This window comes from Ictalurus furcatus, chromosome 5, assembly GCF_023375685.1.
Source record: "Ictalurus furcatus strain D&B chromosome 5, Billie_1.0, whole genome shotgun sequence".
Taxonomy (NCBI): domain Eukaryota; kingdom Metazoa; phylum Chordata; class Actinopteri; order Siluriformes; family Ictaluridae; genus Ictalurus; species Ictalurus furcatus.
In genome coordinates this window covers 4445808-4517254 of record NC_071259.1, presented here as the reverse complement: position 1 = coordinate 4517254, position 71447 = coordinate 4445808, and the positions used below count along the sequence as shown (strand labels likewise).

The following is a 71447-nucleotide window of genomic DNA, read 5'->3' as shown; positions in this document are numbered from 1 at the left end:
TAGCATGCCGACTTGCCCTTCAAGAATGGAACTGGACACTGTTCATTAAATCTGTTCTGGATATAAGCTTATACATACGCAGTAGATATGAAGGTAAGTGTATACTGACCTCAAAATAAAGCAAGATCTACACTCACTGTTAATTTTATTAGGGGCATTTGCCAAACAGCCAATCATGTGGCAGCTGTGCAGATACACGTCAAGAGCGTCAGGTAATGTTCACATCAAACATCAGAATAAAGAGAAAATGGGATCTCTGCAGCTTAGACCTTGGCATGGTTTGAGTATTTCAGAAACATCTGATCTAATGGGATTTTCACGCACAACAGTCTATACATGGTGCTGGTGTGCAAAGCATCTAGGTGAAAACGCCTTGTTGATGAGAAGCTCAGGGGAGACGGGTTCGAGCTGACGGGAAGGATACAATAACTCATATAACCAATCTTTACAAACATGGTGAGCAGAAAAGTAACTCAGAATTCACAACACCTCGAGCCCTGATGTAGATGAGCTACGAGATCATGTCTCGATCATGCCAGCCACATGATTGGCTGACTGGATAATTGCATGAATGATTAGGTGTACAGGTGTTCTTATTAAACTAGACAGTGAGACAGTCTCGATATATGAAGCCTTCTTTTCAGCATGAAAAAATGAAACTTTATTTTTTGCCATCAATCATCTGCCATCATTAATAATTTAACGGTCCTGTCCAGAAACTACAGGTTACAAATGACCAAGACAAAGTACTACTATTTATAAAAATCCGGATTTAAAGATACCACACAGTGTGTTTGTGAGTACATACTGTTACCCAGGTTAAAATTTAAGATCTCATAGCCTCATCGATGGTTATGTACAAAATCAGTTTGTGATATAAAAGGTGTTGATTTTCATGCAGATTTTTGTATGCATGTGTTGTGCCAGACTAACAACTACGATAATTTCTATAGTAATCACTATACAATTTCATCCCATTTTCATCTACACACTTTATCCCATCCCGCAAAAACCTGTAACATATCAAAGCACAAACTTATTGTCATTCTGTGCGTTGAAACTACTTAGAAAAGAAAAAAAAGAAAAAGCATCTCTTTGGGTTTAAGTATGACTGAGCATGTGGATTTTTCATTATGACGATCCATGACTAATATGAAACGTCACAAATGTTTATCATCAGCGTTGGAAATAAATTTATACAATACTTTCTCACCATCTGTTGTCAATGTTGAATCAGGTTAAGCATGATTTTCAGCGTATGAGATCTATTAAAAGTTCCGGGGACAAGAGGGGTCCGAGGACGTCAAGTCGAGGCAAGTGGGTTTTTATTGTCATTCCCGTATATACAGTAGTAGCTTGTATACATTGGAACAAAATGCCGTTTCTCCAGGACCATGGTGCAACACATAACAATACAATACAGTAGTACAGTATACAAGACTACATAAAGGGCAAGTACACAACAGTGTGAGACGTATGACAATAAATACACAGGACAGTATACACAGGACGACAAATAAACAGAAAAATGAACACACAGGACAACAGAACAGTGTTGTGTGGGAAAGATATCGCACAGTGGGCTGTAAACTATTGTGTAATATAAAAGAAAGAATTTTCCTCCTCGCTGAAGTCGTCTGTCTCTCTCTCTCTCTCTCTTTGTATTTTTTCTCTTTTTTAAAAAATTATTTTTAAATCTACTGCAACTATGCGATACTTATTACTCACTCATAGTCTCCCTGTTCTAACCCAATCTTCAAAATGTTCACACAATTGCAAACAGTAGCAAAACATATACAGGTTCCACTACAATCAGCTGAATGTCCATCATGAGAATCATTTACAAACTGCTGCAGCAAATGCAGTTAAAGTTTAAAGTTTAAAACTTTAATGGTCCCTGTGGGTCTCTACTGCCTTCTATTGGTGGCATGTTATGTATAGTGGATACCATTAAGGACCAATAATGCTAATTATTGCTGATTTTTTGTAACGGTATTTGTAGTAGAGACCATTAGAAGCTCTTTGATGGTTTTTATAATTTTGGGGGGGGGTATTTTTTTTTTTTTTTTTTTTAAATCATCAAAAATAAGGGATTTGGGCCTACTGCTCATCTGGCACCATAGTGCAGTGAAAATCAGTGCAGAAAATGTGCACCTATTGTATTCTTAAGCTTATCCTTGTAGTTATACTTCAAATTCACTGTTCTTATTTCTTATTTTTTGCTCAGTTTAATGACTTTTTTTTTTATGGTCGGGGGTTCGATTCCCACCACTGCCTTGTGTGCGCAGAGTTTTATGTTCTCCCCGTGCTGTGCGGGTTTCCTCCGGGTACTCCGGTTTCCTCCCCCAGTCCAAAGACATGCACGGTAGGCTGATTGGCATGTCCAAAGTGTCCATAGTGTATGAATGGGTGTGTGAATGTGTATGTGATTGTGCCCTGTGATGGATTGGCCCCCTGTCCAGGGTGTACCCCACCTTGTGCCCCATGCTCCCTGGGATAGGCTCCAGGCTCCAGGCTCCCACAACCCAGTAGGATAAGCCAGGGGTTCCCAAACTTTTCCAGGGCAAGGCCCCCAAATGGCATTAACATTTGACCGAGGCCCCCCTTTTGCAAGATGTCTTTAAAACACGTTAAAAATACAGACTTTTGAATATGTCCCCCTTTTTTTAAAATTAATAATTACATCTTGCATCTTTACATTACATTACATCAGGAATTGATTGTGTGAGTGTGTGGTTGTCTGAGAGTGAGAATTTATTTTTCACACCAAATTGTTGAGGCCCCCCGGGCGCCCTCTGGTGGCCCCCACGCTGAAAACCACTGGGATAAGCGGTACAGAAAATGGATGGATGGGGGGAGTGGTTTGTCTTTATTAGCGCTGCAATTGTCGTTACTCCAAACCACCAGGTGGCGCTTCATCACCAATAAACGACTAGAATAAAAGAAGAAGAAGGCGCTGAGCTGTTTTCCGGGTTTTTTGGCTGAAACTCAAACGACTCATTATCGGACGTGTAGTGCACACTACTTAGGGTGTAGAAAACGTTATTTCGCAGCGGATTAAGTGCTCTTAATAATAGTTCAGGATTCGGCCTATGTAGCTCGAGCAAAACACCATAACAGGAAAACGGGGACGAGATTTTCGTTTTGACGTTTAGGATTTCTTTTTCTGTGAATAAACATGAAGGTTTTTATCAACCTATCTAAAGCAGAGATGCCGGAAGAAGGCGTTAATGTTGCTTAGTTTACCTACTAATCCTTATATGAAACGTAAAATTAAGGTTAGTTGATATAAATACTTAACCTTTGCTCTTAGTGTATAGCTTCAGTCTGTTTTTCTTCTCTCAGTAGCCATATTGTGTGTTTTTATCTCTTTATAGCAATCACTTAGTTTGTAGTTTTGTATGCTTATACTGATCGCATTACTGATCAAACCGACTGAGATGTTTATTTGCCATCATGTATAATAATGTATGGACCTGTAATAATATCTAACGCTTTTGTGTTTTACTGTGTTAATCTATAGGATCCGCAGTTTTATTTCTTTCCCTGCTCCTTATACACAATTTACTTTAACTTAAAGTGGCCCTAAAAACAAACCTGTCGTTTAGTATTATGGACACAATTAGATGGTATAGGTTTTTAGAAAATAAAATGTAAATAAAGAAAGAAAGTTTTTGGAGATATTTCTATTATAGTTTTATAGTTCATCGCTTCCAGGAAAACAATCAAAAAATTTCTCATGACTCATCCTGTACTACTCTTTTGTTTGTCCAATTAAATGCGGGCTTGAATATGTATGTCCCACCCCTAGGGGCGTGTCTTGTTCAACCTTAGCAGATTGTTTGCAGCAAACATAATTCGTCTCTGTGTTTTGTTTTGTTTTTTTGCTTTTCCAACAAACCTTTGGTTGAGCGATGAATGGTTGGAGTTTATTCCTTTCGAAGAGGGTAGAGTTTCAAAGAGATGTGCTTTTACCAACATAGGGACGTTTAATGCAGTGATGTCACCGCGTTGGACTGATTGTGAATGAGATTCTGTCGTTATACACTGATGAAGCTTTTCCATGATTAAGAGTTAGCAACCATACTATCAACCTTGTGTATTATGATGTGCACTAAACTTCTTAACTTTTTTTTTTTTTTTTTGTAGCACAATGCCAGTTTCACTACAGCAGAAAGTCGGGACGTCCTCCTCCGAATTTCCCTCTGACTGGGAAGATGACGAACGGATGGCCTTCTTGTTCTCGGCTTTCAAAGAGAACCGAGAGGTCGACCCGGCTGACTGGGACAGCAAGATGAACTTCTGGACGCCTTTGCTGGTGCAGAGCTGCAGACGGCACGGATCTGTTTGCATGAGCTTGCAGGACCTGAATGAAAGTTTTCGGCGAAAGGGGAGCGTTCCTCTAGGCCTAAGCACCGTTATACAGAGCATGATCAGGTACTGCAATACCGCTTCGTATACTGAATACTTAGCTCGTTTCTTTATTGTAGAGTGGAAAAAAAAGGTTGAAAAGTGCAGAAGAAGAACAGTGGTGGAAAGCTGAATTCAATTGATTTATTTATTTCACTACTGCCTTAGGATTAAATAAAAATCCTAGCACTGCTCAGCTGTTGAGTGAGACCATTAAAGGCGTGGTCAACAATTTTTAAGTCAAATAAATGTGTGCCAAATAAATAAGTGTGAATATTAAAACAGAAGAGTAGTTTCTGTGTGTCCGAAACATCTCGTTATAAATCTAAAAAGCATTATAATGAAATAAAGTGAGATATTTCATTTAAAACAGAAGAAACTCTATCAGTAAAGTAACTTATTACTATTATGGTTATGGTTGCATTTCCCTTACAGGAGCGGTAAAGTGCAGAAAGAATCCGACTTTGCTGCTAATGTAGATTCCGGCTGGCTGTCGTGGGGCGTCGGGTTGTTGTTAGTCAGACCTCTGAAGTGGACGCTGTCCGCTCTACTGGGCAGTGGGCGAGTTCCACTCGAGGAGTCGTTTGTGGTAATCGAATTGGTTAAAGTAAGTTCCTAGCGGTTTAAGATTACGGGATGAGTACCGGTTTCATAAACACTGTGCCCGGTATCGTAATGTTAATTCTCCTGCGTGTTACAGGAGAAGGCTGCAGCACTGATGGCTGCGTATCGGAGCTCTCCTCTCGCGGGGCGCTCTCTGCTCTTGTTTCAGGAGCTGCGCTCTTTCTCCTCTCATATCTGTCCCGATGAGACCACACTGTGTCTCGCGCTGCTGCAGCTCCAGAGGGAGAAACATGTCACCGTCTCGCTCCATGAAGAGGAAAAGGTGCACAGCATAGCAACTCCTATTACAAAGTCGTGTGTGTTTAGTTTGTTTTCTGTACAACACTGTGCATTAAATCTTCTTCTGTCCAGCTGGTGAAGTTCAGTCAGGCAGGACAGGGCCGCGTGTCTCCGGTCAGTGAGGTGGATCTGGGAATCTACCAGCTCCAACGTAGCGAGAAGCTGCTGGAAGAGAGAGTTGAGGCCCTGGGGCAAGAAGTGGAGAAGTAAGTCAAACTCATTTATATAAATTAATAACATTTTGCTAGATTGACAGGTCATTCAGGTTCATTTTTATATACATGCACAATGAATAGTGGCTGACCCCTCCCATAAATGCTGACCTCTCCTACTCCTCCCATAGTGGCTGACCCTTCCTACCCTTCCCATAGTGGCTCACCCTTCCTACCCTTCCCATAGTGGCTTACCCTTCCTACCCCTTCCATTGTGGCTGACCCCTCCTACCCCTTCCATAAATGCTGACCTCTCCAACCCATCCCATAAATGCTGACCCCTTCCACCTCTCCTCATACTAGCTGACCCCTTCCACCCCTCCCATAATGCCTGACCCCTCCAATAATGGCTGACCCCTTCTACCCCTCCCCATAGTGGCTGACCCCTTCAATAGTGGCTGACCCCTCCCACACCTCCCGTAGTCTTTGACTCCTGCCACTTCTCCCATTGTAGCCTCTTAATGATGAGCTGCCTTCCACCCACCTCTCTCAGTTTTAACGGGGCCCCAACCTCCATCATCATTTAGTACCAGCTTCAGTCACTAGGCACCTTGTCTCCTTAGCTTTTTCATTACTATACCACAATCATAGATACATACTCAAGAATGTCATTAAGCACTGCCCACCTATACCAGTATTACCTGTCATACAGGTACAGCACAATAGACTTTACTTCTAACACTTTTGCGCTGTACGTTTGTAATATAAATTGAATTGGAGTTTGGTTAATGAGGCTAAGTCATTAACGAGGCCTTAATGAGGTTAAGTCTTATCACTTATATTTTCAGATGTAAAGAACAGGCAAGGGCTCTGCTAAAAGAGGGGAAGAAGTCACAGGTATGAGGATATTATTACAGTAAACATTTTTTTAAAAATGTTTTTTGTTTGACATATTTTTGTCTATTAAGGATGTTTATCTGTTGATTACTGATAACAGAGTTTTAATAAACAGCCTCTCTGTCTCTCTGTGTCTCTCTCTTGCCCAGGCATTAAGATGTCTAAGGGGTAAAAAGCGTGTAGAGGGTAAGGCAGATCGGCTGTACACTCAGCTCGAAACAGTCAAAGGAATCCTGGACAGGATAGCGAGCTCACAGACTGATCGTCTGGTAAAATACACATTTCTTTTGGTTTACATTGATATTGTGTGAACACATTTGCATCCAGCGTATTGTAGGTTTTTTCTCGTATAATTTGAAACTTTCTGGATTGAGGATAATACTGTGTGTGTGCGCGCTCTCACTGTAGGTGATGCAGGCATACCAGGCAGGCGTAGCAGCTCTGAGAATTTCACTGAAGGGCATAACAGTTGAGAGAGCAGAGAACCTGGTTGATCAGATTCAGGAGGTGAGAGATTTGTGTGTGTGTGTGTCCATGTGTAATTGTGAGTTTTTCTATCACCGAGATTACATCAGTGTCCCTTTTTCTTCTTCTCTCCTTTCCTCTCAGCTGTGTGACACTCAGGATGAAGTTAACCAGACTCTGGCTGGAGGAGCTTTAGACTCAAGTATGTCGCCATTAAGTTCACCAAAGGGACCAATATTGCTGTTTTTCCATTGCACATTCAAAAAATGAGAAGCAGAAGAACTTGAGAGACAAGTGAAAGCGTCACACCGATTTGTTAAATTCAACATCGACTTTAACTTTTTCTGTTTATATTAGCTACAACAAAATGACCGACAAAAAGTCTCATTGATGATGGATTTTTAAAAATGTCATTAGCAGTGATGGCATGGTGGCTTGGTGATTAGCATGTTTTCCACGCACCTCCGGGGTTGGGGGTTCGAATCCTGCCTCCACCCTGTGTGCGTGGCGTATGCATGTTCTCCCCATGCTTCGGGGGGTTTCCTCCAGGTATTCTGGTTTCCTCCCCCAGTCCAAAGACATGTGTTGTAGGCTGATTGGCATTTCCAAATTGTCCGTAGTGTGTGAATGTGTGGGATTGTGCCCTGCAATGATCTGGCCCTCTATCCAGGGTGTCCTCCGCCTTGTGCCTAGAGTTTCCTAGGATAGGCTCCAGGCTCCCTGCGACCCTGTGTAGGATATGCGGTACAGAAAATGGATGAATGGATTATATCAATGTTATTTAAAAAAACCCTAAAATAACATAAAAAGGATGTTACAAACACAAAAATATGATTATAAAGATGCTATACTTGACAATAAAATAACAAAGATGGTTTAAATAGTTATAAACACTATGATAACATTACACAAATGTTATAAACGCAAAAATCACATTATAAAGATGTTGTATCGTATAGACGGCAAATACCATTAGTTTCTCTTGAGCAGATCCCAAAAACCACGATACTCTAGTTGGCTGATGTTAGAGTAAAAGAATAGACCTACAGTTTTTTGGTGCCTACAGTTCCAGTACAATGTGCAGTGTTAAAACAAGAGAGATGGTTTTTGTGTAATGAAGCAGAAATCCTCACCTATAATCCACTAAATGTGAGTAATGTAACGATAATGACTTTGCTTTCATCCCAGCTGAAGGAGAATCAGAAGAGCTGGAGAAGGAGCTCAAGTCTTTATTGGAAGACACTGTTCCAGACACAAGTCTAACACTACCGGAGATTCCACATCGCCCTGTCTCTACTAAAGACACCAGTGTATTGGATGACACTTTATTTCGCTCTCTGCCCTCCGTGCCTGACACTAACATCACCGACGAGGAGCTGGAGAGAGAGCTGGGTCGACTCAGGCTGTGTGTTTCTTTCCTCTTTCATTGCCATTCCTCTTTTTATATATTATAGAGATGGTTGTGTGTCCTTCATTTGCATGTTCTTGTACTTGCCAGGATTTATTTGCACTAGGTTAAATTGTTACTTTGAATAAGAATCACCTTCCAATATAAGTAAACTACCAAAATGGTTATGGTTACATCTCTATAGTCATTATCTCGCTCTGCTCTTGTCCCCCCCCCCCAATCCCCTAAAGATCCCCCCCTTCCCCAGCATTTTCATGCATTTGTTACGCCCCAGTCTAGTGTCTATAGATAAAAAGCCTACAGTCTATAAATAATTATTTTCTCCATCATTTATGTTCTTCTAAATGAAGCCAGTACAATATTTGTGTAGCTTGAATGGGTTGTTCTGATATGGCAAATCCAAAGATTTATTGTGTTTGTCTGTTTCTCTTTAGGAAGGCAACGTAAAAGATGGGTGGACGTATATATACGTGATGAAGACTCCTGACACAGATCAATGAAAACAGCTGTTGCAAATAACTAGATAAGCTTGTCGCTGAATACAGCCTATGTGTTTTTTTTTCTTTCTTTCTTTTTAAAGAGTGGCCTTTGGAGTAATATGTAATATGTATTCTAATAAAAATGACATTATGATGCTTAACGATGTTGTATCATATTTAATTATTGATTTATTGCACGTGATTGGGATTATTGTGGCGATTGGTACAGCAGTGACGGCTGGTCATTATATTACAGGAAAAAGAGAGATAGATAGAATAAATAATTTTGTATTTTGGACTAAAGAATATCAGCCCAAATGGAGATCGAATCTAAGGGGCTGGGCAAAGAAAGAAATCAGCCCCAGACTCTCTATTTCATAACATTCTATGTATTTCTGTGATTATTTCATTAAACCAAAAGAAGACTGGCTGATCATTTTGTTAAACCCTGCTAAAACGTTTACAGGTGCATTTAAAAAAAAAAAAAAAAAAAAAAAGAAAAAAGAACATGGTGGAAAAGTAATTTTTTTCTGTAATTTAATTAAAAAAGTGGAACTTTCACATATTCTAGATTCATTACACATAAAGTGAAATATTTCAAGCCTTTTTTGTTTTAATCTTGAGGATTATGGTTTATGGCTCATGTTAATCAAAATCCAGTATCTCAAAATATTAGAATAAAGAATTTATAATACAGAAATGCCGACCTTCTGAAAAGTCTGTTAATTTATGCACTCAATACTTGGTTGGGGTTTTAATCCTTTTGCACAAATTACTGCATCAATGCGGTGTGGCATGGAGGCAATCAGCCTGTGGCACTGCTGAGGTGTTCTGGAAGCCCAGGTTGCTTTGATGGCGGCCTTCAGCTCGTCTGTATTGTTGGGTCTGGTGTATCTCATAGATTCTCTATGGAGTTCAGGTCAGGTGAGTCGGCTGGTCAATCAAGCATAGTAATACCAAGGTCAGTAAACCAGTTACTAGTAGTTTTGGCACTGTGGCCAGGTGCCGAGTCCTGCTGGAAAAGGAAATCAGCATCTCCATAAAGCTCGTCAGCAGATGGACGCATGAAGTGCTCTAAAATCTCCTGGTAGACGCTGCATCGACTCTCGACTTGAGAAAACACAGTGGACCAACACCAGCAGATGACATGGCTCCTCAAATCATCACTGACTGTGGAAACTTCACACTGGACTTCAAGCAACTTGGATTCTGTGTCTCTCCACTCTTCCTCCAGACTCTGGGACCTTGATTTCCAAATGAAATGCAACATTTACTTTCATCTTCCCCGTGATTGTGGTTGTGTACTGAACCAGACTGAGAGATTAAAGGCTCAGGAAACCTTTACAGGTGTTTTGAGTTAATTAACTGATAAGAGCTCTTCTCAGGTCGACATTTCTGTATTATAAATTCTTTATTCAAATATTCTGAGATACTGGATTTTTCATTTCCATGACTTGAAATATTTCACTTTATGTGTAATGAAGCTAGAATATATGAAAGTTCTACTTTTTTTCATTATTAATTATTAATAATTATTAATTATTCTAATAGTTTGAGATGAACCTGTATACCAGTCACTCATACTGACGTGACTCGTTAAACATCGGCGCGTGCCTCGCTGTCAATAAAGGGTGCCAAAGAATTGCGCATGCGCATTGGCTGACTATTCGTCTACGCACATGCTTTCTGTCGACTCGGAAGTTATACCGTTAGCATTAGCATTTAGCAGCGGTGCCGGAACTGGATTTCACCGCCGTTCGTTTATTAAGCGGAGGTACATTTCTAGATGTTTCCTACCCGGCTTTTATCATTTAGGACACTGACTTTACAGCTTTTCCCGCGATGGAACAGCTAGCTGCTGCTAATCTGGCCAACGGTAGGTAATTTAAGATAAAGTTTACGTAATTCAGCGCGAGACCATTAGCCTGGGCAGCTAACCAGTAACGCTTTCAACTTATTTAGCTAGCTACAAGAGTCACTACTTTCTAGTCTACCTTCATGATAAAAATTATTAATAACAATAACAACGACAATAATTATGTAGTAGCTTGTCTTCCTCGGTTTGTAGGAAGTTGTTCACGACAACAAGTATAATATAATATAATATAATATAATATAATATAATATAAATATAATATAATGCTCTGTTTTGAGAAATGATAGCATTTAATAATACAAATGTAGGAAAGGTAGCGTTGGGTATTTATATATTGGCACATTAGCAAGAATTTAAGTAATAAACAATATACTATATAATATAAAATACTACTAATAAAAGTAGTACAAACATTACTGAGCACTTTAGTATTAGAAATACTCAATACACTAACTGTTTTTCCGGCTTTCCAACGTTGCCAGATCTGTGTTTGTTGTTCAAATGTATAAATAGCTTGACTTCTTATTTTTCCTTCATTAAATATCAGCCCAGTTTTATTTGAAATGTGTTAAAGGTGTTATTTAAATATTATGTGATCCATATGTTAGCACCGTGCCGAGGTGCTCTAACATGTGGAAGATGATCATGTGAGCAGCAGGGTGTGTTTTTTTTTTTTTTTTTTTTTTTTTTTTTTTTTTTTTTGCCACGTCTTCCTTCACATGTGGCTGAGTTTATTACAGGTTCAAGTTGAGTCTAACAGCATTGCTGTTTCCATCACCTCTCGCTCTCTCTCCCCCACTGCCAGGCTGAGGATGGCAGCCCATAAGGAGAACTCCTGTTTAGAGGAGATCTCCTCAAAGGTGTGAAGGTTACAGCTCCTGCAGAATTTATTACCATTGGATACAGTACACAATGGGAAGGTAGGTCCATGAGACTATTTTATTTATTTATTTACTTATTTATTTATTTTAAACAGCATCTGTTACCATGATTCAAACTCTTGGAAAAAAAGCCGGGTTCACGCTGTACGATTTTGGTCGTCTGAGACAAATTTTGAGAATCCTAAAAGATTCCTATAATCCTAGGCCAAACTCTAGTCTTTGATCGCTAGGTCGATATGTTCCCCGATCTAATATTTCCTCCGATTAAATCCTGGCAGTGTCAGAAGATTTGAGGCAGAATACTGTAGTGTGGCTTCTCCTACTCCGTACGAGTCGTCGTCTTGCGTGCGTGCGTTTTTTGCGTCTTGACCGTCGTACAGTCCGACATTAATGACAACTGAGGTCCTTCCGTGTGACGTGGCTTACGGCGAGGATCGTGTTCGTACAGTCTTACAAGCGACAGTCACAAAGGACTATTAAAAATCGTACAGTTATTCATACAGTTTATGATACCACAGGTGTTGATGAATTTTCTATAACAGCAGGGCTTTATGATGTTAATGTGCGTGACGTAATTCAGATTGAAATGTTTTACTGGTCTCGCACACAACCGTACGCAGTACGACGTGCGGTGAAATGCTTTTTCCGAATGTCTGTGTCATCAAATAGAATTGACGTAAACCAGAACTTACTTCTATACAGGTTGAAAAGGAAAAAAAATTATAATATAAGGGATATAAAAGATTGGTGGTAGATTGGTGATGTATGTATGTAAATATTTATAAATAAGGGGTAATACGGGTACATTAACAGCAATGTAGGTGTCGTGGGTGTTGCACAAACAAGTCCAAGCTCTAGCCTTTAGTGGTGACCTGGTTGAGGGTCTGAACGGCCTGTAGGAAGAAGCTCCTCTTCATTCTCTGTGTTGGCCTTCAAGAAGCGGAAGCGCTTCCCTGGAGCCAAACGGAAAGACGAGTCCGTTGTACTGATGGCTGATGTCCTTCACTATCATGATCCAGCACCGCTTGCTGTAGATAATTATGTCAAAATGCTCAGCTGTTTGTTTTACTACAGATCAGCATTTAACACTATAATTCCCTCCAAACTCACCACCAAGTTGGAGGACCTGGGACTTAGCCCGTCCCTGTGCCAGTGGATCTCCTAACTACCTTAGACAGACAGACCTCAAGCAGTACTGGACCCCCTGCTGTATTCATTGTACACTTGTGTGCAAGTTAGCTGACGACACTGTTGTGGTGGGCAAAGGTGATCTCTGATAACGATGAGAAGGCCTACCTGGAGGAGAAAAATCCTGGAGAACTGGTGCCAAGAGAACAATGTCCTCCAGTTTATAGTGGACTTCAGCATGAAGAGAGGGGACCATTTTGGCCACGCAGGACCTGTTATGGCCTGGTCACATTAACACTTCCTAATGGGAAGCATAACAGCCCGGTTTGGGAACAGGACCGAGCAGGATAGGCAGCTCTCCAGAGGGTGGTACGATAAGCTGAGCGTGCCATGTGCACTGAGCTCCCTTTTTCCCAGAGGCCTTTCTGGCTCTCAACCAGGACACCAGCAAAGACTATAGCTTGGACCTGCTACACAACAACCACACTACCTACATTCCTTAAATACATCATCTACTCGTTCGTCGTCAGTAACCACTTTATCTTGTATTTCTAGATATTTAACATGTTTCTGGATCACAGATACTAACCTGTTTCGTGGACGTTCCGCAACATGAAACATAACTACAAATGGATAAAAAGTACACATCGTTCTTTAATGGGGAAAAAAAAAGAAAGAAGATAATCGTTGGCACATTTGTGTGGTGTAAGAGGAATAAAGCACTTGTGCGCAGTTATTGATAAACAAACCTCTTTGGGGTGGTAAGAGTAACTCCACTAGATCATTTTCCTCTAACAGGACGCCTCCAAAGTATTTTATTCTTTACTTCTAAGTCTTAAAATTCATTACTGGTAAGTCATGATGACTGTAACTCAAAGTGAATCATTGTGTTGTGCTTTGAATCTTTGCGGGCTTCTACCATTTGTGGTAACAGTTTGGGGAAAAACTACATATGGTGTGATGGTCAGGTGTCCATATACTTTTGGCCATATACTGGCCTAATTTGATTACAGCTATAAAATGAATGTTCTGTGATCATCGTTTCTTTAGTACGTGAAAGGAGTCCAGTTCTGCATCACTCATGCTCATCGGTTTGTCATCGTTTATTCATTTCTCCCGTATCCGTTTCTCCCGCAGGATCAGTATTTCCTGCTTGTTTCCAGCATCATGGCACTTCAGCTTTTCTCCTGCCGTCTTTCCCCGCTTCATGCTCCCTTCCTTCAGGCAGCTGCTCCTGCTCGGTGCAGTGGTGGTGCTTGCGGGTCTCCTCTACCTGTTGCTGGCCACAGGCAAAGGTCACAACATCTGGCTCCAAGACAAGCACTATCACAGGTCGGCTTCTTTTAACATGTTGAAATTTTTTATGATAGACATATCATGTGTGGGGAATTAAATAATTTTTAGGATTTAGTGTGTGCTACTTTTAGCGTTATCCATATGGAGATATTTTGATAACATTTTGTAAACTGTCCTCCTCACTTCCAGACGTTTGTCACGGGTGACGGACATGGAGGCCACCGACACGAGTAACCCCAATCTGAACTACGGCGTGGTGGTGGACTGCGGGAGCAGCGGCTCACGCGTATTTGTGTACACTTGGCCTCGGCACAACGGAAATCCTCACGACCTGCTGGACATCCGGCAAATGAGAGACCAGAACCGCAAACCGGTGGTCATGAAAATCAAACCAGGTCGGTGTGGAGATAAAGTAGAAGAACGGGACAGTTTGACCATTTAATAAACCGTCTTTACGTCTTACAAAGTGTAAAGACAGGAAGGCAAGCGGTAAAAAAAAGTAACCATGTGTTTTACCTCTTATTTTCTTTCTTTTTGTTTTTTGCAGGTATTTCTGAATATGCAACAACACCAGGAAAAGCCAGCGATTACATGTACCCTCTGCTAAGCTTTGCTGCTGAACACATCCCCAAGGCCAAGCACCAGGAAACTCCTTTATACATACTGTGCACTGCAGGCATGAGGGTTCTGCCCGAGAGGTACCTTTCGCACTGACTCCTCTGTTAGTCGCTGTGAATAACAATAGCGTTCCTTATTTTTATAGCGTTATTTATACGTTGTATTGCCTTTTAGTCAGCAGGTGGCGCTACTGGAGGACTTGCGAACGGATATTCCTGTGAATTTCAACTTCCTCTTTTCTGACTCGCACGTGGAAGTCATTTCAGGAAAGCAGGAAGGTGAGACAGCTTGTTATTAATTGACCTGTAATGTTAAAGTACATTCAGCTAATTATGTATTCAGGGCACTGATTTGTCCTGGTATGTCATTGTTCGTAGGTGTGTATGCGTGGATTGGGATTAACTTTGTGCTGGGAAGGTTCAATCATGTGGACGATGGTGAGTATAGTAGTGGTTTAGTTGTTGGCTGGTAGGGGGCCAAGCACTGAAAACTTGCAAGGTTGACGTTTGTAGTTTATAAAATTGCACAAAAAAACGCTTTATGTTAATTTAATACACAATGCAGAAATCACGTTTTCTGTGCCATTTAACTGCTTTGCGTGGTCTGACTTTGCATGGCAAATAAGAAACCTCACCCACGTCAAACATCAAGGCAGTGTCACAGTGTTTGTTGATTTTTAGTAGTTTGAATGGTGTTTCACTGAAATCAAGATGAGCAATAAGGCAGATCTAGCTAGTTGGTACGATTTGGCAATGAAAATCCAAATTGAAAATGTGTTTGTGTTTGATCATTTTTAGGAAAGCTTGTTGTTTAAAGGATTTTTTTTTTTTTTAGAAATTCAGATCATTTAATTAAAATAAATTCCATATTTAAATAAAATAAATTTGATTCATCCTTTTTTAAAATTCATTAAATTTTTTTTAAAATTCATAAATATTCAGGCCTTGAACGGATGGTATCGCTCACTGATGCTGGTTCTAGATCCACAAATCCAAGGTCGTGACCAGTATCCAAAAGTCTTCTGCTTCATACCTGCCGCCCTTAAGAAACCGTTGCTTCTCCAACACATTGAACTTGAATTCATTTTCATCCAAAAGCAGAATTTCCCCCATGTTCTATACTCCATTTAAACAGCACATAATGATTTATAATGAAATGTTTGAGCACGTTCGCCTCACACCTCCAGGGTTATGGGTTCGATTCCCGACGCTGCTTTCCCCGTGCGGAGTTTGCATGTTCTTCCCGTGCTGCGGGGGTTTCCTCCGGGTGCTCTGGTTTCCTCCATCAGTCCAAAGACATGCATGGTAGGCTGATTGGCATGTCCGTAGTGTATGAATGCATGTGTGAATGTGTATGTGATTGTGCCCTGCGATGGATTGGCTCCCTGTCCAGGGTGTACCCCACCTTGTGCCCTGGGATAGGCTCCAGGTTTCCCCGTGACCCTGAAAAGGATAAGCAGTATAGAAGATGGATGGATGAAATGTTTGAGGTTATGATGCTGATTGCAAGATTTCTCTTACGAACTGTACAAGAATCGCAGCTCTTTATTGCAGAGATCATCGAATGATTCACTGTGTTCTCTACTCCTAAAATGTAGCTCTGACTTGTACCTGGATTTTGAAACATGTCTTATCTTAGTACAGTGTGCTGGGAACACTGCCCTGCATCCAAGGCCATCTTTTACAGCTGCCTTTTTTGTGGTTTATTTTTAGGCGAAAGTTTACCAGCAAGATTTTATCTCTGCTTGCCTTTAATGTCCTTGAACTCCCCCAACATCTGTAAATTTATAGGCCTCTTTCTGATAAGCTGAGTGACTACAGGCTTCATTACTACTATACTACACTACTACTATAGATATCGTCAATAAAAAGGCAAGCATACTAATGAACTTTGGCTTAGTTCAGTTGCTCAAGTGTCATACCACCATTTCTAATTTGAGACACAGCACCTGACTTAAGCTTCATAACACTAGGGTTAAAAAAAAATAAAGCTTTTAAGGTTCCTTTTAACTTCCCATTAACTTAGTGGTTCATGCATTCAATATTTTGTCTTGGAATAATGTACCTGTTGTCTTGGTGAGAACGGTTCTGGCCTCCTAAGCCTGTTTCCTGTAATGTTTTTCGTGAGCGTTACTTTAGTAGTTTAGATACTTGTGCTAGGTACAAAACCATACAAAGCCTTTGTGCCATTTCAAGTGTAATTGCATTCAATATATTATACATAAGCTATGTAAGATGTCCAAATGTCTTGGTGCTTGGCCCCATTAATTGCTGGTTGGCTTGAATTGGCTTTCTGGTTTAGAAATATTCCCCCCCCCCCTCTTCTTCTGCACTTTTCCATCTCTTATTAACTGTGCACTTGCATCATGGTGTCTTCCTAGGTGACGAAGTCGTGGAGGTGCAGGTTCCCGGTGGAGACCAGCAGGAGACGTTGGTGCGCAGACGCACGGCCGGAGTATTGGACATGGGCGGCGTCTCCACTCAGATAGCATACGAAGTGCCCAAAACTGTAAGCTTTGCTTCCCAAAAACAGGTTATTATCTACAACAATTTTTATTCTTACAGCCAAAAGCTTGGGTTGGTCACTGACATGCTTTCCTCTTGTCTTTGTGGTACCTGGTTATCGTATCTTACCCTTCCCTGTGGACCGAGAAGGCCTGTAGTGCTGAGGCTTTGGGTTAAAATCTGTCTGCCGTGTGGTGGTTGTGTATAAGGCGTAATTATTTTCCAGAGAAAATGATCAGCCTTATGACATTTTGCAGTGTGTTTTGATTTGAACTTTGGCTGCCAGGTTGCTTTATTTTACACTGTTTCTTCACTAACAGGCTGGTGTTTCGCTAAAACATCTGATCGTCTAGGAGCAGGTTGTTCCATTCATGTACTTTTTACAGCTTTTTATATGCATTACTTCTCCTGGCTGGAGGGCATGATGAGTTTGCCTTCCATTTTTTTCTCCTAAATGTTTTAAAGATGGCTAGTTTAGCAGTGCTAACACGAAAACAAACAGTGTACCAGCGTATGCTTATTAACGTCAGTGCTTGGCACTTATGGCTTGTAGTGCGCATGTATTAACATCATTGGGAAGGATGGTAGATTTTGATTTATTTATTTTTCCTTTACGTACCACGTGGCAAGCTCACACGTGTCTGATTTGTCTGTGTTTGTGGTTTCATTTGCATTGAAAGGAAGAGGTGGCTAAGAATTTGCTGGCGGAGTTTAACCTCGGCTGTGACGCTCATCGCACTGAACATGTGTACCGTGTTTACGTTTCGACGTTCCTGGGGTTCGGTGGGAACGCAGCACGCCAGAGATACGAGGAAAACCTCATCGGCAGCACTCGCCTTCAAAACAAGTAAAAACTACACGGGTCACTTTTACGAAATTTGAAATCACCTGCTTAACAAAGCAGCACTTTTTGTGAGGCAGGAATGAATATTCGTTTCTTTCAGGTATTGACGGCAAATGTGGTTTAGTCAACTAATGATGCATATTTCTTGCCCTGATGTCTACCTTCTTTTTTTTTTCTTTTAGGCTGCTGGATCAACATCGTGGTGAGACTCCTGACACCCCTGTGCTCGACCCGTGCCTGCCCTTGGACCTCCAGGACGAGGTGGGTCCCGCCGGTCAGAAGCTGCACCTGCGTGGGAGTGGAGATTTCGAGCAGTGCCGCCTGCAGCTTCAGCCCTTCCTCAACCGCACCAACGAGACCAGCACCTCTCTGAACGGTGTCTACCAGGCCCCCATCGACTTCACAAACAGCCAGTTCTACGGCTTCTCCGAGTTTTACTATTGCACAGAGGATGTGCTGCGCATGGGCGGAGACTACAACTCCACCAAATACGCCAATGCTGCAAAGGTAGGCTTAGACCACTCTGTCATTTTCTTTAGTGTTTAAATATAGGATTTATGAAACGTCCTTGTGCTTAGGAAAGATACTACCTAAATTTAAATTAGAGTTTATTTGGTCCTGCTCTGGGATTTCTGTGAACACATTTTGATCGATTTTTGCAGGACTACTGCGCCACCCAGTGGAAAATGTTGAGAGAACGCTTTGACCGTGGCCTTTATGCCTCTCATGCAGACTTGCACAGGCTGAAGTACCATTTCCATCCACAGATTATAAATAATATATAGCCATGACGAGCACTAAAAGAACTAGAGGTAACGTATGTTGCCCTCTCCGTCTCTCCACAGGTACCAGTGTTTTAAGTCAGCATGGGTGTATGAGGTGTTCCACTCAGGTTTCTCCTTCCCTCGGGGCTACGAGAACCTGAAAACGGCTCTGCTTGTCTATGATAAAGAGGTGCAGTGGACTCTGGGAGCCATTTTGTACCGCACACGCTTCCTACCTCTAAGGTAAGCCTACATCAGTAGAGTATCGGGTTCGAGCGAGTGGTCAGATAAGAAGCTCGCGGGTCAAAGAAAGGACCCACAGTTTCATTAACATTAATGTCATTCATTCATCCTGAGCAAGGGCCTCGTCATATAGATACAGATATTTGGAGTAAACAGATACATGCCTTGTTTAGCTAACTGTCCAAGATAATCCTTATGAAATAATAATAATAATGCTTTGAAAGTGAATGTAGCACGAGACACTCGTATTAATATTAAACCCCAATTTTTTGTAATATCAGGGACATCCAGCAGGAGAGTCTGAAGGGCTCGCACTCGCACTGGCACCGTGGCTTCACCTTCATGAACAATCATTATCTCTTCCTGGCCTGCTTCCTGGTGGTGCTCCTTTCCATCATGCTCTACGTGCTCCGATTGAGGCGCATCCACCGCAGAGCCGCACTCAACCGCGGGCCTTCCGTCCAGTGGCTGGAGGAAGGGCTGGGCTCTACAGACCTTCCTGTCACCTTATAGGACATGAACAAATCAAATAGTTGGAAGGGAACTTAGACTGTTTAGACTGAGGTTTTTTTGTTTTGTTTTTGGAATATGTTGTAGAGCCTAAGTTCTGTGAATCCCACACCTCCCCAAGGCCTGAAGGAGGGTTTGGGGCTTTTGAAGCCAATCCCATCCATCATCCTACATGATTTGGGAACTGCTGGACTTGACTGAATTTTGACCTCTCTTCCTTCCCAGGCCCCTACTGTTGGGAACGATCCTGAAGTTTTTCATTATAATGTTGATAAATGACTATAAATGGTTTGAATGGCTCTTCATTGAGACAATGAAGAGCCATCGCTCTTCATTGAGACAGTGCCTGGTGAGCCGCACGTCACGAGTTCAGTTTGGATACGAAGCTCAGAAAATTAAAGACGACTTCTGCTGCCTTTAAACATGTGTTAATGTGAAAAGTACTGAATGAGAGGTTAGCATGAGGCGTAGGTGTGTACTCTCATGCAATGATCTAAGGCCCTGTCCATACCTTTACGGATATTTTTTTCCACTTTGCTTTTCAAAAAGTGAGTGTGGTTTTTTTTTTTTTCTTTTCTTTTTCTTTCTTTCTAAAAATGTCTCCACCAAAAAGCTTACATGACCATACCAGCCCAGTAGGTGGCAGAAGTGCATCAAAAATGTACGTCAAAAGCCTCAAGAATAATGTAAAGATCATGCAAGATACTGAAATGCAGGAAAACACCACATTGTGTGAAATATATATATATTTTTTAAATAACAGAAGGGTAAAACCTATGTATTCAAACATATCCATATACATGTGGACAAGGCGTTAGTTTCTCTCCGCTTCTCTAAGCTTCAGCCGCCCCACACCCGTACGCATTTTGGACTTTATTTTCATGGCCAATCTATAGATCTTGATTTTTGCCATGTCACGGGTGTTCATGGGTGAACAGGAGTGAGGGGCTACGTTTAAATGTGATCAGTGAATTGCAAATCACAACTACCAGTTCTTTTTAAAGTCTTTAGCATAACACTTAGTGCAAAATACTCTGTGTAATAATTAAGCGAGCCAGCTATCTAAAGTTATCTTTGTAGCTGCAGTTCGCTCACAAGCTAACTAACTTTTTTTTTTTTTTTTTCTTTTTGGCCAGCAGTTATTTTTATTTTTTTATTTTTTTGTTCTTAAAATTCTAGATTGCTATTCTGATCAAGCGAGTCAGGTTTGATTATTAGCCGATCACATTCAACAGAAGCCTCCAAACTTGTTGATTCCTGACAAAGGCTAAATCAGGACGCGGTAGCAAAGGTACCGAGCCTATATTATTTTTTTATTCTTATTTATATATTGCCCCAGAAATGTGGATAAGTGCAGCCCCCAGATTTCACACTCTAGCCAGTAGTTTTATGGGGCTTTTTTTTTTTTTCTTTTTTTTCTTTCCCTCGTTTTTGCAATCCGAACTCTGACAGATTTTTACTTCGAATGTGACTTTGTCATGAATTAACTAATGTTATTGTCCTCATCACCTTTACTTCATTCCCTTTTTAAAGAACTGTCCATGAATTGTGTGTGGGGGAGGGAGGGAGTGAGTGAGAGAGAAAGAGAGGTATTGAGAGAACTAGTTAAAGTAATAGTATTTGGACTGTTTTGTAGACAACACTGTATTACTATTTATTTGATGCGCTCCTTGGACTGTTAAAAGGGACCCAGGGCGCGTTCTTTTTCTAGCTGTACTAGTTCAGTGGTTTTTTTGTTTTATTATTATTATTTTTTTAAAACTTTTTTTCCCTTCTTCCTTTAATGCTGTAGTTGGTGCCAGTCTTGTAATTCATTCTTTCTTTCTTTTTTTATTTTTATTTCTTTATGTTATTATTTAATAGTAATTTGATGATGGTTGTACATTTATGGTCTCAACAGAAGTATGAAGAGAAACAGTGCAATAGTCACGTGAAAAGGAACGCATACCAATATTTCCTCTCATCTTTTGCCGTATAGAGTTGCGTTCGGATGCCAGGGATTTCTACAGCAGTGTAGCCATGTCGGTTAAGACGGATGCAGTCGAGTTATAACGATTTTAAACACGTGATCAGAGCTCAGCGTTCGTTTCTCTCAGCGCAGATTGAAAAATCTCATTGCTGCGTCGTTACTGCTGGTAACTTACCAAAGAGTAAAAGAGAGAACGTCCTTACCACAGTGTTTATATCGTTCAAAACTCTGCATTCAGTAGACATCCATCGCGGTATGATGTGGATAAACCTATAAAAAAAAAAAAAAAAAAAAACACTGCCATCATGTTTATGAGAGGCGTTCACAAGCAAAATCTGTAGTGTGCATGTGGGGGAAAATTAAAAAAAAACTTCTCCCAGAAATGTTGTTCTTATCTTCTGACGATTAAACCAAAACTTGATTTTCCAGTGTCTTTTATTGTTCTTCTGTGACCTATAAGATAAGATGAAACACACTGCCAGTCAAAAGTTTATGGAATTTGTTTTAATACAGTGCAAGCAGTTCAATCACTGTTAATGGCACACACAAAACAAAAAAAGGATGGATTAAATAAAGAAATGATTAAACAAGTGGTTCATCAGAGAGCGCTGTGGTTCAACACTTTATCCAGGTGTGTGTGTTGGCAAAATAAAACACACCCTGGGGTACACCCTGGACAGGGTGCTAATCCATCGCAAGGCACACTCGCATACACATTCATACACTACGGACACTTTAGACATGCCAGTCTGCCTACCATGCATGTCTTTGGACTGGGGGAGGAAACCCCCGGAACACGGGGAGAACATGCAAACTCCACACACACAGGGCCACGGTGGGAATCGAACCCCCGACCCTGGAGGTGTGAGGCGAACGTGCTAACTTTACTAAATATTACAATAAATTATTTTGAATTAAAGGCCTCTGTGTTAAGCATTACTTTTTCACCTCAGTGAAGAATGATGTGATTTTCTTTGAGAAATATAATGTATTAGTTTGTTGAGGAAAAAAAAAATATTAATTGGTAGTTGATTTTGTTCTCTACAGTAGTCTGCTGAACCCAGAGTGCAAGTCTCCTCACTGTCCTCTACTGGCCAAACACGGTAAATGATCTGATGGATATAATGTATGACTCGTGTGAAATAGTAATGGGAATAAAAATATTTTCTGGAATATATGAGATTCACTAACATTGTGAGACACTGTGAAACTTCAACTGGCATTGAATTGTTTGAGATTGTTCAACTGGCATCGAATTCTAGACGTGATGAGATGTTTGGATGTTTTCTCCCACTTTGGCTTACATCTCGAGTGATGAAGCTGTTCTTGCACAACGGCATGGAGATTTGTTTTGGGAGTGGTGCATTCCCAACAGGCTGTGTGTTGGAGTGTGTGTGTCCTGTCCTCAGGGGGCCTGACTGAGGTCATGTTTGTAATGTGGCAGCTGTCTGCTGGAGGTCACGCTGGAGAGAGATGATCTGAAAGGACAGAGCCAATAGTCTGTAAAGTCACTCTGTGTCCCAAGCCTACTGTCTGTGACTGAGGGTTTACAGCAGGGTCAAAAAGTCTGGAAAAAAGATTTTCTTACATCACTTATAAAGAAATAACAAATTAGTCTAAACTATTTTTCCTTAAAAAAAAAAAATAATAATGCCATTGGTGTAGCAAGTAGTGCTTTCATCTCCTTCACAGCTCCAGGGCTCCTGGTTTGATCCTAAGCTCAGGTTATTGTTTGTGTCGGTTTCCTCTGGGTTCTCCGGTTTCCTCCCATCTCCCAAGTGAATTACTACTCTACTCTAAATTGCCCTGAAATGTGAATGATGCCAATTCAGTGATAGAAAAATGTCTATTTTGCGAAGTTTTTTTTTTTTTTTGTGATTGTTGCAGCCAAAAATTGCTTGATTTTATGCCGGCTTTTTTCAAATGTTTTTGTGTTGTTGTTTTTTTGCGGAAAACTATTGTCGAATTGTCGAAAATGCAGTCGCACAAAATCGTTTTACACGGTCTTTCACACTGATGTTTCTTGGTAAATGAGACCTTTGAGCTGTACTCGTGTTCGACGCACGTGAATCGAAGAGGGCTTTGGCTGAATGGGTGTTGTGATGACGTCACATGTCACACGTGTCTCGGCCCAAATCTGCAGAAAATCTGCGCTAATTTTGAAAACTAGCAAGCTCTTCCCAGATTATTCATTGATTCTGCGTTCATTTCCGCAATCGCAAAATTCCAACCGAAAAAAAAAAATTCTTTTTGTTAAGAAAAGACGATACCAAACAGCATAACAAATGTGTTAAAGGAATACTGTATGTAGAGGACAGTCGGATATACTGTATAGACTTAAGTGTATAGCTAATGTACGTATATACATGTGTATATACACCAGAAGTGTTGATTTTTATGCTCAGGTCAACCTGAATATCATTTTACAGTCATCTTTCTTCTCCATATGAGGGCCAAGCCTGCTTTACATATATAGTATCACATCCAGAAAAAAATTCATTTCTATACAGTAGATGTATACGTAGGGTTTTTGTCGCTGTACCAACCAACCCATTGTACTACCTCGTCTCTAACAGGAGTTCAGCTTTGACAGTATTTTTAGATTCTGACCTATTTGTACTAGCACGAGGATGTATTTGACGGAGACTACAAACCAAGTCTTGTGTAATTCGCTCCGTATAAGGGCATCTGCCAAATGCTGTGAATGTAAACGCATGTATGAATGCTTTGCGATGATATTCTACCATGCAGCAGTAAGCTGTGTTTATTGTGAATCGTAGCACAGACTGGGAAAGGCCATTTTGATTTTCAGCCCTGAACTGGTCGCTTGTATGGATTGAATAGAGCTGCTACAGAGGGGCCGTTTATCTCAGCCGAGCTCACCAAACAGAGATACGAGTGCGCTCCGAGACAACAGAGAATGAGTCAGCACTGAGTTCCTTCACCGGACAGAACACAATACACCCAGTGTCTGTTACTGCCGTTGTCCTTTAGAACCAGGGCATCTAGAGTTGTACTTTAAAAAAAAAAAAACTACTGCTAATGATAATAATTTAAGAACAAATACATTTTAATAAGTAAGGAATAAAACACTTGAGCTTATATAAATGAATCAACAACGACGCGGTGTGGTGTGGCCCCAACTTGAAGCGGAGTTTACAGTTCAACCCTGAAGTTGATTATGTTCCAATAACAGCATGTCCCGGAGTGTTTTATTCCACTTATACAACAACAATTTCCATCAATTGCATTTTTATTGATTAAAGAACCACGTCATACTTCTGTAGTTTATATTTACGTTTAATGTTGTTGAACGTCAACGCCATTCTGGCCAATCAGAATCCAGAATTCAGTGGACGCTGTGGTATAATTTGTACTTTTTGTTGTTGTTGTCGTTGTTGTTGTTTTTTTTTTAAATGAAGGGAATCGGTGAAGGTTTAAGAATACAGGTTGTTATAGCTATGTTTCATGAAATGTAACAAATATTTCAATCCTAAGACATACTGTATATACTAGCAGCAGACATATTGGGCCATATGTCAGAAATAAACATCCAGCAGTGTACATTAATAGTATATTTAAAAAGAGAGAAATTATAAAAGACACAATGATTAGCAGAGAAGGAAACGCTGAATGGAATCTTAGCTACAGAGTCTTTAAGATTTCTAAATGAGTCTATTATCGCTTAAGCACTTAATGAGATGCTTTAGGTTCTTAAGATTAAATCTCTGTTGAAGTGAGGGATTTTAGCAGGAAAAGTGTGGGATGAAAATGTAGGACTAAATGAGAACGCTGTTAGGATGTTTTGAACATGTATAACCTTTTTTTAAAACTATCATAAATCATTTATAGACGATTTAGTACTAATCTGTGGTAAATTACTGAGTTAAAAGTTTGCCTTTTAAGGGTAAAAAGCTTTGCATATGTATGCTGGGTCTGTTTTCTGGGACGTTGCCATGACCGAGAAAGGATTTGGTCATTCAGAGTGGATTAGGAGAATGTGCTATGTGAATACTGACTGACTCTCTCTCTCTCTCTCTCTCTCTCTCTCTCTCTCTTCCACCTTCATGTTTGTCTGTTCAGTTTACTGAGCGCTTACTGCAGATGTACAATGTTTTCTAGGTAAAATATATAGAACTGGATTTAATTAGCATAATATATGTACCAATTAAATGTTGTGACCAAAGAAAGAAAAAAAGTTTCAGTGCATGTGTTCCTGAACAAATCCATGATCCATGCTACCAGACTACTATGTAAAATGAAAATAATCGTATAGCAAATTCAAAAGGCCACACAGGGAACCGATACTCTGATTGGGGTTTCAGATCATTTACCTTAGCAGACTGAATCCATGACAGCCATCTAGCACTAAAGGTGCTGCATCTGTAGAGTTTCCTGATCTCTTAACACCCCGATTTAATGTGTTTGTGCTTGGCCTGATTGGTGTACCAAGCTGTGTTGTCCTATTAAACTCCAGCACTTGTGTTGTCACCCGTAGACTGGCACAACATATTTGATTTCATCGTTCATTCATTCATCTTCAGTAAGCAATTTATCCTGGACAGGATCCAATCATGGTGGATCCAGAGTCTATTTTAAGAATACACCCATGGACAGGATGCCAGTCCATCACAAGGAATGGTGCAAACACACAGTAATTCACACCTTTTACTATAACGTTTGTTTGTTTTATAATGGAATGTTTTTTAGGCGTTGCGAGGAAAACCAGAGAACCCAAAGCAAACCCACATGGTCACAGGGAGAATATGCGAAACTCCACACTGTAACCTCTGCTCAGGATCGAAACAGGAACCCTGGAGCTGTGAGGTGGTGACGGTACTGTACTCACTCCACCATTGTGTCGACAGATTTCTATCGCCATTTCAGAAACTTCAGAGCACTGCTTTGTTTAGTCTCTCTAAGCTAAATCATATGATCCGCTCATGTGAAGCACGACGGGAAACGGACCACGGGATTAACAGGCTGTATTTTTACTAAAGCGTAGTTTCTTTTTGTCATTACATTAAAACGTATTAGCAACAAGTTCATTCTGAGATCAGAAACGTGTAAGAGATGTGTTGAACGCCGTGTGCGTAACAATAATACTCCGGCCATACAGAGCCTGAGATGGGCGATGGGTTCATGTGGGTTGAGGATGTAGAACAATGCAGAAAGGGGTACAAGCTGTTCCCATTAGTGTCAGGCAGCCTGATAAGGAGAGCACAGCCCATGTAATCTAAAGTTCCACCCTCGAACAGACCCGTTGCTCCACCCAACACACCCAACATGGGTCAGACCTTCTGTGGAGGAGTGGGGATGATTCAAATGATCGATATCATCCGCACGACAGTTGTTTGAAAACGCAGAGACGAAACTAGGCAGAACTACCATCGTATTGTTAATCGTTATAAAGTTTTGTTTTAAAAAAAGACAGCCATTATAAAAAAAATAATAAAATCGCAGTCTTGCTGAAAGGGCCGGTGTGTGGTAGGGATATTATTCATTTTCCTGTGTATACCGGCAGAGGAAGTACAACTGCATAACATTCAGAGAACAGAACACAAACGTGCCAGAGATCTGCAATCAGGCTGTAAAATAGCAGTAACATCCCAACCAAACCCAGTTACCAATGTTGAAAATGTGGTTAATTCACTTTATCCTTGCATTATTTCAGAATGGATTTAGGCAGATTTCCTGTACATGCAGAAAGAGACAGCTTTAGTTACACAAAATAAAAGTACTGTATCCAGATTTCTGCAAAGCTGCTTTGTGACAGTGTTTTTTTTTTGTTTTGTTTTGTTATAAAGAGTTATGCAAATAAAATGGAAAAAGTTTTGGGGGTGGAATACAAACCATTCACAGAGCTGAGGAAAGGGTATAAAAACAAGCCAAAACAAAGGAAGAAAGACATTAAGAACAAGACAGCAGAGCAGGAAATGTAAAAAGGGAATTAAATTCCATCCATCAATCCATTCATTTTCCATACCGCTTATCCTACACAGGCTCGCGGGGAGCCTGGAGCCTATCCCAGGGAACTCGAGGCCCAAGACCCTGGACGGAGTGCCAACCCATTCGCACAATCACACACCCATTCACATACTGCAGACATTTTTGGAAATGTCAATCAGCCTACAATACGTGTCTTTGGACTGACGGAGGAAACCAGAGTACCTAGAGGAAACCCACGAAGCGCAAGAACGTGCAAACTCCACGTGCACAGGGCGGAGGCGGGAATCGAACCGCCAACCCCGGAGTTGCGAGGCAAATGTTTTAAGCACTAATTCACCGTTCCCCCGGGAATGATCTCAACAGCTCCAGGGTCCTCGATTCGATCCTGAGTGCAGGTTTGTGGGAAGTTTTGCATGTTCTCCCCATGTACATTTTTGATTAAAAAACCTGACCTTGACCCCTCTCAACTGGCCAGCTATAGACCTATATCAAATCTCCCCTTCCTCTCTAAGATTTTAGAAAAGGTTGTAGCAAAGCAGTTATGCTCGTACTTAGATAGGAATAACATTCATGAAATGTATCGGTCAGGATTTAGACTTCATCATAGCACAGAGACAGCGTTAGTTAAAGTAGTAAATGACCGACTACTGGCCTCTGATCAGGGTTGTGTCTTGCTGTTTGTGTTACTCGAACTTAGTGCAGCTTTTGATACTATAGATCATACTATTCTCCTTGAAAGATTAGAAAATGTTGTTGGCATTAAGGGAACAGTCCTCTCCTGGCTCAGGTCTTATCTGACCAATCGTTATCAGTTCGTAGATGTAAATGAAGACTACTCCACGCATACTGAGGTTACCTTTGGAGTTCCACAGGGTTCTGTTTTAGGCCCACTGCTTTTTACTTTATATATGCTACCCTAGGACAAATTATTCGTAAGCACGGAATTAGCTTCCACTGTTATGCTGATGATACACAGTTGTATGTTTCAGCGAAGCCAGAGGACAGACAGAAGCTTAGTAAGGTTGAGGATTGTGTAAAGGACATTAGACGTTGGATGTTAACTTCCTTTCACTTAATTCTGATAAAACAGAAATACTATTATTAGGATCACGTGTAGCTAGAAATAATCTTTCTGATCACATGGTTACTCTGGATGGACTTTCTGTTTCAACATGTACAGCAGTTAAAGACCTTGGAGTGATTATTGACTCCAGCCTATCATTTGATGCTCATGTAGATAATATTACTAGGATAGCCTTCTTTCATCTCAGAAATATTTGTAAGATAAGAAATATATTGTCACTACATGATGCAGAAATACTAGTTCATGCATTCGTCACCTCTAGATTAGATTACTGTAATGCCTTACTGTCTGGATGTTCCAGTAGGAATATAAACAAACTCTAGTTAGTCCAGAATGCAGCTGCTAGAGCTAACCTAGAGCTAACCCTAACCCTAACCCTAACTAGAACTAGAAGATACGACCATATCACACCGATATTATCAGTACTGCATTGGCTCCCAGTGGAATCCCGCATTAACTATAAAATACTTTTATTAACCTATAAAGCACTAAACGGTTTCGCGCCACAATATCTAAGCGACCTTTTGGTTTTCTATGATCCGCCACGCCTACTTAGATCAAAAGATGCGGGCTATTTGACGGTACCTCGAATAGTGAAGGCTACAGCAGGGGGGGAGAGCTTTCGCTTATAGAGCCCCACAGTTATGGAACAGTCTTCTTATTAGTGTTCGGGACTCAGACACAGTCTCAGTGTTTAAGTCTAGGCTTAAAACGTATTTGTTTACTCAAGCCTACCCTGACTAGACTTTCTATTATACTAATTCCCAGTCCTAATAATCTTTTCTCTCCCTCTCTCCTTCTGCAGAGCCACACACGATTTTATGGAGATACTAGAGATCCAGATCCTTTCTGCCTCTGGATGGAGCTCAAATCTTCTCCAATTCCAGACTGCTGGGACTACGGCTGCTCCTAAGGCCATACAGACTTCATATAAGTCAATAATGAACTTTTCCCACATTATCTGTTGTTACCCAGATGAGGATGGGTTCCCTTCTGAGTCTGGTTCCTCTCAAGGTTTCTTCCTTTTAAAACATCTTAGGGAGTTTTTCCTTGCCACCATCACCACTCAGGGGCTTGCTCAGTTGGGATAAATTCGCACCTTTAAAATCTGTTGATATTTCTGTAAAGCTGCTTTGAGACAATGTCTATTGTAAAAAGCGCTATACAAATAAAATTGAATTGAATTGAATCCATGTGGGTTTCCTCCGGTTTTCTCTCACCTCCCAAAAACAAGCCTGTAAGTGGATGTGGGCTTTGTCTATATATATATGTGTGTGTGTGTGTGTGTGTGTGTGTGTGTGTGTGTGTGTGTGTGTGTGGTGTGGTGTGGTGGTGTGGGGTGTGGTGTGGTGGTGTGGGGGGGGGTTGTGTGTGTGTGTGTGTGTGTGTGTGTGTGTGTGTGTGTGTGTGTGTGTGTGTCTGTGTGTGTGTGTGTGTGTGTGTGTGGTGCCCATACTCCAGGGTATATTCCCACCTCACACCCGGAGTTCCTTGGAACGGCTGGCCATGCCATGATCCTGACCAGGATAAAGCAGTTACTCAAAGTGTGTGTGTGCGTTTCACTATTAATATACTAAAACACACCTTTTCATAATTAGAACGTCTGTAAAAGCAAATTAGCCTACACATTTTGCTCCTTTATTCACTTTTAAACTACTTGTAGTTTAAGGGTGTCACTCAATTAGAAGTGCATACATCCCATAAACCTACAGCTTGGCAACAGTCTCGGCTTCCATGGTGACATGAATTCCAGTTAACGTATATAAATCTCGCGAGAGATTCGAGCACGCGAGCTTTTCTCTCACCGATTGCACTTCTTTTTTTTTTTTTTTTTTTTTTTGCGGAACCCGCAGACGGGTCCCGGTCCCGTGTAGAACTCGCCCCACCTTAAAAAGTTTCACGTTTAAACATCTTTTCTTTCTCATTCGCTCAGCACGGCGCGACGTCGTCGCTGACCGAAATGACGTCACGGCTGTTCCGTAACTCCGGATGCACGCGGCGGTAGCGTCCGCCAGTCAGACTCGCCGCTGATCCTGGGGTTGGTGTGTGTGTGTGTTGTTTACAGCGCGGCTGGGTGGGGGTGTGAAACAAACCCCGCGAGAGTATTATCCGGTGCAGCAGAGGCTCCTGCCTGCATGGAGCTGCGCGCCGAGCCGGTGGTGGCGAGTTTGGAGATGTCGGACCTGCAGGGCGGAGGAGGTGAAGGGGACGGCGATGGCGCGTGCTCCGAGGACGACAGTTATGAGAGTTTACCGATGCACGCGTCCTTCAGCACGCACATGACAGCCGGCGCGGTTGCGGGAGTGCTCGAGCACACGGTCATGTATCCGGTGGACTCCGTTAAGGTAACCCAACGCTTCATTCTTACTCGCGCATGCCAGCTTCCAACTTAACTCCTGTAACTACTCCGAGACGCGGCTGAATCCGAATCGACTCGTTCACTGCGCCCTACGCCGAACAGCCCAGTGATACTGATGCACCCTTCCTAGTGCACTTAGAGTTCAGTACAAGGCCCTTTAGGATTCGGCCCATGGAGGCGGTCCAGCTGCTGCTAACGCGGCTAGCTCGCTACAGGACACTCACCATGCGCTGGAGTACCATGACAGTTCGGTTACTATCCGTAACTTAGCACTTGTTAGAACTTTGGGACTATTTGTGTTTCATTTCTTTAAAAAAAAAAGTGATAGCTTGAATCTGCAATTTTATGTATATATATAAAAAATATCGTTAGCTCAGTAGCTCAAAATCTCCTTAGTTACTCAACAAAACGCCAGATGGTGTTGATAGTGAAGTTAGTCAAGGAATTAAGTTGGACATTTTTATTTTATATATATTTATATATATATAAACAAACTAAGTACTTTTCCACATCAGAACCACGACAACATAGAACCCAAGAGAAACTGAGACGGTGAATGTTCAGTGTATTTTCTCCTCATGTTTACATTTCGGAGTTTTAGTAAACCGCATAAGTAAACAAACAAACAAACAGTATAGGCCCGACAACGGTCAAGTATTTACAGTAAATTTGTTCTATATCATTAATGACCAAAACAAAAACCCCAACAGCCTGAAATCACAGGTCACATCCGTTTGTTTCCCGTCCTCGAGCTGTACAATCTGATAACTGGTCATTTCCGGTTTTCCTCGTGCGCGTTCTTTTTTTTGAACTGCAATCAACACTGAAGTATTGTGTAAGCTTAAAAACTAGCTCGCGAGAAACGTTGATCTGTTCTTAAAAAAGTGGCAGTTTTCAGTCATGAACACTCGTGTTCTACACGTGTTAGTGCTTGAACGCTTCATAACGTGTCATTGGAGAACCCCAAACAGAATTTGTGGCTGTGTTTTAAGCTAAACCATGTTAGCAACTGTAAAGCCACCTAAGCATCATAAGAGTTATGTTTGGGTTAAAACCTAATGAATAACATCAAACTCCACTTCCATTTTCAATCAGAGCTCTGAGTATCGTCCGATACCCTAGACTGATCCGATACCTGATGCTGATCCGATAGTGGAATTTTCTTATTGAGAGAGCTGACTTTGTTGCACACTTGTGTCCCAAGTCAAGGCGTGGTGAAATGATGAATTCATTAACTAGTCCACCAGACAAGAAGAAACTCTAGTGTGATGTCCAGTCCCATGTCCTGGTTATTCAGAAACCTGGCTAAAATTGGTGGCTAACAATGTATAATTGTCCTCTGTTTTGCAAAAAGTCAGTAAGTCGCTGCTCAACGTTATGTCTGTTTGAGTCCTGTTCTCGCATTGCATGTAGAAGATATCTGGCTAGCATCTTATATGTTTAACCCACGAAGTGAGAGTTAGATGTTAGGTTTGTGCTTGAGTTTATTTTGCTCAATTTCGTTAGCGTTTCCACATAACCGCGTGTTCCTGATTCTGAAGAAACTTCTCTGTCATGAGTGCACGCTTATTCGTCTAACTAGTAGTAAAGCTATTTTAGTGTCCGCTAGCTCGCACCTTGGCCGACGTGCGTAGCGCAGCATGTGGTGGGATTCGGAACCGGTAGCTCACGCTGAAATTGCAGCGTCGTGATGCACGTTAAGTTGAAACAATATGCAAATTAATCAGACTCATGACCCGTAACCGTCCCAGATCTGTGTCATGTCAATCAAAATAACACGCATTCACAGACAAATCGTTGGATCAGATCAGATCCGAATCCAGTGAATCGGATCAGTATTAGCTTTGATACCAGTGGCCAAAATGCTTGATTTTGCTGTGTTTATAAAAAATTTTTTATTCATTTATTATGAGTTTGTGTGTTTTTTTTTTTTTTTTTTTTTTTTTTTTTTTTTTTTTTTAAGGAAATTACTCAAACTGGCGAAATTGCAATTGCACAGAGTTTTTCACAGTCTTTCACAACGATGTTTGTTGGTAAACGCGACCTTTTAGCTGTACTCATGTTCAACGTACGTGAATCGAAGAGGGCTTTGACAGAATGTGCGTTTTGATGATGTCACATGACTCATCTTGGCCCAAATCTGCAAAAAAAAAAATTGCATGCTCCTCTGAATGTTGCGTAGTTTGCTTGATTTTGTGTTAATTTCTGCGAACGCAAAATAGCTAAATCCTGGAGGGACTGTATTATGTAACTACGTTATGATTATTATGCCTAATAAGCCATTCCGGTTGAAATGTACCAAAATCGGGGTCAGTGTAGCCCGATTTGTTGCACTGGATGTTAAGCAATAGTCTTGTGATGATGGAAAGGCCAGAGTGTGTTTTTTTTTTTTTTTTTTTTTTTTTTTTTTGCCAAGGCAGCAGTAATCTTCAGTCCTGCTTCGGTTCAGGCCATTAAAACAACAGGTCATTCATATTTGTGCCGAACTCACTGAACAGTGAGCAATGTTTTGGACGAGGGAAATGTTAGTCCTGTAAGCAAAGGTGAAGGCTATGAGCAAAATCTGCGGCTGGAAAGAAAGCCATCACGTGGCCCCTAGTAGTGTTAAAATGCATGGGCTGCAAATGATATGACGTAGTGTCTGATAAGGCGTGAGAGCTATTCAGCGCTGCTCTCCTTTCCTATTGTCAATGTTTCCTTCGATGCTGCCAGAATGCTCTCATGGTGTTGTTTGACCAGGATATAGTACGTGTCTGGACAGCACATAGCCCAGACAGTTGCCTGATGAACCTTTGGACGTCGTCTGGAAAGAAGTGGACTGTAATTTTTTTTCTCGTATGTATGTATGTATGTATGTGTGTGTGTGTGTGTGTGTGTAATATATATATTAGTGTGTGTGTGTGTGTTAAAGTGCAAATCAACAAAAGACCTACATCTACTTTTAAACATCATATATAGACTGTGTGGTGACAGAGAAATAACACTGATAAACTACAGACAATGATAAATTCGAGGCAGTTTACACAGGGGTTAAAACCTTTTAAAAGGCAAGTGAAAGATTATAGTTACAATAAAACTAAGAATACGATGCTGGAAATAGAAAAAGGAACGAGTAAACACCAGGACACACCCTTTATCCATTAACATGGCAAAGATTCCAAGGCTCTTTTTGCTGTCCATCAAAACCATGACTCTTGCCATTGATGTCACTGAGCAGTGTGTTCGCACACAACAGGCATGACCATGTGTAACACTGGTAACCCATTCAGCAAACAAAAACCATTCACTAAACCCTTATGTAACCATGAGGCAGCCAGATGATGCAGAGAAGGTTTTTGAAGGGATCTCCAGTGTCAGCCGTTAATAGTAATAGTCCGTGGTAAAGCTGTAACTCTACCTTTTCTGACATGGATAAATTCGGGAACATTTTGGGAACTAACCTTCAGGCTCAGCGTTAAATGTACCTAGAAATGAATGCACATTGCAGCAGGAGTAAAACACTTCAGGACGTGCTGTTACTCCTTGAATTTGGCTGCATTGCACCGCCATGTTGTTGATTATTTTCCCAGAACAACACTCCCCACAGTAGGGCTGGGCGATATGACAAAAATATCATATCACTATACTTCAAGGCATTTCTACAGTACACGATGTGCATCACGATATATAATTCAGCTAACAAACTGTCCGCAAAACAGTAGTAAATGAAAGAAAAGGACGTTAAACTGAGTTATTGAGTTTGACGATACTTTTCTTTAATGCCTACAAAGACAGTTTAAAGTAAAAAAAAAAACCCCAAAAACACGTCAAATCAGCGGCATCCATTCAGTACCATTAAAAAAAAAAAAAGGAGACTGAAATCTGTGTATTTGTGTATGTGTGTGTGTCCTGTCTCAGGCATTGTCATTTAAATGTCTCCGAGAGCTTTGTTGTGAAATAACGTTCAGAATCCAAAGTCTTCTGGCATTTGAAGAGGAACAAGGAAAACAGCACAGGGTTTCATTCAAGAAGTGTGCCGGATGTTCAAAAAGCGTTTCCTGCTTTAGATTTCGAACATTTTTTTTTTCATGTTGGCAGGTACATCAGCGCTCTGACGCTTGCCAAGACAAACGCAGTGTGTTGTAAGCGAATGACAGCACTTCCGCTCGTAGTAAAAGTCCGGGGCGATGCAACTGGAATTTCTAACGTGACGGAAATAATCAGGAATTGGGTAACGCTATTGTGTGTGCGTAAAAGTGTACGGGCCTGAAGTTTGCACTGTAACCTTTGCGCACAGTGAGTAATTGAGTAACAGCTTCCCACAGGTGGAAACACACTCAGTAATGCTATTTAAAGTGATGTGCCTTCGTAGTGGTTATTCTTCTCGAATCCATCCAAAATCAGATAAATACCGACGGCGATAATAGGCCGGGTCGTCCGCACCCCACCCCCCCCCCCCCCCCGGACACACAGTGACATTTGCTTTGAATATATTTTACTACTGTGATTAAAGACATCAGAAAAGCATTTTAGTTGACAGTATTTCATCTGCATTCGACCACAGGGATTCGGTTGTGAAGGGCTTTATACGATGCTGAATCAATTCCCAAATTGTGCGTAGTGTGTGAATGAGTGTGTGATTGTGCCCTGAGATGGACTGGCACCCTGCCCAGGGTTTCCTGGGATAGGCTCCAGGCTCCCCGCGACCCTGTGTAGGATAAGCGAGATGGAAAATGGATGGACTTTTTCGCTTGACAATGTTATTTGGTCATTTTGCTTCTTAAGGCAGTTTCGCTTCAACAAGCATGTTTTAAAATAAATGTATGTGGTGTTGTTTTTCTTAATCAACTGTTAACCATGAGCAGCAGTGCATGTTAATCAGCTTGTGGGAGAGCTGGGAGGAGTGGCAGGGCGTGTGCTGTTATCTCACTGGACCAGAGGTGCACGGGCCAGTGTTTGGTCACTTCCTTACACACGAAGGACGGCACTGTATATAGCACGCTCTGTGGTTATTAAAAATCCCAGTACACTTATCGTAAAAGAGTAGGGGTATCACCCTGTCGTCCTGGAGGAATTCCCCCATTGGCGCTTTTCTATCATGGCCCTCTAATTCTCTGAATCGGCTACACCACTTTCTCCACTAATAGCTGGTGTGTGGTGGGCGTTTTGGTGCACTATGGCTGTCATCACATCATCCAGCTGGATGCTACACACTAGTGGTGGTTGATATCACACCAACCGCCCCATACTATGTTGAGTGCTTAGAATGTCTAGAAAAGCGTGATATAAATACAACTGTAACTAACAGTATGACTGGTTAGGGCACTGGTACACACACACGCACACATACAGAGACATACATATACTACATTATCATGTCTCGGACTTCACAAGGTGAAATTTGACATTTTCTGCAGCGTATAGTTCTGAAAACTACAGACGTACCTGAACTGACATCTGTTTCTTTCATAGGTGTTTCACCTAGCAGTCTCTACGTTGATCACCTAAACTGGTGCCACGTTTTAAAGAGTTTATAAGTTTACAATGAGAAACGAGTTGTCAGTTTGATTAACAGCATCGTCCACGTCGCTCTCGGTCTTGGTCTCATTACCCGAGGTAAAAATCACTCCCAGCATGTAAACACGAGCCTCCGCTGCGTTTTGTTACACCGCTGATCACTGTTCACGCTCACATCATTGGGGAAATAATGGCTGATTTCATGTATTCAGTTGTGTTCTGTCAGGTAAATCTTGCCATGTTTTTTATTAGGTTGTTTGAACGTTTTTAAACCTTTGTTGGCTATCGTCCGTACATAGTATGTATTATAATTAGAGATGCACAGATAGTAAATTTCTCAGCCGCGATAACCGTTTATTCAGAGTGATCTCGGCCGATACGATAACTGATTATTCAGAGTGATATCGGCCGATACCGATTATTCAGAGTGATATCGGCCGATGCCGATTATTCAGAGTGATATCGGCCGATACCGATAACCGATTATTCAGAGTGATATCGGCCGATGCCGATTATTCAGAGTGATATCGGCCGATACCGATAACCGATTATTCAGAGTGATATAGGCCGATACCGATAACCGATTATTCAGAGTGATCTCGGCCGATGCCGATTATTCAGAGTGATCTCGGCCGATACCGATAACCGATTATTCAGAGTGATATCGGCCGATGCCGATTATTCAGAGTGATATCGGCCGATACCGATAACCGATTATTCAGAGTGATATAGGCCGATACCGATAACCGATTATTCAGAGTGATCTCGGCCGATGCCGATTATTCAGAGTGATCTCGGCCGATACGATAACCGATTATTCAGAGTGATATCGGCCGATGCCGATAACCGATTATTCAGAGTGATATAGGCCGATGCCGATAACCGATTATTCAGAGTGATATAGGCCGATACCGATAACCGATTATTCAGAGTGATCTCGGCCGATGCCGATTATTCAGAGTGATATCGGCCGATGCCGATAACCGATTATTCAGAGTGATATTGGCCGATACCGATAACCGATTATTCAGTGATCTCGGCCGATACCGATAACCGATTATTCAGAGTGATCTCGGCCGATGCCGATTATTCAGAGTGATATCGGCCGATGCCGATAACCGATTATTCAGAGTGATATTGGCCGATACCGATAACCGATTATTCAGTGATCTCGGCCGATACCGATAACCGATTATTCAGAGTGATCTCGGCCGATGCCGATTATTCAGAGTGATCTCGGCCGATACGATAACCGATTATTCAGAGTGATATCGGCCGATGCCGATAACCGATTATTCAGAGTGATATAGGCCGATACCGATAACCGATTATTCAGAGTGATCTCGGCCGATGCCGATTATTCAGAGTGATCTCGGCCGATACGATAACCGATTATTCAGAGTGATATCGGCCGATGCCGATAACCGATTATTCAGAGTGATATCGGCCGATGCCGATAACCGATTATTCAGTGATCTTGGCCGATACCGATAACCGATTATTCAGAGTGATCTCGGCCGATACCGATAACCGATTATTCAGAGTGATATCGGCCGATACCGATAACCGATTATTCAGAGTGATCTCGGCCGATACCGATAACCGATTATTCAGAGTGATATCGTGACAAATCGTGATGTAGTCATACTTTATCTAGCGAGGTTTTAGACAAACTGATTATTTTTCTTGTTGCAGTTCTTAAACTTCTTACACTCCGTGATCTTTACAGGCCGGAACCAAGGCGAGGTCATATCCACGTCACTTTGGAAACATTGTCATTACGTTTTCGTAAATTAGAGATGTTACGGGATATTACTGTCAGGAAAGCGTTTTCCAGAGTTCAGCTGTAGGGACTTCTGAGGGGTTTTCCCAAGCCATCACACACGTACTTAGTCATGTCTATAAAATATTAGTCATATTTCCTGGTAGGTCTAGTATTAGCTCATGGGTCCAACAGAGTGCTTGCAAAAAAAAGTGCTTTTTTTTTATTATTATTTCGACAGTCCCTCCAGGATTTTGCAGTGGCAGAAATGAACGCAAAATCAAGCAGTATTCAGAGGAGCGCACAATTGGTCAAAATCAACACAGATATTTCGCAGATTTGGGCCGAGGCACGTGACACGACGTCTTCACAACGCGCGTTCAGCCAAAGCCCTCTTCGACTCACGTGCGTCGAACATGAGTACAGCTAAAAGGTCTCATTTACCCACAGACATCACCAACCATCAAAACAATTTTGTGCAATTGCAATCTCACCAATTCTGCAAAAAAAAAGAAAAGGAACAAAAAACTCCACAAGTTGCATCGCAAATTTTGAAAAAAGCCGCAGCGAAAGCAAGCATTTTCGGTCGCAACGTTGTTTAGCAAAAGCGTTAATGTAGGTTGTTTTACTTCAGTCAAAACAAAGTCAGGATGTTAAAAGATAGCATTCAAGTCTGAGTAGAGCCGCAATATGTGACTGTTGCGTATCGCAGGAGAGCCGCATGACGCTTAGCACTAGAGTTTCGTCAGTGTTTCCACATATCTGCGTTTCTGATTCTGAAGAGATCATGTCATGCGTGCACTAACGAATTGAGAGTGGACTAAACCGGGTCAGGAAACAAGGTCTCTATGTTGTACTGTTTTTTTTTTTGTTTTGTTTTTTTTTTCTCCATGAAAAATGCAACACGCACACTAATCTTCCTGCAAAGACGCTGTAATCTACCTACAATATATAGTCTGTAATTACAGCAGCGAGGAGGCCTTCAACCAGTCACACTTCTTGCGATGTTTACTGTAATTGTTTGAAATGCACAAAGAAAACAGAGGATTATTCTGAAACCCGCTGCTGCTGTTTGCCAAGATGTGCGCCTTTTAACTGCTGTGTTTTAGCTGCCGTTTCCGACAGTCGCGCCTGGATACACAATAATCCTCTAACAAACTAGTTTCTTAGCCTCAGCTCATGTGCGAGCTCAAACCTGAAGCACAGGGTAAGAGTGTAAAACAGGCTCAGGCTTGCAGTTAATCATATTTAAGTCATTATAAAAATAATCGTACATAATGAACTAAAGCTAATTTGGATCATTTTAGATATAAACGTTTTGTTTGACTCACAAGCTCGATCATGTTTCAGCAGTCTCTGGTTGCATGCCTAAGTGGCAAGCAATGTTAAATGTAAATCTTAAAAGTTACATTTAAAGTTACAATTCTTTTAAAGTTACAAAACTTAAAGTTAATTCGATCCTGATTAGCACCTTTTTTTTATTTTAAAGAGCTTGTCGCGTTTTGTCCTCCCCTCAGACGCGTATGCAGAGTTTACAGCCGGACCCGAAGGCTCAGTACCGCAGCGTGTACGGGGCGCTGAAAAAAATCGTGACGACAGAGGGCCTCATGCGGCCCCTCCGAGGCCTCAACATCACGGTGCTGGGGGCGGGGCCGGCCCACGCGCTCTACTTTGCCTGCTACGAGCGGATCAAGCGCAGCCTCAGCGACGTCATTCAGAACGGTGGCAACAGCCACATCGCCAACGGTGCGTATGAGTGAAGACATCACTGCGCAGGAAGTGTGGAAAAGGAAGTGATGTATTCTAAAGCGTGAGGTTTTGCTCCTTGTTCCTTACAGGGCTGGCAGGAAGCGTTGCTACTGTGCTCCACGATGCGGTCATGAACCCCGCTGAAGGTAAAAACGGAGCCGTTTTAGTTACCACATTGTCGTATTCTGTGTCTGAGTGCATTTTTGTGGCCGCCTGTTCCTTCTCCCAGGCATTTAATACTTATGTTGCTATGCAATAGAATCTCATGCTCAGGCTGGTTAACCTGATTTCTTTCCTCTTTTAGTGGTGAAGCAGCGCATGCAGATGTATAACTCGCCGTATCGAGGCTTGTGGGACTGCGTTCTGACTATAAGTCGTAACGAGGGCTTGGCCGCCTTCTACCGCAGCTACAGCACGCAGCTCACCATGAACATCCCGTTCCAGGCTCTGCACTTCATGACGTACGAGCTGATGCAGGAGCGGCTCAATCCAGAGCGCCAGTACCGGCCGGGAACGCACATGGTTTCGGGCGCCGCAGCAGGCGCCGTATCGGCCGCGCTCACCACGCCGCTCGACGTGTGCAAGACGCTGCTGAACACGCAGGAGGACGTGGCGTTAAATTCGGCTCGCGTCAGCGGCCATCTTTCGGGCATGGCCAATGCCTTCAGGACAGTCTACAGGCTGGGAGGTTTGACCGCCTTCTTTAAAGGTGCGCAAGCACGCGTCATTTACCAGATGCCTTCAACTGCCATCGCCTGGTCCGTCTACGAGTCCTTCAAGTACTTCCTGACCCGGGATGAAGAAAGCAGCTTTGGACAGAACAGGACGAGTCGAACGTGAAGAGCCCGGAATGAACTTCTAGACTAAAACAGCACTAATCACAGAGGAGCCGTTGTCCGTCACAACGTCTTCGTTTCCACCACACTTTAATAGTGTAAAGTTCCGAAGAACAAATCGACAAAGTCGTATGCGTGCGATCCCGTTTTAGGTTCTACTTTATTTATTGGAAGATGTTCTTGCTGTTACAAACAGGAAAATTTATGTAGGCAAATAAATAGCCACCGCTAAACACGCACAAATATAGAACGACTAGAAAGAAAGAGGTGAACACGTATCTCCTGTCATTAAATGCCAAGACGGAATTGCTTACTAAACGGATCATGCTCTGTGTTGGCGTCGAGTGGTAGGTGCCACAGCGGGCCTTTCGAATCATTCCCAGATTTGCATACTTCCATTCCATATGTTTTCCTGGGTAACAACAGACAGGCACGTTTAGCCTTGTCCGTGTGTTTAGGGTTTTATATATATATATATATATATATATATATATATATATATATATATATATATATATATATAGGAAATTTGTGCTTTTTATTTTGAGCGTCTCGGGACGTTAGAAATCCTGTAGGTCTTTGTTCAGACCAGCTATGATTTTTACACAAGTGCTCTTCATTAGCAAACACTGCCTTTACTCAAAACATTTGCTTCAACTACAGCCCTTTCCACCATTCGCAGACTGTATCTAGTCATTAATGTCTTAGAGACTTGTAGCTTAAGCCTGGTGAACTACTGTCACCTACAGCAACAGGCTTTAATATTACACGTAAGCAGATGGCTGATAAAAATATTTGAACAAAACACTTTAGTAATGATATGATGTCTAGTATAATTTGCTTACAAACTTACGTTATAATCCAAGTACGTTTTCTCATATTGTTTAATTAAAGGTTCCCTAAGCCCCGCCTCAGATTTTTCATTATTTGCTACAGCCACTTATCGCTGGGTTTCTGCCCCTAGGTTTGCTCTGATTGGCTGCTGGTAACCAGAGAAAGAAAACGGGAGACTGTCTGCTCTCTAAGACCCCATTTTGGTTGACATTTGGTCATTGCATGCATCCTGAGTGCAACAATTATATCTGGATGGAGATTATTTATATAAGTGTAAATGCAACCAGATTCAAATCTGATCGCCCAGACCAATTCAGGACGTCCGCGACACGTTCTGTCGGTCTCTCCAAGCCACATTTGAAAACCTAAAATCCCACCCAATAAGTGATGCTACAAGTTTTATAATGTCGCACCTGCAAGACGCACAACTAAAGCTGCACCACCACTGAAAGCTGGTGTTGGGCTTGAAAACGTATTTTTTTTTGTTTGTTTTTCTTAACATAAACTATTGTCTTTTTTTTTTTTTTTTTAAATTATTGCTACTTATTTCACCACGCAAAGTGTAGAAATTTTTATCCGTGGAATAACACAAATCCGAACGTTTCACCGAGTCGACCTGGAAATACAAGTCTGCTATTCTACATGCTCTTTTCTTTGATTACTCTGGAACCGTATTCTGTTTGTGATCAAAAAATATAAAAATAAAATGAAAATATACACAAATAAAATTTAGGTGATTTCAAAATTTCAACACCCTCGAAAATCCTGCTGATTTTAATTTTTTATTTTTTCAACTGCCATCTCGTCCTGCCCTTTTAAAAAGCGCACGACAAGCGTATAGTGATCTATATTAGCAGTACGTCTTTAAATGAACCTTCTTGCTTCTAACTACCCAGTAATGGCCGTTACATATCCGAGCCGTTCGAGATCGTTAATTATTTTTAGCCCCAAAAATGAATCTGAAATGATGGAAAAACAAGCAAAGGAGGAATAACAAAGCTTTTTTTTGATGTTTATTGTTTTTAAAGTCTAACACTGTGTTGAACATCATATCATGTTTTTTTTTCCCCCATTACAAATGCATGCGACATACACAGACAAGACTCGGCTGGAATAAGCTTTGCATATTCACGCACAAATTGGTTATAAATCCTGACGATACCCCAACCATCCTGGACCAAATTTGGGTGGGAGGCGTGGCATACTCTCTCTGCCCTGTCAATCACAGCGACACTAGCCAATCGTGTGCATCTCTGAGCTCATGTATGTGGAAGAGGGTAGGTAGCGCTTTCCTCCGAGTGAGTTACACTAAATAAACACATTCTTCAAATCCGGGACCAAGTTTTATATTTTTTAGTCGCTGCATATGAAAAATCTGTATACATCTCTCCTGTGGCCTTGCGATTTCCGTTTTGTATTATAAACCTAAACTTATATCTGCTTTTAGTAACCAACAGAAACATAAGAGGGTACAAAAGCTGTTATCGGGCAGCTCAGCTCAGCTCTAACTGTTTCAGCTCAAGAGATTGGCTCGTCTTTGAGCATCGACTGTTAGAACTGAAACCGCGCACAACAGTATAAAGACATTGGCAATGTCATGTAAACAGTGTATTCTAGGAGAAAGGGGTGCCACCTTTTTGTCTCCAATTTTTAGCTCTTATTTTAGAGCACGTGTGCATGCTGGTGCCGGTGTCGGACCAACAACCTAACACTCACCAAATGTTTCTCGTGTTATGTTTCCTTTATCAGCATTTCAGATGTACATATTTAGCTATTCTTAAATTAATCATGTGGGGGAGGGGAGGGTAGGGTAGGGTGGGGGGGGGGACAACACAAAATGAAACATTTTTAGCACATAATGATTTTATGTACTTGTGGACAATCAGAAGTTTGTGGATTTATGATCTATGCAGCTTTATCCCATACTAACTATGGGATAAAAACAGGGATCTTTTCGTTAATTTGTGTGTGAAGCTGATTTATGGTGTACATTTGGCATTCTAGACCTTCCTATTCACGACTCCCCAAACATCTGTCCAGAAGTGGACGGACATTCCTTTAAATTCCACTAACATTCCCGATCCACGAGTTACTAGTTTGTGTTTTGTGATGAAATGTTTATTGGTTTGATGTTTCACTGCCTCAGATAGTATTGAAATCATTTACTACCATAACACTGGCCATGTTTACATGCAAAGATTTACACCAATCCGAACGAATTCAACCGACAGTGAGTGGAAGAGTTTAGGACTGTAGTAAAGTTGTTCGACGTTTGATGTTTTCCCAACATTCCGGAGAAAGGAAATGCGCACATCCTATAAATAATGTCAGATTGGACCTAATGTGTCGTGTTTGGTGGACATTTTGGAAATAAAAAGCTTTATGGCTCCAATAAGACGCCAGAAAATGATTATACATTGGGGAGTCCATGACATTTATTTTACAGATGGGTCCCTGGTTGCCGCCCTATTTGTAGTAGGGGATCAGAAATGGCCTTGTTCTGGCATACTCTGATGCATGTACACGCCAACTCTGAAATAGTTTGGGGGGATACTAAAATGAATCAAACATAAAAGTTTACATCGCACTTATTCTTCTTATTTTAATGGATTACTCACTTCTTTCACAATTTTATCCGGATTGGCCTTTATTCTGATTGAGCTGTCTTTAATGGATTATCAACAGATTATTAGGCTGCATGTAAACACAGCTAATGCCTTTGTACAGTATACAAAGACCCAAAGATTGAGAGATAAAACTCTAAAACCAGATGTAGTAGCGATCTTTTTGTTATCAGCTTAAGGAATGAGTTCATTAGAAATAGTTTCCTTGAAGAGGAACTTTTAAATTGCTGTTTTATTTGTCAGCTTAAGCTTGTATTAGATGCACAGATGTTTTATTATATCCTGCTTTTTTCAGATTATGTAAGCCATGTATTGCAGCACAGCCTGAGAATGAATAGCTTGATAGATGCACATTTTCTTACAGAGTTGCTTTAGGTGGTCCTCATATTTTCATTGTGATTCCCTTCTGCTCATGCCATTGTGAAAACCCTCTTCGGTTTGGTTTGAAGAATCTGAAGACTCTAATACAGCTGCTTTCTTCACGTACAATACCAGAAGGCGTTTGGACACACTGCCGTTTAGAGTACTAAAGAAACCATTGGAAAAATTTTTTAAAAATAACATGCAAGAAAAAGTTTGATTTGTGAAAATGCTGCTACAGTTTGTAACACTGGAGCTGAAATAAAATTCTATAATTAAAATGTGTTCCGCCGTGAGTTTTTCGTTTGTATTTCTTTTGTAATCTGAGGTGTGAATGGACTGATCGTCAGTTATATGCTGTAATGTGATATTGAATTGAAGGCAGCATAAACACAGCTATGTCTGGGTGATATGATCTCAATATAAATAAATTGTCACAATATGCTTTTCTGAGATGTGGTGGGTATTGTGATATTAAATTTTGTAAATAAATAAATAAATAAAAAATTATAAACTGACTGGAAGTAGCTAATTTTATATTTTGAATTCTAAAATTTTAATAATTTTTTCCCTCACTTTTATATATTTTTTTTTACTAATTAATTTTTTATTTTTAATGTAAAAAAATAAATGTAGTATGAATTTGTTCATTAATATTAAATCATTTGATATGTAAATATCTTTTTTCTTTAGGTTTGTGAGCAAACCTATTTATCGCAATACTTTTCGTGTATTATAGAAATATCTTCAGTATGCAGTGGAAGTGTCATGGGATCTGAGTAGAAAAATACCTGACAGCTTGCTAAACAACAGATCTAAACCAACAGCATTGAGAAGTTCTGTCAAAACATGTCCAAGACAAAGTTCAGGGAAAAATAAAATCCCAAATTTTAAACAGCCTACAGAGCACAACTTGATTCATTATTAAAAATGGAAAGAATATGATACAACTGTGACTCTGCTTAAAGGAGCCCATCTGCCAGAATTCAGTGGGTAAGCAGGGCAATAGTCAGAGACGCATCAAAGAGTCCAAGTGGAAACTTGGAACATAATGCTACCATCACCATGCTTTTTAATCCACCTATATAATCCACCAGACCCCCGCCTTCCAATATTATGGCTATTTTTTGTGTAGCTTCATGGCATGTAATCCCAATTACATCCATTTCAGTTTCAAGTTGTAACACTACAAAATGTAGAAAAGTTCAAGAGGGGTGAAAACTTGTGCAAGATACTGTATATAGTATATTTCAATATTAATTAAATTATATTATCTAAAGCAGGCTTCTCAAAATGTTTGCAGCCAGTGGCCCCTTTAACTATTTAAATATTAGGCTCATCATTATTATTATTAAACATGTGCAGACATATTCTGGCTATTTATTAGCGCCTTATGGCTTTAAAAAAAATTATTCATGAACAAGTTGGCATTATCTATAGACTTCCTTGTTTTTGAGTCACTGAGGTTTGCATTATACGTGTTTAATACAAGTGACCAGAGAAATGAGATAATAACTGTGCTTTCTGCCACTGTAACAAACATAAAACAGAATCACAGACCCTCCGTTTATGCTTGTGGACGCCACTTTGAGAACCTAAAGATCCAACAAAAACAACAGTTGTGTAACACGACCAGTTGAGGGCGCCATAGACCTGAATTATACTGCTTCTGTTTCTGTGAACCATTTACTACAAGCCATAGTTTTGGCTATACTGTCATACTGGCAATGATGGAAAAGTAATAGGAAATAGCAATAGTGATCATGGGTCTAAAATTCCCTTTCCAGACCCTTCACACTAACCGTCCCTCAGTGGTGGAATGAACTTCCAACCTCAATCCGCACAGCAGAATCTGTCACTATCTTCAAAAAACAAAAAAAAACAAAAAAAAAAGCCAAAGACCCACCTCTTCCGTGAACACCTAACTAATCCCTAAAATGCCAACCCCACACTATCCTAAAAAAACAAAAAACCTACTCTGGCACTTACACCTCTACTATGTGCACTTCGCTTCTTCTAGAACTCAATTAAAAGATCTTGTACAGTAGCACTACTTGTATTGTTCTCTGCTTGATATATCGCTTTGCTTGTATTTCCTCATTTGTAAGTCGCTTTGGATAAAAGCATCTTCTAAATGAATAAATGTAAATGTAATGTAAATGTCTAACCCATAGATGCTCATGCATGCAGAAGTTTTTTTGTGAGTAGATTGCTACAGATTGAAGAGATCTTAGTGGTTAGCACGTTCGCCTCATGCCAGGGTCGGGGGTTCGATTCCCACTGTGGCCCTGTGTGTGCGGAGTTTGCGTGTTCTCCCCGTGCTGTGGGGGTTTCCTCTGGGTACTCCGGTTTCCTCCCCCAGTCCAAAGCCATGCATGGTAGGCTGATTGGCATGTCCAAAGTGTCCGTAGTGTATGAATGTGCATGTGATTATGCCCTGCAATGGATTGGGATGGATTCCCCGTGACCCTGTAGGATAAGCGGTATAGAAAATGGATGGATGGATGTAATCATTGTACCCAAGACATGTTTGGTGTCTCACTTTTGCTTCTTTAGTTTTGCACTGGAGCGTCTTTCTTGAAGTTAATAAGCAGCGTGTGACATTATGGAGAAACTGTGGTGGAATATTTACTGACATTAAATGAAATTCAAACTAAAATATAGCTAATAAAGTTAGTCATTTGGCATCCGTCCACATGCCTGCTTGCAACTGAACAGCTACTTAATAACAGCGCTGAGGAAATGATCACCGCAAGTCCGCCAAAATTTAGAGGTTTAAAAGTAATTCATTCATTCTGTATGGAAATGAACCCTACATAGGCTAGGCTAGCAGACTATGTGTTAGCATTATTTATAGTTGACAATGCTAAGCTGGTTAGCTAGCATAACAGATTTTAAAAAGGCTGACAATGTGAGGGTCAATGGTAACAGTATACAAAAAGAGAATAACAAAATTAACCACAACAACAACAACAAAAAAAAACATTCCACTTACAGAAAGACCCAAGCATATCAGCTGTGATTGACATATTTGTGCATCATGTGGTGCCCAACATTTATTCCACCCTCAGCTCCCTCACGTCCTGCGTCCTTGCTTATTTCTGCAACAGACTTAATGACCTGAGACATGTTACAACTGACCCCTCACCATTTACAACTGTACCATTTAAACATTGCGGTCCTTTATTTCACTTTTACGTATCTTCTGATATTGCCATAACAATGGTGTGAAAATTTTATTTATTTATTTTTTCAGCTGCCACAGTCGTATGGACCCAACACACCAGGGGAACTATCTGATTTAGAAACAACCCTCAGGTAAACGGTACCACCCCTTCAGAATTAGTACCACACAACACCTTAACAGTCCTCCAGGGATCACTGGGCACGTTTTGTTTGCTACGTTTGTTCTCCAGCTTATAATCTTCTACAAAGGTACACCAAAATACGACAAATTTCTCAAATTTGTATGCTTTCAACAAGAACAAGACTCAATACTCAAGACTCAAGAACTGAATAATTTACTCAACGTTTGACTTTTTTTTTTTTTTTTAAAGCTGCTAATCTTGTAGCCTTGATAAGGATTCTCTTTTCTTTCTCTCGGCTGTGTTGTTAAACTACATGTCCTGGGACACGTACACCCTCCCTGTCCACTACACTGCCTTTTTGTTTGTTGTTGTTGTTTTCTCTTGTCTGATGAGATGTTTCAGTTGTTTATCTGGGTGGTATATAGTGAGATACTTCCATCTTTATATATGTCCCAGTGCAATCACATTATCAGTGCCTCTACTTTGTGTCCTTGAGTTACAGATAAGGCAATACGAGAACCATGGTGATGATTATGATGATGATGTGAAGCACACACAGGCCTCCCTTGTCACATAATATATCAAATTTACACTTCATCTTCATCATTTTCTATGTTTCTGAAAGGTGCATGAATGCTAATCGTCTAATTAGCATTTCTGTTATGCTAATTAGCATTTATTTGTTATATCTGTGGCTGGCCCGCTATTTGGCCGTATTAGACATCCATTTTTCTTTCTCTTTTTTTTTTGTGTGTGAAGGTTTTCTGGGAGACCTGTCTTTTTTAATGTCTGTTTAAACATCGTCTTATCAGCCGTGGTAAATTTGTTACCCAGTCACGGCATATTGGAGCGCGAACAATGAGAGTCTTTGTGAAGAAGTTTAGCGTAATGGAGGGAATTCAAGACTCGATGGAGGTTATGGTGGCCTCGCGACCACACCGCTCGCACAGTCTTAACGCCCAATCAGATTACAGGACATGACAGGGGAAGGTCGGTTCTTGGTTACATATCACATGTGAAAATAAATGAATTGTGTAAAAAACACGTGAAAATTTATTTATAATGTGTTAAAAATCACACGTGAAAATAGTGTGTAAAATCGCGTTAGAAATATATGAATCGTGTAAGAAACACATATAGTGCCGTCCACTAACATTGGCACCCTTGGTTAATACGAGTGAAGAAGGCTGTGAAAAATTGGTGTTATTGTTTAAACTTTTGATCTTTTGTTAAAAAAATTATCGCAAACACAACACAGAGGATGGTTTGAGTGGATCCCAGCTGGAGAATTGCAGAAGTTAGTTGCGTCTTGGGATCAGAAAGTCTCCAAAACTACAATCCGAAGTCACCTACATCACCACGAGTTCTTTGGAAGGGTTTCAAGAAAAAAGCCTCTACTCTCATCCAAAAACAAACTCGAGCGTGTTCAGTTTGCCAGACACTACTGGAACTTCAAATGGGATCGGGTTCTATGGTCAGATGAAACCAAAATAGAGCTTTTTAGCAATAAACACCAGAGGAGGTTTTGGCTCACACAGAGAGGTAGCCATATGGAAAAGTACCTCATGTCCACGGTTAAATATGGTGGTGGCTCTTTAATGGCTTTTTTCTGCCAGAGGACCTGGATATTTTGTTAGGATACATGGCATCATAGACAAATATCAACAGATATTAAATGAAAATTAAATGGGCCGTGGTTGGATCTTCCAGCAGGACAATGATCCAAAACATACATCAAAATCAACACAAAAAAGGTTTACTGACCACAAAATCAAGATCCTGCCATGGCCATCCCAGCCCCATGACCTGAACCCCATAGAAAAGCCGTGGAGTGAACTGAAGGGGAGAGTCCACCAGCATGGACCTTGAAATTTGAAGGATCTGGAGAGATTCTGTATGTAGGAACGGTCTCAGATCCCTCGCCATGTATTCTCCAACCTCTATCAGGCATTATAGGAGAAGACTTAGAGCTGTTATCTTAGCAAAGGGAGGTAGCACAAAGTATTGACTAAAAAGGTGCCAATAATTGTTACACACCTATATTTAACAAAGATTTTTTTTAATAAACCTGCATTGTGTTTGCAATTGTTTGATATCCATGAGAGCAGAGTATTTTTTGTGAATTGTTTGAACAAAAGATCAAAAGGTTAAACAATAAAGTCAAATTTTCACAGATTTCTTTGCTCATATTTACCAAGGGTGCCAATATTAAAGGGGGCACTGTATGAAAATTTATTTATAATGTGTTAAAAATCACATGTGAAAGAGTGTGTAAAGTCATATATGAAGAAGAAGACTTTATTGGCCACATATACATCACAGCAGTGAAATTCCTTTTTCCACATATCCCAGCTAGTATGGAAGTCGGGGTCAGAGCGCAGGGTCAGCCATGATACGGCACCCCTGGAGCAGGGGAGGAGGATTAAGGGCCTTGCTCAAGGGCCCAACAGTGGCAGCTTGGCTGTGCTGGAACTTGAACCCACAACCTTCTGATTAGTAACCCAGAGCCTTAACCATTGAGCCACCAAACAACAAAAAAAGAAATTAATCTTGTAAGAAACATCTGAAAATTAATTTATAATGTGTGAAAATCTCATGTGAAAATAAATGAATCGTGTAAAATCACGTGTAAACATGAATGAATCATGTAAGAAACACAGCTGGCAATTAATTCATGTGTAAAAAAATCACACATGAAAGTAAACGACGTGAAAATGACGTGAATATAAATGAATTATGTGTGTAAAAAAAAAAAGACTCAATGTGTAATGTGTAAAACCACGTGAAAGTAAATAATGTTTTTAAAAAACCAAGTGAAAGTAAATGAAAAATGTTTTAAAAATCATATGAAAATAAAATCATGTAAAAGGCTACAAAGATAAAATCATATGTGAACATTTAGTAATAACATCTACCAAATGACGTCAAAGTAAATAAATAACGTGTAAAGAAAATACGTGAATATAAAAGAACCATGTGTAATTAAAAAAAAATCCCGTGAAATAAATAAATAAATAATTTGTATTAGGAATAAGTGTAAGTCCATGAATAATGCGTAAAAAAAAAAAATCACGTGAATGTAAATGAATAACGTGTAAAAAAAAAAAAAAAAAAAAACGTGGAAAAATAGAAACACATCCACTACATGTAATAATGTGTGAAACATAACATTAAAAAAAAATGTATTCAAATGTCACGTGAATTGTGTGATTCGTCAAACGTGAAGTTTTCGTGCGACTCTTCTGTAACGGTAAGCCGACCTAAAATGTTGTTCTATCAAAATTTGTGTATGGAGAATTTTACAAATCAGTCATACAAAGTGCTAAGTTGCTTTTGCCTATGTATCAGTGCCATACTAATCCCTTAAACATGCAACCTTTTATTCAGTTACTCATTGTAAAGCATCAGTATGAATCAGTAGTTGCAATGAGAGTAAGAAGTTTAGACTCAGCACCTTCTCCAGGTTATAGGAGGTTTAAAGGGTTGACTACTTTTAAGAATTTAAGACAGCTGTGTTTGTTTGTTCCCTTTGTTTTTCAAAGCTGCAAGCTGAGTCCTGAGTTCTCTAAAGTATAAAAGCTGATTGGTTAGAAAAGCTTGAGAATACCAATGACACTGGAGTCAAAGATTCATACAATCTTATGCTTTGGGCCCATTGTGTCCATTGTGTTTGGGTCCATTGTCTGTCTTTTTTGTTTCGGAAAGATGTAACTGTATAAAGGACAGTTCAAACACCATAAGATGATATTCTGACGAGTTAGGATGGCTAGATGTTGGAGCTAGCAATCCAAACCTCAGCTTTCAGATTGTCTTATTCTGACGAAGCAAAAGTATTTAACACTGTAACACCAAAGAAAGAACATAAAAGGAAGGCTGAAATAAAAAAAAAAGACAGAATAAGAGAGAGAGAGATGCTCCTTCGAGAGTCGTTCTTCTTTTAGAGACTCTAAGTGTCATACTTGGAAAAACAGGTGAGACAAAGGTAGACGTGTAATTATAGTCCTTTCTTGTGGGTACACCCATCTGCAATTTGACTAATCTGATGATCTTGAGCACTGAACAACAAAGAGATGGTTAGGCGAAGTTGTATTAGAGTCATAATTCCAATCAAATGTCACGTCAAATCCTACCTACTACCTCCAGCATGCTTGTGCTCGTATGCTCTGGATCATGAGCAGATCCTTTATTTCTCCACACTTTGGCCTTTCCATCACTTTAGCAGAGGTGAACTTTTGTGGCTCATCTCTGTATTTCTTTGTGAATTCCAATCTGGACTTCAATCAGATTCTTACTGCTGATGAGTGGTTTGCGTCATGTGGTACGGCCTGTATATTTCCACTCTCAAAGTCTGATTCAAATGTCGGATTGTGATACCTTCACCCTGCCCTGTGGAGGTTCTTGGTGATGTCACTAACTGTTGTTTTAGTGTTTTTCTCCACAGCTCTCATGATGTTTCTGCCGTCAACTGCAGTTGTTTTCCTTGGCCGACCTGTTCGATGTTTGGCTGTTAACACACAAGTGGTTTCGTTTTTTTTTCAAGACATTCCAAATCATTGTATTGGCTGTGACTAATGTTTGTGCAATGGCTCTGATCAATTTCCCTTCTTTTCTCAGCTTCAAAATGGCTGGCCTTTCTCCCATAGACAGCTCTCTAATCACAGGTGAAACCCAGGGCTCAAACCCAAGAGTAGACTTTCAGAGCCATGAATTTGTTTAAAACGATGAAGCTAATCTAATAGGGCACACCTGGGCAACAAGAAACACCTGTCAGTCAAATTTATTTTTGATCACTTGAAACAATGGGTGGGTTCGAATAAAAGGTGCCATGTTCTTAAGTTGTTCAACACATCTAGATGTAAATATCTGAAATTCGGATCTATCATATTCATCTTTTGATCTCAAACCCAAATGGCTTCAGTGTAAAGCAAAAACAAAAGAACTGGCCTTGCTGTTCAAATATTTTCAGAAGGGATTATTTACTGTATACACTGTGAAGAGTGTCTGCGGTAACTGAAATGATCATTTGATTGATGTGAACATTGTTGCTGTATTGTCAGTGCATATTATTGCACAGTAACCTTTATACACATCTCTGCCTTGATGTTGTGTTACTGCATTTATTGTCATACGCCCAAGAATAGCCCGAAGGTGTTTCGCTGTGCTGTACCCTTGTGTATAATGACAATAAAATTATAATTGCAATAAACTTGAATTGATGCCGCAGGCTTGAGTGCAGTTTCTGTAATTAGTTGCCTTTACACTAATTGCCTTTAAGTCGACTTCATTAAATAAAATATTTATGTCGTGTTGGTTTTCTCTTTGTTCTTCGGTATCCTCCTACCTCTCAGAAATATTCTGGTACGTGGATTGGATACTCTAAGTTGTGAATGTGTGTGTGTGTGCATGGACCGGTGCTATCCAGGGTGTACTTCCTCCTCATGCCTAGTGCTCCCAGGATAGACTTGAATTTAAACGACAAAAAAAAAATCTCTATTTTATAGCCAGTTTTAGCAAATATTTTTGCTATAACTTTTCATCCGGTGTTTTTTTTTTTTTTTTTTTTGCTCTACGCTCGCAGTCCTTCCTCACGCCACTCCTCTCTAGGCTTTCTGACGAATCTCATTGTCATCTCTTTCTTGCTGAAAGGCCTGTAGCAAGACATGTCTAGTAGACGTGTACGTGAATTAGTCATGATAAAGCTGACAGTAGAGGTTGTTGAGTGGTTGGTGTGTGTAGCCCTCATTATCTGGTTCTGCCCTCATGTAATTGGTCACTCGTGATGGGGTGAAAGGTCAGCACTGCTGGGATCCTGTCCATGCTCTTCACTGAGAGGTTCAGCCAGGGTGCACGCTCATACCTCGGCAAACAAACACGTCTGCTTACCTTCACGTGCATTCCAGTTTCCTGTGTTTAACATCACCCACTGGTCAGATATGGAATTTCTGCGCTACTCACCAAAGTTGGGAGAAAATGAGAAATGGAGGTTTAAAAATGCGCTCACTCTCAGTGCATGCAGGCGCTTTTGGCTCCTATTGTGCATGAGCAATGAGGCAAATAAAGGACTTGTTAGGTGGGAAGTGAAAAAAATGTTTTGATAAAGTATAGTTTTCATAACTTGTCTCCAAGGCATGCACTGATGCATTTTGGTGAAGTCAAGCATATAAAGGCATTTGCCTCACAGTATTTTCTGACATGCCAGTCATACAGTCAATGCCACTAAAAAGCCCTAATAGCATTAGGAAGTTATAGTACACTAAGGGCCATTACAGATTTATATATATATATATATATATATATATATATATATATATCAATTGGATATCAAAAATTGCAAATACAGCGCAGGTTTATAAAACAAAATCTTTATTAAATATATGTGTGCAACAATTATTGGCACCCTTATGACTTCATATGGGAAAAATATATTTGAAGTATATTCCCATTGATATTTTAATTTTGTTTTAGTACACCTGGATGACTAGGAACAGGAAATTGTTCAACCATGACTTCCTGTTTCACAGAGGTATAAATATAAGGTAACACATAGGCCAAATTCCCAAAAGGTTGTTGAGCTTCATAAAATGGGAAGTGGCTATAAGGAAATAGCACAAACAATGAAAATGCCCATTTCCACCATCAGGGAAGTTTCAGTCAACTGGAAATGTTATGAATCGACCTGGAATTGGACGTTTGTCTGTATCGTCTCAACGCACTGTGAAGAGGACTGTTCGAGTGGCCAAAAAAATCTCCAAGGATCACAGCTGGAGAATTGCAGAAGTTAGTTGTGTCTTGGGATCAGAAAGTCTCCAAAACTACAATCCGAAGTCACCTACATCACCACAAGTTGTTTGGAAGGGTTTCAAGAAAAAAGCCTCTACTCTCATCCAAAAACATACTCGAGCGTGTTCAGTTTGCCAGACACTACTGGAACTTCAAATGGGATCGGGTTCTATGGTCAGATGAAACCAAAATAGAGCTTTTTAGCAATAAACACCAGAGGAGGTTTTGGCTCACACAGAGAGGTAGCCATATGGAAAAGTACCTCGTGCCCACGGTTAAATATGGTGGTGGGTCTTTAATGTTTTGAGACTGTTTTTCTGTCAGAGGACCTGGACATTTTGTTAGGATACATGGCATCATGGACTCTACCAAATATGAACAGATATTAAATGAAAACCTGACTGCCTCTGCCAGAAAGCTTAAAATGGGCCGTTGTTGGATCTTCCAGCAGGACAATGATCCAAAACATACATCAAAATCAACACAAAAATGGTTTACTGACCACAAAATCAAGATCCTGCCATGGCCATCCCAGTCCCCTGACTTGAAACCGATAGTAAACCTGTGGAGTGAACTGAAGGGGAGAGTCCATCAGCGTGGACCTTGAAATGTGAAGGATCTGGAGAGATTCTGTATGGAGGAACAGTCTCGGATCCCTTACCATGTATTCTCCAACCTCTATCAGGCATTATAGGAGAAGACTCAGAGCTGTTATCTTGCTAAAGGGAGGTAGCACAAAGTATTATATTACTTTATTTTTCGATAATTAAACATTTGTTCAGTATGAAAATTGTTTAAGAAATTAAACATTAAATAATGTTTAATAAATAAATAAATACGATTTTTTAAAGATATTAAACATTAAATTATGTTAAACATAATCACTTTTTTTTTTTTAAAATCAACCACTGGATTATACACAGCATTTAAAACAAAATTAAACACTGAATTTTGTTCAGCATGATATTTTTTAAGAAATTAAAAACACGGATGTGATCACAATTATATATTTTTTAAAGAAATTAAACACGGAAGTTTGATTCAAAGAAATGAATGTTCAACATGATCATTTTGAACAGAATCAGTTTTTAAGTAAACCACATTATAATGTGCAACATGACAATTAAAAAAAATTAAATACTATTTCAATTGTTGTTAAAAAAATGAGATATTTTTTCATGACAATAAACATCAACAAACTCATCATTTTTAAAGAAATTAAACTCTGATTTGTGTTCTACATGAACATTTTTAAGAAACTACGCTCTGATCTGTGTTCAACACAAGTATTTTTTCAAAAATCGATCACTGTTATTAATCTCGAAAGGAAATCATAATCTAAGCTTTCTCTATCACGGCCCCATCATTAGTCGCTTATTATCAAATGCCAAACTGGTTCTAGATGGTCGCGTGTGTTACAGTTTATATTGTAACTGAAGAGAAGATTATTAAAGGCCTTTTTGCGCCAATGAACACGCCCATTACGCAAATGCCTTTTTGTCCTACTGAGGCGAGGCATCACTTCATTCTTTCCGATGCGGTTAATCAGATATCAGGACCTGACTGTCTGCATACTCATCAACCCACACACTACTGCCTATTATAGGGATTCACATACAGTTGCAGTCAAAATTACTTAACCTCCATTGCAAATCAGGCTTATTGTCAAAATTTACAGACTTTCAACTGTTTGCAATGAACAAATCAAACAAAAGCAATAGGATCTATGCATGCGTAACTTCTGCGTTTGACACAAGGCCATTCTTCAGTTTCCGGTAGGGGAGATTTAAAGTGGAGGAAAACAGGATTACGGCAGAGTCGCCGAAGTTTACTCGCTGTTTGCTGGATTTGCCCAAAGTTACATTCAATGATTTGCAAAGAATTGTCCATATAAAAATTAAAAAAAAGATAATAAAAAGTCTCGGGGGTTCGATTCCCACCGTGGCCCTGTGTGTGTGTGGAGTTTGCATGTTCGCCCCGTACTGCGGGGGTTTACTCCGGGTACTCCGGTTTCCTCCCCCAGTCCAAAGACATGCATGGTAGGTGGATTGGCATGTCCAAAGTGTCCGTAGTGTATGAATGGGTGTGTGAATATGTATGTAAGTGTGCCCTGCGATGGATTGGCACCCTGTCCATGGTGTACCCCGCCTTGTGCCCGATGCTTCCTGGGATAGGCTCCAGGTTCCCCCGGGACCCTGAAGAATAAGTACCCTACAGAATAAGTAATTTAACAAGCACAGAAACTGGCCCACACATCCACTCACAACTAGAGAGTCACTCATTTTGAAGTTTGTTTACTTTCATTTCCAGCTTTTCTTGAAAGCATAGTGCACTGTTTGTTGTTGTTGACAACCCTACTAATTTTATATTAATCTGACAAACACTGTTGAGATTGTCATCTTATCTTGTGTAAATCATGTCATCATCGGAGGCAGCAAACCGCTCCAAACAGAACTTGCTGCTGAGGGTTATCTCCTTAACTTGTTTTTGAATCCTCGCTATTTCCACACGTAGATCTTCAGTGTGGTCCAGGGACAAATCCAGGGCAGCAGGCTCAGCAGTGGAGCAGTAGTCGTGGTCTGAATATTCCACATCCATCGAGGGGGCATCAGTATGCAATGTGTCTGTGTTCGGTCACTCTATCCTTTCCCAAACTCCGGTCCGTGGGGCTGGAAGAGTGCAGTTGTTCCAATGAAAAAGCACCAGGACAACTCCATACTTCAGACGTCTGCGTCCGGCTGGAGTTGGAGGCTCGGTCAGATCTGTACTTTGGAAGTGTCGGCTACACACTCTTGTCTGGTTTGTAACAGTAAAATTGTCTCGTCGTATATTAACTACCCACCTCTTCTATATTTCCTTGTCTTTGCGAAACGTGTGGAAACTGAGGAAGCGTTAAATTGAGCAGATGCTGTACACTGTGGCACACAGCAGTGGTGATTGAAGTGCTTTCATACATTTACATGTCATTACGATACTAATTAAACATAAATACATATATCTATATAAAGCAAACAGGCATCAACAAAATTAGCTGTGGCCGTTTTGATGACTTGCATTCCTGTAGTAGCATAGCACTCTATGATCGGCGGAAGTAATCGAACATTCTGAGATTTCACCGGAAATACGCCATGCACCACCGTGCATAGAACCCACTGAATTAGTTCAACACAATGAATGCTTCAGGTGGTTTTGCCAAATTCAACTGAAAATGCAACTTATAATGATTTCTCCAGTCTCAAAATTATTCAACCCCTTCATGGCAAGCATTGTTAGTACTTAGTAGAGCTCCTTTTTGCTGTTATGACCTGCTGCAAACGAGATGCATAGATTCTGGCAGCGCTCCTGAGGAATCTTAGCGCCTTCCTCATGAACAATGGCCTCCAGTTCAGTAATTCAAATCCCACCAGAGATTTTCTATGGGGTTCAAGTCAGGTGACTGTGATGGCCCTGTAGAATCTTCGAGGACTTCTTCTGCAACCAAGCCTTGGTGGAATTTGAGGTATGCTTGGGATCATCGTCCTGTTGGAAGGTCCGATGACGCCCAAGCTTCAGCTTCCTCACAGACGGCATGACGTTTTCTCCTAGGATTTCCTGATGCTTCAATGAATCCATCTCGCCTTCCACACGCTGCAGGTTTCCAGTGCCAGAGGATGCAAAGCAGCCCCAGAGCATCACAGAGCCACCACCATGCTTGACTGTGGACAGAGTGTTCTTTCTTCATTCTCTTCCTCCAGATATACCGCTGATCCATCGCGCAGATAAGTTCCAGTTTTGTTTCATCGCTCCACAGAACAGAATCCCAAAACTTCTGTGGTTTTATTTATATGCTTTTGAGTCGACTTTTCTTGTGCTTTTGGGTCAGTAGTGTTGTACATCTTGGAGTTCTGGCATGGAAACCTTCTGTGTTTAGTACGCGCCTTACTGTGCTCACTGAAACCTCAGTGCCTGTTGCCGCCAAATCTTGCTGCAGGTCTTTTGCAGTCACTCGAGGGTTTTTCACAACCTGCCCTCTCAGAAATCTGCCTGCCTCCTTTTTCTGCCCCGTCCAGGTATTTCATGTGTTCCAGCTCAAGCACACCTGAAGCCCTTGATTAGTTGCCTCAGCTGTGCCTGAGGCAACACCTGTTTTGCATATTTGTGCTGTTGTGAGGTATTCTATTCAGGGGGTTGAATAATTTTGAAACTGGAGAAATGACTGTAAGTTTCATTTTCAGTTGAATTTGGGGAAACTGCATGAAGCATTCATTGTGTTGAACTATTTCAATTGCTTTTGTTTGATTTGTTCATTGCAAACAGCTGAAAGTCTGTACATTTTGACAATAAACATGATTTGCAATGGGGGTTGAATCATTTTGATTGCAACTGTATGTGGTTTTTAGACGCTTGACATGTCTATGATCATATAGTAGTCACATGATTTGTTACTTGAGTTTTGAAACACACTTTGGCATGTCTTTTGCATGTGATCACATTTTATTCACATAATTATTCATGTGTGATTTTTCCAGGAGGGTATTTATCCTCTGTTGTGCTTGTAGGCCTTAAGCGTCCCACTTTCTTGCCTCGCTGACCTGCTCCTACACTCATATCACTGTGTTTACAGGATTCTGTCTTCATTCTTCAGTCTGAACATGCACACTGTCTCTCCTGCTACCGGTGCTCACTCACACACTTACACACACTCGCCTGTGACTGAGAAGTAATATGTAACATGACATGAACAGCTTTCTTTCTTTCTTCCTTTCTTTCTTTTTTTTTTTTTTTTAAATATACAGTGTCTCGCATAAGTATTCACCCCCTTGAACCCGCCTATGTCTTTTTGGTGGTAAAGGAAACCACAAGGTAGATCTAACGCAACCAGTTGCTTTCATAATTAACTGAATGAGTTCACATGAATACAATTAAAATGTAATGTAATCCCAGTATAACTGCGCTTGCTCTACTGAGTTTGGTAGAGAGCATACAACATAGAGAACAAAACAAGTCCGGGATTGTGCTGGAAGTGCTGGAAAAGTATCAGAATTTGTTTAAAAAAAAAATCTGAAACTTTGAAAACTCTGTGGCACACCATTAAATCCGTTATTAAAATACGGAAAGAGTCAACATTGTATTTGATCTCTTAGCCAGTTTTTAAAAAATCCTTTAGCATTAATATTTGGATGACTGATTAGGTGGTATAATGTGATAAAGAAATATGAAGTCATTTGCTTTTGCTTTTGCTATACTGGTAAAGACTGCAACATCATGAATACAAACCTGTTTAATTATCCTACCATGAATTTTTCATCTTGTTACAACCCTAAATTGTATTGTTACAACCCTTCACTCAGCAGCGTCACTTCTTTATTAATGGATGGCTATGATAATTGAGTAATTAGCGTTAATTAAAAATTGACAAAATGCGTTGATAGACTGAAATCCTCCATAAGAAATACTAGAGGTCCTCCACGTCCCTCCAAGTCACTCGTTTTTGAATGAATAGGAAATTGCATGGACTGCCACTGATAGGAAGGTGGTAGTTATTGTTTTTATGTAAATAATGACAAAATACCAAGAGGAATTTTTCCACAAAAAAATGGTTTCTTAGGTGATTATATGTGCTGCTAGGTTAGATTAGCAATCTGATTTAGCAAGCTTGAGTTCTATTGCACAACCTGTGATAAATACTGTAAAATGTAAAATTTACTTTCATAACACTGGTGAATTCTCAAATCTGATTGATGTTGATTAATTTTCTAGAACAGCAACATCCATCCACCCATCCATTCATTTTCTGTAACGCTTATCTTACACAAGGTCGCAAGAAGCCTGGAGCCTATCCCAGGAGACTCAGTGCACAAGGCAGGGGACATTCTGGACAGGGTGCCAACCTATTGTAGGGCACAATCACACACACACACACACACACTCACACACCCATTCACACACTACGGACAATTTGGAACTGTCAATCAACCTACAACGCATGTCTTTGGACTGGCTGAGGAAACCGGAGTGCGTCATGGAAAACCACGAACACACAAACTCCACGTACACAGGGAGGAAGCAGGAATCAAACCCCCAACCCTGGAGGTGTGTGCCCACCTAACACCAACATATATCCTATAATATACAGTATATTCTATATATTCTATAACAAAGATATAAAGAAACCAACATGATTGTTAATGTATTAATAATTAATTGTTAATTTAATTATTTAGCATTTATGGAAGGAGTCTACAGTGTCAGCAGTCAGTAGAGTCTATATTTCTGTTACAGAAAAGTTTATGGAGGAGGGATATTGCGTTTAGCATTTTCTTTGTAATAAGCTGCTGTCTTATTTTTTTTTTTTGTCTTATTAAAGTGTGATGAATCAACTAGCTAACTAGTTTCTAGCTGCTTTAACATAAGTGATAAGAGGAACTAACTAGTTTCATGGACATTCCACAACATTAAATGTGACGATAAATGTGTAAGTATTTAAATGTAAATATTTACAACAATGTGATGTATTGTTCGTAAAATTGCTGTGCTATAAGAGGAATAAAACACTTTTGGTGTTTAAGTAATAACTTCTTATTAGTTGTCATTTATTTTCGCAGACATTCAGCAGAACAAGGCATCTGGTCTCTGCTTATCTTTGGGACAAAACAAAAATGCATGAAAGTGACTTTACAGATTAATATGAAATATTATTCATAGCAAACCTGAAACTAAAAATGAACATAAACACAGTCAGACGTTACTGTCCTGTCTGTATGGCGGTAATTAGACACGTTGACCACCAGAGTAGTGAAGTCATTCCTATCCACTCCTAATCAATACCTACTTACAAAACACTGGTAAAATAAGATATCATGATATCGCATAATCAGAAATGGTCTCTTTTAGGCATTATCTTTTGGCCTGAAACTTTAAGCACCAGAAAACAACAAGCATAAGTGATGAATATTTCGTTTAACACTTTAAAAAGATATCATAACCATACCAGCTTTACATTTGTCATACCGTTCTATCAACTTTAGCGCACTTCTTTTGTGATTTTGTGTGTTTGCGTGCGAGTGTAGCCTGGATTGCAAACAGGTGTGAAGAGGTGTTGGCTGAGTTTTTTTTTCTCTCTCTCAGAATAACCTGTTCTACCATGTGACACTTCACCTGGAGACAATGGAATTGTAGCAGAGGGTAATAAATTAATACATTTCACCGGAATCCTTGTAGAGCGTTTTCCTGCATTCACAGGGAAAATGAGCCATTCTAGAATTATTATAGAGGTATCATTTAAAGAAAGATTGTATTTTTTTTGTGACATGGTGACACTGACATGATAGTGAAATTGTAGTTTTAGTAATCATAAATTTGCTGGTATGAGTGTATCAGGCACAGAAACCTTACATCAAACATCTCAGTATCTCTGCAAACATCCAGCAAATAACAGTACCGTGATAGGAAACTGACACTGATTAATAATGGTAAATGGTCTACCATTTCTACAAAGAGCTTTACACTGTTTCTCATTCACACACGTAGAGCTGCCATACAAGGCACTAGCTTGCCATTTTCATTCTCACCACATTGGGAGCAACTTGGGGTTCAGTGTCTTGCCCAAAGACACTTCAGCATGTGGAGACATGTGGGCCAGGAATCGAACCGCCAACCCTATGATTAGTGGACAACCCGCTCTACCACCTGAGCCACAACCGCACAAATTGGGCATGGACATAAAAGAGAAGTGTTTGTGCCTCTAACAAAACACCTAAAAGCTACACACTACCATATCAGTGTCAGTGTTGTGGTGAGAATGATCCAAACACAAACTAGGTTTGCTCAGTGGCGGTGTTAAGACTGATGAATGCTAAGACTGGACGCACATATACTGTAGATCCTGGACGTTTAATGTATTGATTTATATAATAAATATGAACAAAATAATATGCAATCTGTTAAGATTACAGACATGAACCTAGACATCAACGCACCATCTCCTTAGAAGTGACAAGCACATTGATTGAATTCCAGAGAGCACTTTGGATCTAGGCCAAGTGGGTGGCATTCTACCTTCCACCTATCCCTGCACAGGGAGTCACCATATCTCTGCCCTCCGCTTATCTCCAAAAACGAAAACAATGTCACCACACAGATCGTTGTTATTAAGTGTCATGAAGACAGAGATGACAATTATGCGGCTGCCCTGGTTGGTTGGGTAGGTCTGCTTGCTGCGTGCTGCTCTTCCACTCAACCGACTGAACGAGATATTTTGTATTAAGATCACAATTTCTTATTTGTAATCTGATTCTGTATTTGTGAGTAGCACACCTGATTCACGTTCTCCCTCTAATCCATCAGACACACACAGTCAAGACCAAATGAGACATGGCGGTGTTGTCATTCTTGATTAATGGCACCGGAGCAATTACTCATACTTGTAAAGGTTCTTTAGCGCATATTGTCTTCTCATTAATATTTGAAGTGTGTTTACATTCTAGACACTTAGAAAGACTTAAAGAGGTCCTTGAAAGAACTTTTTGAATGAAAGAGTTGATAAATCTTAGGTAAATCTTAAATAATGATCAAGTTATGCTGATGAAACATTAAACACACATAACTGTCATGCGATATGGCCTCTACATATCTTGTTGCAGAACAATTAAATGTCAATAAGGTCATCTGTTTAGCCGAGCCCGGTTTCCTGCATCACCTACAGCGCTCTGAACATATGCTCGTCCAATCCAGTCTGTCAAGTACATCACAGTGCTAAATTTGACCAGAGTTGAACTGGATGATATGGGTACTCAGGATTGCTATCTGTTGCAGTAATCTTGATCCTCTGTGTTTAGAGAGCCCACATGCTTCAGTCAAAGCGCCCATATCTGCTCTTATCAGCCTGCACCGTTTGGGACTATTACAAAGGTTTAAACTCAGTCTGACTCATTGTTAAATGGAGGACGAGATGAAAATGGAATGATTTATACTTGTGTAATAGCATATCTGTTTTGAGGAAGTATATGATGTTAATTCTAGGAGGTTTTTTTTTTTTAATGACATGATAGACAGTGAGCTAACTAGTGAGCACAAAGGCATTTTGTAATGAGACTTCTATATTTTGGCTTGGGTGCTTTTTTTTTTATAGTTTTTAATAATGTCTGTTAAGGATGTAAAAAATACAACAGTTGGCGTATTCTTAATATAGACTAAAAAAAAAAAAGATGTATGACAAATGCCTACATGTAAGGGTTTAATCAAGGTGCAGTGTAGTGCCGGTGTAAAATGAATGATTTTACATTTTTTATGAAATATTTAAATAATAATCTTTGAGTGCTTCAGTGTATGTTGTAGTGTAATGTGCGTTCATGAAGGAAACCTGAATTAAAGAATGCGGCAATATAACGCAGTGCTAAATCTAGCAATGTTAAAATTAAAATCAAGGCTCAAGTCAGCTAAATGGCACAGAATGGAACACTGCAACATTCTCTAAGTTACATATATACTTGTTTATGTTTATATATGTTTATATCACTAACCATATCTCAATTAGTAATAGTGGTGAATGATATGGCAAAGAAATAAAAAATAAAATCCCGTCGCCTTTCAGAGAAAAAGTCTTTCACCAGGTGTGTAAGCAAAGTGCTTCTAAGGAGGTGAAACCAGCCAATCTATTGAAAAAGTGTTAAAATGTCTTTGTGTACTTTTACACAATTAGAATAATTTTTCTAATAATAATTATTGCCACATAATAATATGTGTCAATAATAATAATAATAATAATAATAATAATAATAAAAATAATAATAATATACTACTACTTCTACTTCTACTACTATTACTACTACTACTACTAATAAATAATAATAATAATATACTACTACTACTTCTACTACTACTACTACTACTACTACTACTAATAATAATAATAAATAAATAATAATAATATACTACTATTACTACTACTACTACTACTACTACTAATAATAATAAATAAATAAATAAATAAAAATATACTACTACTACTACTACTTCTACTACTACTACTTCTACTACTACTACTACTAATAATAATAATAAAAAATAAATAATATACTACTACTACTACTACTAATAATAATAAATAAATAAATAAATAAATAAATAAATAATAATATACTACTACTACTACTTCTACTACTACTACTAATAAATAATAATAATAATAATATACTACTACTACTACTACTACTACTACTACTACTAATAATAATAATAATAATATACTACTACTACTTCTACTACTACTACTAATAATAATAATAAATGTATTGCGTATGAAAAATATACATTACTTAAAAAAACATATGTTTATTTATGGATACAAAGCTGTACAAGATATAATAAAACACATTAGCTACATGAACAGTTTTAATTTAAAGCCTCCCCCGTGTCCCTGTCACCACACCGTCGGCCTCCACGCGCCGTGTCTGTGTGGATCGTACACGCACAGCCGATACGGATAACACGTGTACATCGTGGCGAGCAGTGACGCTCTGAGCAAGTCCTCGTCCACCGTGGCGGCGGCTGCGACGGCAGCGTTCCCCTCCGACTTCCGGTAACAATCCAGCTGCTGCCTCCGCTTGGTTTTGTAGCGTCGGTTCTGGAACCAGATCTTCACCTGGGTCTCGGTGAGGCGCAGCGCGCTGGCCAGGTGCGCGCGCTCCGGTGCGGACAGGTAGCGCTGGCGGCTGAACTTCTTCTCCAGCTCGAGCACCTGCAGGTGCGTGAAGGCGGCGCGCGAGCGCTTCTGCTTCTGAGCCAGAGTGTGCGTGTGGTTCGGCTCGTCTGCGTGTGTCGCCGCTTCTGTCAGTGAGTTTGTCCTTTCCGACGTACACGAGTCGACGGGTGAAGCTGTAAAAGGTAATAAATGTTAATAAATAGTTCACAGTGTGTCGAGTTTCTTAGAAAGATCAACATGTCGAGTCCACAGCAGGCTACCTTGACAGCACCTCAGAGGAAGTACGCGTGAAGCTTCAAAGTATTGCGTGTGAGGGTTTAAAGTTACCGGGGGGGAATGACTATAAACAGAAAGTTTTTATTTTTTGTTACTAATATAGGCCTATCTTTCTACTAAAAAAAAAAAAAAAAAAACAAAAAAAAAAACATCATGAATGTGCGGCTAAATGTTTAGCAGAAAACCTAACTGTTCGTCAACATGTTCATTAACAAAGTTAATACCTTCCTAACTTACCAGGTCTTGTGGCTAGCGCGGCTATCAGGAGAGCGTCCTGGTTTTCTCCTCCGTCTTTACAGCACCGTGAGTCGATCTGACTTTCAGCTGAACTTCCCCTCGTCTCTTCTCCCTTCTCTTCTCCCTTCTCTTCTCTCATGGACAGAATGTCTTCAATGAAGAAGGACGTCAGCTGCCTGTTGGAGGACGCCATGTCGACCGGCAGGAACCACGCAGTCTCTCGGGGTGTCGCTCTGAGCAGGTAAACCTTAGTCCAGAGCAATGTGTGTGTGTGTGTGTGCGCGCATACGCGCCTGTGAGTGTGTGTGAGTGTGTGTATGAAGTGAAGCAGAGCTGTGACAGTTTCTTCTTTTCACTCTCACTGGAGTCTCTTCACTTATAGAGCTGACTCCCAGCGTGACGTCACGGGGTGCATGATGGCAAAACCAGATTTCACTTCATTCCCCAAGTGACTTAAACTTCTTTAACTTAGATAGATAGATAGATAGATACAGAGATATGATTGTAGTAGTATAAAAGTTAAGTACACAAAGTTTCTTTGAGAAACAGGGTGTTTTGGACAAAAGTCCTTCATCAGCTGTGTAAGCAAAGTGCTTCTGAAGCTGTAGGAGGTGAAGCCGGTAGTTATTCCCTATAGATAGATAGATAGATAGATAGATAGATAGATAGATAGATCATATTTATATAACATAGCCTATTTATATAACACTGTTTCTTTTCCCTTCTTTTCATTCGCTAATGAATTAGTTATACATTTGCAGAAATAACATGATACAATACAACAAAATAAAAATAAAATAGACCATGCTAAATATATATTTTAAAATCTGGATTTAAAAGCACCAGTACTTAAGAAAAGCATCTATTATTATTATTATTATTATTATTATTATTATTATTATTATTATTATTAAAGTGTGTTTAGATTGTTATTTTCACTTTTATAATACTATTAGGAGTTTGTTCCGATGCAGTCTTGTTTGTCATTTTCCTTACAACTCATTTGTTTGAAATCAAGCAAACAGTGTCCTGTGATTTGTACAAATTGTTCATGATATCAGTCAAAACTCTAAGCAGTAAATAGTCTAATTATAATGAATGCATAAATGATTTTATAATTCTACATTTGAACCACAGGTTAGCATTAACAGATTTACTCTAGTCACCCCTTAGATGAAACTGATCTTCAGGTGTTTCTCATTTGCGTTATTCTTGCCCAGTGAGGAGCTGACGAGATTTATTATGAAACTGGAGATGAGGACTCTCCTGCCGTCTCTGGACATCAGGCTTCGGGTGAACACCAGGGGAAATTTGCAGAGCGACTCCGTGGTCAGGCAGGGTCAACGTGGGTGGCCCCCTCTTTACGGTGCTAATGCGTTCAGCATATTGAGACGCGGCTCCCGCTCTTGACACACACGACGTTGTATGCCTGTTTGTTTGTCGTGCCCTCTCCACACTTCTGTTTAACCTTGCGATGTAAAGCAGAGAGGCAAGAGAGAGAGACATTTGCAGGGAAAGAGAGAGGGAGATAGGGGGTAAAGGGCACATCATCCCCATGAGAGTGAATAGTCAGTTTTGGATAATACATGATGCAAGAGTGACAAACGGAGCCATTGTCCCCCTGACATGACCTCCCACCACCGTCCCCTAAAATACTGTCTCTAGTCAGATCAGTTAACGCTTCCTGCTGGCTTTATTAAGGGCAGGACTGTCCCCACATGTTCATTCCACACAAGGTGTCCTGGAAGTGAGAGAGCAGTCAAAGATTTCACATTTAAGTAGATTTTCTTTTTTTGTAATATGTCCAAAACAGAGAGGCATTACAACAATGACTCCAAGTGCGCTGCATTCCCGTCAGTGGATTTATACCACAGAGTAACACACCTTTAAGCACAAATCAACAGTAATTATAAGTGATTTGAAGTAATAATAATAATAATAATAATAATAGTATTACTAATTCTGGGTAATGCTGCATGGAATAAACCTACAGACATTCATGGGTTGATTTTGTGTTCAAGGGTGGCTGAATTGTGTCCAAGAAAAAGTGGATAAAAGACTAAATTGTGCTTTACAACTACTTTACAGGTAAATGTAGGAAACACTGACTAATATATAGCACTGAGATAGCCTGTATTCCAGCAATGGCTGCCATATTTTCTTCAAATAAACATCATTATTTAACAGAAATCACCTGCTAAATATGACCTAAGCACAAGTTTCCAAACAGGATGGTTTTATTTTTTTTTTTGTCCTATCATCTCATTCTCTGGCGTTGATCTCATGATCCATGCGCTTTTACCTCATTTCTCATGTTGTCATGTAAACTTTGTGTTTTAGATGTTTGATGTGATAGAGTTTACCTTGAGTAATCTTTCCATCCTCTCTCTTACATACACAGAACAGACTGCCTGCATTGGGCATTTTTATCCCTCAGGTCTTTGATGGAGACTTTTTCCTGTTATGTATATCTCCCGATGCCTATCTTAATTACACAAGCATACAATTCAGTCTTCTCTACCTCAGTCAACGAGTGTGTCATCCTGTGGTCATGCTAAACAAGTAGCTGTAATCGGACAAGCATTTCTCACTGCCTGTGTAAAGCTACTCCTTATTTCTCCCCTGACCCCTGAGCGCTACACTAACACCACAGGGAGGGGAGATGTGGCACCGCTTGCTTGTCCTAGGCCAGATGTGAGCTAGTTAGAATCTGACCCCGTCGACAGGAAGCTGTACGTCATACTCACTTGGTGACTGGACGACTGGCTAAGAACAACCGCTTTCAATGTTTAGTCCAGTTGTTCATTTATTTTATTTTCTAATCAAGACCTTTACATGCATGAACCCAAGTTATAGTTTGCTATTTTGTTTGCAGTGGGTTGTGTTGCTGTCTCCAAGCTTCGTGGTTCCTGGATCCATCCTGAGCTCGGTTTCGGTCTCACTGTGTCCGTGTGGGTTTCCTCTGAGTTCTGCAGTTTACTCTTTCTTTCAGAAAACTTGCTGCTAGGTGGACTGGCGATGATAAATTGCCCTAAGGTGTGAATGTGTGTGTGTGTGTGTGTGTGTGTGTGTGGTGGCCTGCGATGGACTGGGATCCCATCCAGGGTGTGCTCCCTCCTCACACCCAGTGTTCCTGGCATAGGCTTCGCTTCCACCACGACCCTGTCCAGAATAAAGTGCTTACTGAAAGCGAGCGAGTCTTTACAGCTCACTTCACAACTGTAGTTTGAATGTAATTGTGCATATATTCAATTTATTTGTATAATGCTTTTTACAACGGTCATTGTCTCAAAGCAGATTTACAGAAATATATAAAGACAGGATACAGATTTTAAGTGTGTGAATTAATCCCAATTGGGCAAGCCGGTGTCAGCGGTGGCGAGGAAAATCTCCCTAAGATGTTAAGAGGAAGAAACCTTGAGAGGAACCAGACTCAGAAGGGAACCCATCAACAGCTGGATAAAATATGAATTTTCGCATAAACAAATAATGATATTTGTTTGCTTTTGTACACTTCACATTTTAAATATATAATTGAGAGCAATTATTCTTTCTTTCTTTCTTTTTAATTTTTATGAAAGAGCACCTGTTTTGGAAAGAATTGTTGTGGTGGAGCAAAAGTACTGAGGAAGCAAGAGTAGAAAGCTGGTGCCCTCTAATGGTGAGGAATTACTCCTTTCCCTCAATTTTTCCACTCATCCTCAGGGATTGAATCCACGTACTGGCATGTTTTAGGAGGTGTGAGGAAACCAGAAAACCCAAAGAAAATCCCTGGGGAGAGCATGTGAAACACCACACAGACAGTAACCCAAGCTCAGGATTGAATCAGGGACCAATGAGCTGGAAATGGCCAAAAAACCCCCAAAAAACGTGCTAAATTAACCCATAGTGTACGTGTCTTGAGTGGCCCCATGATATACTGGCTTCCCATTCAGCGTCCATCCACCGAGACCCTACAGCGGTTACTTAAGATAATTGAATGGATGATTGAGAAAAAAATATCAGCAAGAGATGGTGTAGTCAGTATTCCAGGCTGTTTCATATACACCAGTGTAGTATGTTTCAATTCATCTCACAGTGCTGTCGAACTCTGGAATCCGATTGGTCAGCAGTTAAGACAGTAATTCTGACTGCTAATCAAATGACAGGTTTATATTAATGCACTTATTGTAATATATTATTGTTTCAATAGTAACAAGTAATTCACAGGAACTTATTTGTATTGGCAGAAGGCTAATTTATTTATTTATTTATTTTTAAAAAGAGAAGACGTTGTAATTTAACAAAGAAAAACATATCATCGTTGATGTTGCGAAGTTTAGTTTAGGATGTAAGGGGACGTTTTATTTAATATTTTTTTGGAAGAAGTCCACCGCTGGAAATTCTTCAGGATAGAAACACCTCAACTATCTGTGACGCTGGTGAGAATGTTTTAGCCTCTAGAACTCTAGACTGCTGCACTGATGTGAATGTGGAATCCTATCAATACACTTTATGAAATTTTTAGCTGAAATATTTTTTGCTATTGAGCACTGTGCTGAACACAGCTGAGGCATGATCTTGATGTTAAAGAGAGTCTGTTCAACATGGCGTTTAATTCATGAATTCTTTTTTCTTTTTCTTTCCCCCCACACTGAGAAATCTTTCTCGGTGACGTATTCTCCACGGCGTTCATTTCTACAGAACCCAGTAATATAAATACTGATCTAAGACCAGACTCTTTATTGTGTAAACGGATTTTTTCACTGTTACTAAAAGATGGGACTGATCCTCTGAAAGATGGGACTATGCGGCGTGATCCTTGTTTACGCAGACGATCATGGTTGCCAGGGTAGTAAAGCAGTAAAAATCTCATTTCACAAAAGATCCTTAATCGCACTAAACAGGACTTAACTGATATCTGTCAGCGCTCCGCCAAAAGGTAATTGTGTTCGGTCATGACACAGGTTTGGTTTGTTTTGGCTGGCTCTCACATACATAAGTGACAGAGGATCAGATCATCTCACTGCTTGCACTCGCAAGTCTGTATGTAGAAATTACACACTGTCTGCAAGTGATCATGTAATACAACATATTTCAGTATGATGAAGACGTGTCTTATTTATTATTTTTTGTAATGCATTGTTGGATATAAATTGGTGTACTTCCAGTGTGTAAACAGCAGAGGGAACTGTGTGGCAACATTTCATTACACAAACTACAAATTCTGCACTTTTGTTGTGTAGACTTTCATATGACTTCAATATGATCTACTTTTCTCAATTTTTTGTTTTAAGTTTGTTTCTGGAAGCCTCATGGGCATCCATCCTAGTAGCATGATGGGTTTTTTTTTCTTTTCTTTTTTTTGGACAAATGGTATATAAGGTAAGACTCATACGAGTTTGTTTTCAAGGTGACATCCGACTGGTTGAGGCAGAAATGTTGGTGTTTCAGACAAATAAAGTACACAGTCAGATCACAGCATGAAAGCCTGAGTGACACAATGTCTTCATTCACTGAATAAACAGCCCTTGGATATCAGCACTTCTACACAGGTGTGCTCTCTCTCTCTCTCTTTCACACACACACTCACACACACACACACAAAGAGTGCATGTTTTAATTATTAAATCCATTCTGCTGAAGCAGTGTTATGACATGTTAATGCGTTCGTTTAATTTTGAAGGCATTCAGAGCAACCTTATACCACAATAATGAGATCATCTGATTTCAAAGCCCAGTGTCAATAGCATTTAAAGTCATATCAACTTGCAAAGTGTCTCAAG

At 40.3% G+C, this 71447-nt stretch overlaps 4 protein-coding genes across 6 annotated transcripts; 3 read left to right on the top strand and 1 right to left on the bottom strand.

Moving 5' to 3' along the window:
* The first annotated feature begins 3092 nt into the window (after positions 1–3092).
* On the top strand, positions 3093–8875 carry chmp7 (charged multivesicular body protein 7). Its single transcript, XM_053624315.1, has 11 exons — positions 3093–3278; positions 4150–4437; positions 4846–5017; positions 5111–5296; positions 5386–5519; positions 6314–6362; positions 6512–6631; positions 6771–6869; positions 6972–7029; positions 8016–8232; positions 8670–8875. Exons 2-11 carry the CDS (start codon positions 4154–4156, stop codon positions 8680–8682), a joined length of 1332 nt encoding a protein of 443 aa, XP_053480290.1. The 5' UTR covers positions 3093–3278; positions 4150–4153; the 3' UTR covers positions 8683–8875.
* A 1375-nt stretch (positions 8876–10250) lies between these two features.
* On the top strand, positions 10251–21773 carry entpd4 (ectonucleoside triphosphate diphosphohydrolase 4). 3 transcript variants are annotated; one of them, XM_053624314.1, is made up of 13 exons: positions 10251–10590; positions 11396–11510; positions 13737–13931; positions 14085–14290; positions 14443–14593; positions 14688–14791; positions 14891–14950; positions 16894–17045; positions 17698–17864; positions 18044–18368; positions 18524–18609; positions 18707–18868; positions 19150–21773. In XM_053624314.1, the coding sequence occupies exons 2-13, from the start codon at positions 11503–11505 to the stop codon at positions 19379–19381; spliced, it is 1848 nt and encodes a 615-aa protein (XP_053480289.1). In that variant the 5' UTR covers positions 10251–10590; positions 11396–11502; the 3' UTR covers positions 19382–21773. The 3 variants fall into 3 exon arrangements, with proteins under 3 accessions (XP_053480289.1, XP_053480286.1, XP_053480287.1); XM_053624311.1 differs by lacking the exons at positions 10251–10590; positions 11396–11510 and having other exon boundaries at positions 11537–13931; XM_053624312.1 differs by lacking the exons at positions 10251–10590; positions 11396–11510 and having other exon boundaries at positions 11538–13931; positions 16894–17021.
* Positions 21774–29851: 8078 nt separating this feature from the next.
* On the top strand, positions 29852–41054 carry slc25a37 (solute carrier family 25 member 37). The gene is made up of 4 exons (XM_053624310.1): positions 29852–30725; positions 39515–39743; positions 39836–39892; positions 40051–41054. Exons 1-4 carry the CDS (start codon positions 30516–30518, stop codon positions 40584–40586), a joined length of 1032 nt encoding a protein of 343 aa, XP_053480285.1. The 5' UTR covers positions 29852–30515; the 3' UTR covers positions 40587–41054.
* Positions 41055–63733: 22679 nt separating this feature from the next.
* nkx3-1 (NK3 homeobox 1) lies at positions 63734–66064 on the bottom strand. Its single transcript, XM_053623895.1, has 2 exons — positions 65683–66064; positions 63734–65342 (listed from the first exon to the last, which is right to left on the bottom strand). The coding sequence occupies exons 1-2, from the start codon at positions 65873–65875 to the stop codon at positions 64888–64890; spliced, it is 648 nt and encodes a 215-aa protein (XP_053479870.1). The 5' UTR covers positions 65876–66064; the 3' UTR covers positions 63734–64887.
* Positions 66065–71447: the final 5383 nt, after the last annotated feature.

Excerpts from the sequence above, each read along its gene's own strand:
- chmp7 (XM_053624315.1), top strand. The coding sequence starts at position 4,154 with ATGCCAGTTTCACTACAGCAGAAAGTCGGGACGTCCTCCTCCGAATTT. Across the intron at positions 4,438-4,845 it reads GTTATACAGAGCATGATCAG|GAGCGGTAAAGTGCAGAAAG; the intron begins GTACTGCAATAC and ends TTTCCCTTACAG. Across the intron at positions 6,870-6,971 it reads TGGTTGATCAGATTCAGGAG|CTGTGTGACACTCAGGATGA; the intron begins GTGAGAGATTTG and ends CTTTCCTCTCAG.
- entpd4 (XM_053624311.1), top strand. The coding sequence starts at position 13,681 with ATGCTCATCGGTTTGTCATCGTTTATTCATTTCTCCCGTATCCGTTTC. Across the intron at positions 14,594-14,687 it reads ATGAGGGTTCTGCCCGAGAG|TCAGCAGGTGGCGCTACTGG; the intron begins GTACCTTTCGCA and ends ATTGCCTTTTAG. Across the intron at positions 14,792-14,890 it reads CATTTCAGGAAAGCAGGAAG|GTGTGTATGCGTGGATTGGG; the intron begins GTGAGACAGCTT and ends CATTGTTCGTAG.
- nkx3-1 (XM_053623895.1), bottom strand. The coding sequence starts at position 65,875 with ATGGCGTCCTCCAACAGGCAGCTGACGTCCTTCTTCATTGAAGACATT. Across the intron at positions 65,343-65,682 it reads CGCGCTAGCCACAAGACCTG|CTTCACCCGTCGACTCGTGT; the intron begins GTAAGTTAGGAA and ends TACCTTTTACAG.
- slc25a37 (XM_053624310.1), top strand. The coding sequence starts at position 30,516 with ATGGAGCTGCGCGCCGAGCCGGTGGTGGCGAGTTTGGAGATGTCGGAC. Across the intron at positions 30,726-39,514 it reads ATCCGGTGGACTCCGTTAAG|ACGCGTATGCAGAGTTTACA; the intron begins GTAACCCAACGC and ends TCCTCCCCTCAG. Across the intron at positions 39,744-39,835 it reads CAACAGCCACATCGCCAACG|GGCTGGCAGGAAGCGTTGCT; the intron begins GTGCGTATGAGT and ends TGTTCCTTACAG.